This window comes from Drosophila sechellia, chromosome 2R (assembly GCF_004382195.2).
Source record: "Drosophila sechellia strain sech25 chromosome 2R, ASM438219v1, whole genome shotgun sequence".
Classification (NCBI taxonomy): Eukaryota; Metazoa; Arthropoda; class Insecta; order Diptera; family Drosophilidae; genus Drosophila; species Drosophila sechellia.
This window is the reverse complement of record NC_045950.1, coordinates 2,072,951-2,130,068: the sequence shown is the minus strand read 5'-3', so window position 1 is coordinate 2,130,068 and position 57,118 is coordinate 2,072,951. Positions and strand designations below refer to the sequence as shown.

General features: G+C 40.3%; 3 protein-coding genes across 5 annotated transcripts; 2 read left to right on the top strand and 1 right to left on the bottom strand.

Annotated features, from left to right (window-relative positions):
- Nucleotides 1-3,722: 3,722 nt before the first annotated feature.
- On the top strand, nucleotides 3,723-11,034 carry LOC6619118 (CCR4-NOT transcription complex subunit 3). 3 transcript variants are annotated; one of them, XM_002043322.2, is made up of 10 exons: nucleotides 3,723-4,295; nucleotides 4,361-4,458; nucleotides 4,537-4,686; nucleotides 4,745-5,554; nucleotides 5,625-5,694; nucleotides 5,756-6,109; nucleotides 6,169-6,315; nucleotides 9,227-9,801; nucleotides 9,867-10,076; nucleotides 10,138-10,236. In XM_002043322.2, the coding sequence occupies exons 1-10, from the start codon at nucleotides 4,271-4,273 to the stop codon at nucleotides 10,234-10,236; spliced, it is 2,538 nt and encodes an 845-aa protein (XP_002043358.1). In that variant the 5' UTR covers nucleotides 3,723-4,270. The 3 variants fall into 3 exon arrangements, with proteins under 3 accessions (XP_002043358.1, XP_032573038.1, XP_032573037.1); XM_032717147.1 differs by having other exon boundaries at nucleotides 5,622-5,694; nucleotides 9,873-10,076; XM_032717146.1 differs by having other exon boundaries at nucleotides 3,724-4,295; nucleotides 5,622-5,694; nucleotides 10,138-11,034.
- A 526-nt stretch (nucleotides 11,035-11,560) lies between these two features.
- On the bottom strand, nucleotides 11,561-13,835 carry LOC6619117 (protein-associating with the carboxyl-terminal domain of ezrin). The gene is made up of 2 exons (XM_002043321.2): nucleotides 13,588-13,835; nucleotides 11,561-13,535 (listed from the first exon to the last, which is right to left on the bottom strand). Exons 1-2 carry the CDS (start codon nucleotides 13,795-13,797, stop codon nucleotides 11,718-11,720), a joined length of 2,028 nt encoding a protein of 675 aa, XP_002043357.1. The 5' UTR covers nucleotides 13,798-13,835; the 3' UTR covers nucleotides 11,561-11,717.
- A 1,571-nt stretch (nucleotides 13,836-15,406) lies between these two features.
- Nucleotides 15,407-30,507, top strand: LOC6619116 (monocarboxylate transporter 13). The gene is made up of 5 exons (XM_002043320.2): nucleotides 15,407-15,721; nucleotides 20,869-20,971; nucleotides 28,222-28,446; nucleotides 28,520-28,646; nucleotides 28,702-30,507. Exons 2-5 carry the CDS (start codon nucleotides 20,872-20,874, stop codon nucleotides 30,224-30,226), a joined length of 1,977 nt encoding a protein of 658 aa, XP_002043356.1. The 5' UTR covers nucleotides 15,407-15,721; nucleotides 20,869-20,871; the 3' UTR covers nucleotides 30,227-30,507.
- The last annotated feature ends 26,611 nt before the right edge of the window (nucleotides 30,508-57,118 follow it).

Here is a 57,118-nt window from a genome sequence, read left to right as displayed (position 1 = left end):
AATGATTCCATGGAAAGACAATTAGTCGCATCTGCTGTGTACATCTTAGCTAAAAGTTAAAGACAATTTTTGGACTAAAGGCGAGACTAATGTTTTGTCAGCATTACTAAAGCCGAACTTGTGACGTTTCTGTGGGCACACAACTGTACACAACACCGCATATGCCGTTATAGAAGTTGTTTACGTAGCGTAGTAAAATGATGTCGCCCTTGGGATTCGAGCGGTTTCTAAAACATAAATACACGCAGTTTCTTTACAAACACTGGGTTTCGAGGCATGAGGAATGGACGATGACTTTCATTTTTTTGAAAGGCACATGTGGCCAAGGTTCGGATAACTCTGGATTGGGCTCTAGACGACGCTTTACGCAATAGGAACGTGAGATTGCTTGTCATTGCTATTTCTGAAATTCTGGCTGAAGAGGGGTTTTGTTTTTGAATCCTAAACGAATAAACAAATTTTTTTTGTCAAAGTTAAACAAATTATATATATATTATATATGTGGGTATCAATGCTTTTAGTTACTCATTAAAATAAATTGACTGAAACAACCGAGCACAACTTTAAACGACTCAAGTAGAGTCACTCTAGCAATTGACCTCTCTACGACTGACATCCTGTATTCGATGCGTTCTAGTCCCTCTCTTGATCTGTCATCGGCTTTCAAGATTATGCAAATCTGAGTGCATGCTCCCTATATCCACCCTAATATAAATGGAGTATTAAGTAAATTCATGTGAAAACAATACTGTACTTGCGAAAGACCAAAGAAAACAAATGAAATTAGGTTTTTTTTAAACCCATCTATTTTAATTTTTTTGTATGCGGCTGTAAAGATTGATCAAATATGAATGCGTACATTTATAATATAATAGCAGTTAGTAGTTTACCGGGCCATGCTATGTTGGGTTACAATTATAATGTCTTTAGAATGGTTTTGGGAGAGGTGCTGTACAGGAACAGACCGTAGCTAACTTGGCTATGACCTTTGCCTTCGCGACATTGAGAAATGTATATGTATTGCAATTAAATTTAAGGCTAGATAGGCATTTTATTATATTAAGTTTGTTGTGGAGTTTCGGTAAAAGTGAAGAAATGTGTGTGATTCATATATATATTTGTTTTTTATTGTTATTCCTAGAATTTCTAAGAAAGTCACGGTAGAAATTTGTATGTTATCGATGCTTATCAATGCCCCTGAGTAGGAGTACAAATTGCCTATATTAATTATTGTCTAGACTGAAGTTTGTATTTATGTTTCATTAAAATGCATTATAAAAAAGAAGTAGTCGTAATATGCAACAAATTTTATTTCCTTGATTTTAGATAATTTATTGAAAGCTTTGTGGAATAGTATTACGCAGATGGGTGAATATGGATGAGGAATTTAGGGAGGCAAGGAATTCTGAATTCGTAATGAGATAGTCTACTAAGAGTAGGTAATCCAAAGTCGACTTACCTTTTTTTAAATCTAAAGTGGTTTACGTTAAGCAGGTTGTTATGTGTCACAAACTACCAAAGTCGTTTAGATATAATTTTATCTAGCGTTTTTGCTTCACGACAGTTTAGAGAAATAGTCCGGTAAGATAAAGTTTTAGACTTGTTTTGTAGGCTTGTGATTTGTGGCTATTAATATTTCATTAAAAAGTTTTGTTATTCTGTTTTTTGTTGTAGGAAATCTATTTTTGACCATTTGCTGTGAAACTTTATTAAGTCCTGAAGCAGATCCATTTAATGTTTGTGACATTAGGTTTGATATGTCTTATTATACCCGTTACTCGTAAAGTAAAAGGGTATACTAGACTCGTTGAAAGTATGTAACCGGCAGAAGAAAGCGTTTCCGAATATATAAAGTTCATATATTCTTGATCAGGATCAATAGCCTAGTCGATCTAGCCATGTCCGTCTGTCTGTATGAACGTCGAGATCGAGATTCAGCATACAGATTTAGAGACAAACACTCAGCACAAGTTTGTTGATCCATGTTGTCACGCGGTTATCTGAGTGTCGGGAACTCGACTATAGCATTCTTCTTGGTCACTATCAATTTTAGACTTTCAAATTTACATTTAAATAAAACTATCTTTAGATACTTTCTATTGTAATTAAATATCACTTGAACAAAAATTTGGAACACGAAAACAAAGAGCTCGCTACAAACAAGACGAAATACAGTATCACAAATTATCGCTGAGCTTGATCGTTACACTCGAACACAAATGGCAGCCGCCTGATTCAAAAATGCCATCCTGTTTCCACCAGCGGTAACGTTTCTAGAATTCTTAGCAGCCATGGCATCAACAACAAAGCGGCAGAAACAGCGACTCGAAATTCAGTTCAAGCGGGAAGATGAGCGCAAAGAAGAATTAGCGGTAGCTTCCGTTGCTTGGCTATGTACGCGTACAATTATAACTGTATGTTATGCAATCTTGCATAACCGACGGAGATTTTTTCAATGTTCACTGTTTTTAATTTGTCTGAATATTGCAGACAGAAAAATTTTTGGGTTAATGCTTTAAACAGCTTTGCAAGATTTTCACTATTATCACGTCGGGGTCACTAAATGTTGCGCTAAAAGCATTTAAAAGACAAGATTCATTTTGCTATTTTGAATGATATATTTTATTGGTGTAGCGAACGAGAATTCCATTGATATGTACACTGGTACGAAAGCGAATGGTTATGAGCCCGCACAGCTGATTTGCAGAGATAACCATGATATTGCTGCACAGCTGATGCGCGGTAAAGTTTAACTGTCTCCAAAATTAGCATGTAAGCTAATAACAATAATTGAAATTGGAGGCATAAGCAGCGGCCCAGAAGCGAGTATAAATAAAAAAATTAAATTAAAAAGAACCGTAGTAAGCGATACTAATCACATTTAGTTTAGTTTAATTGTAATTGCTCTTTATTTAATTGGTTGATTTAATTAATTTATTACATTTTTGGAGTGGAATGTGTCATAGCCACTTTTATGGGGTGTTTACACTGAAATTGCGTTTTTGGCTATTGAGCAAACTATCGCATATATGAGATGTACTATCGCCACTTGAGCAGCTGCCGTTTGCGTTCTCTTCAAAATTTTCTAGGTATTTGTCATTATAAATATATGCTCCAATTTCAGCTTATTCTTGTTGATAACAGAGATTAGCAAACCAAACGCAATGACTCCTCAATATCAAAACAAAGCAATACTACCTTTTGCCGACACATTTTAGATAACGGTCTAATTGGGGAACCAAGTGCTCTTACAGTTGGTATTAATGCACTAACATGAATAAATTTAAAAAATATCTAGACATCCCATATATATTAGTGTCTGTTTACACTGGAGATTGTTAAATTTTCTATTTACACTAAGAACATTAAGTGAAAAGTTGGTGCAAATAATTTCGTTTGGAAACGTTGATGCGTTTATTTCTTATTATCTATATGTTATGGGGAAAATCGAACTACTGCGTCCATATATGCGCAATTATTACCACTAAATAGTGGACAATTTAAAATAAGTTCTATATTTAAATATAAAATTATATAATAAAATCTATCAATCTTTCGAAAACCTGTATCTTATGTTATTCATTGCTTGTTACGATACACACTTACTTTAGTGTGGCGAGGACTTAACAAATTTTATTTCAGGGCCGCCACAAAAATAGATAACGTATTCGATAGTTTAATAATATGGTATATATGGTATTCCTGGTATGTATTTCAAGATGGCGGAAAGTGTAAGGAAGAAGAGAACAAAAAGCAAGCGAAAAATCCATGAGTGTATTTATTGATGTATATATGCGTAAATCTATGTATTTACTAAGCCACAGTACACAGTAAATGGCAATGTAATGAATGTCCAATATATCTGATCGCCACGTTGTGTGCCTTTACCTCGACGCACAGATTTTAAACTTAGCCAAAGAATCGAAATCTTGCACCCACGGACGGCAACGTATCACCACCCAGCCGAAAAAAGGAGAAATACTACCGAAAGGATCTGGCGGGTGTGTTGCAGTCCACTCGAGGAAATCAGTTGCGGCTCAAGTCGAACTTTTGCATTCGCAGACTTTCCACGACCTCTAGCGCTCTACGGCTTGCGCGCGACTTGCTAACACGATATTTAAACGCAACGCCACAGGATTTTAGAACGTCCATTCCTAACAAACTCCGCTCGTGGCCCGAATCCAGGTTGTAGCCAAAAATATCCCCGCATCTATCAGCAGACTATGTCTAAGTATTTGCGTCCCCAAAATTTACAAGAGAACACATAGCTATGGCTGCGACGAGAAAATTGCAAGGTAAGCAAAAAGGTCTTGATTTCGAATTCTTTTCTAATAAATTACCCACCAAATATCGTGGCCAGGCGAAATTGATCGATGTTTAAAAAAGGTAGCAGAGGGCGTTGAAACGTTTGAGGATATTTGGAAAAAAGTACACAATGCGACAAACACCAATCAGAAGGTGAGATTAAAACGTTTAAATATTATGTGAATAATCCTATATGTATAAACAATTTTGTACTGACACCATCTTTATCAGCAAAAACATCTGCAGGAGAAGTATGAGGCAGACCTCAAAAAGGAAATCAAGAAATTGCAACGACTTCGCGACCAAATTAAATCATGGATCGCATCAGCTGAAATTAAGGATAAGAGCTCCCTCCTTGAGAATCGACGTCTCATTGAAACAGTGGGTTTATTTAATATTATTTGTTGTGACTACGCGCACAAACTTATATGTTTTTTAGCAAATGGAACGCTTTAAGGTGGTTGAGCGCGAGACGAAAACAAAAGCCTACTCCAAGGAAGGCTTGGGAGCTGCACAAAAGATGGATCCTGCCCAGCGTATTAAAGACGACGCACGCAATTGGTTAACCAGCTCAATAAGTTCCCTTCAAATACAAATTGACCAGTATGAGAGCGAGATCGAATCGTTGCTGGCAGGTAAAAAGAAACGCTTAGATCGGGACAAACAGGAGCGAATGGATGATCTACGAGGAAAGTTGGACCGCCATAAGTTTCACATAACAAAGCTGGAAACTCTGCTTAGGCTGCTTGACAATGACGGCGTCGAAGCAGAGCAGGTAAACAAGATCAAAGACGATGTCGAATACTACATTGATTCATCGCAAGAGCCAGACTTTGAGGAAAATGAGTTCATATACGATGATATAATCGGTCTTGATGAAGTGGAGCTAAGTGGCACGGCTACCACGGACAGCAACAACAGCAACGAGACAAGCGGCTCTCCAAGCAGTGTCACATCCGGAGGCAGTCCATCACAGTCCCCCGTTACGGTTCAACAAATTTTAAACACTTCGTCGCAGGGAGCAGCTAGTAGTGGTAGCAGCGCAGCTAGCGCAGCACTGTTTCAGCAGCAGCTGACAGCGGCACAATCAAATGGCAACAATGTGGGCTACGCGAGCGACACAAGCGCAGCTTCTTCGTCTGCTACAACATCTACAGATCCTGCAGGCGGCACAGTTGCTGTAAATTGTGTTGGGGGGCTAGCCGATAAACGCAACAAGAGCAGCGAAAGCAATACCCTAAAATTGAAAGTATGTATTATGAAAACATTTTCTTATGGTTGTTCGCATTGAAAAATATACGTCTTAATTTTAATAGCAGCCTCAACCTCATCAACTTATAAAACCTACACCTGTACGAGCCACGGCCAAGCTGCCTCTCAGCAGTGATAGTAAGTTCCACCAATTGCTTTGTTCGTGTTTCAGTTTAATTAACTTTAGATTTCTCTACAGCCCAAGTCAATAAGATTGTCAGTTCAACTCCCAGCAAAAATCAGCAACAACTGCCCACAGCAGCTTCTATCGTTGCAACCTCCGCTATGCAATCGCAAAGCAGTATCAGTGGGAGCGGAAGTTGTAGCTCCACTGGAGGAACGGGAGCATCTCAATCAGCTTCTAGTGGTAACAATCCTGCGGTTCAGTCAAATGCTCCGACGCCTGGCCAAAGCGCAACAGGTATTGCCGCTGCAGCAGCTTCAACTAATGTTGTTTCGGCGACGATTGTGAGCAGCGCCAATGTTCAAGGCCAATCTGTGATCCAACCAACACCAACAATTGCATTTGCTGCAGTAGCAAAACACAATACATGTAAGGGGTTCGGGTGTATATATTTATTGCCTTTACTTAAATAATTGTCTCTATTTTAGCACTCCTGGAAAATGGTCCTGTTTTGCAGCAGCAACTAGCAGTAACTCCTACTGTGGCAGCTATCGTAGGAGCTGGAACGCAGGCACAGCAAAAACATGTGCCACCATTATCCAATCTTCAAACAAATTCCCCTCACATACAAAATGGTAAGGCTATAGTTGTATATGTTTTTTTTCCTGATGTTATAGGGAATAGATTTCTATGAGCATGAACATATATTTGTATGCTGTCTCCAGAACCATTTCAAACCAAGAGCTATTGTCATTATCTGTATAAGAAATGGTTGTTGTGGTATTACGTTTTCGGTTAACTATAACATCAAAGAAAAACATTTTAAAACGAGTAAACTATAGATAATGAATTTATTTAGTCAAAACTCTTGTATGCTGGAAAAGGTTTTTGTTTTTGAAAGTTTTTATTTTAAAAAATCGCATAAGTTTTTTTTTTTTTTTTTTTTTTTTTTTTTGCTTTGTAACATTTAAAAGTTAATTTTTGCGGAACTTATACATATATAAAAATGAGGAAATTTGGCCTTAGCTTCGAAAATAAAGAGGGATTTATATAGTTAGTTTGCGCGACTTTCAGAAACCCGTTGCTTATCTAGTGGCAGTGCTAGGGAGAAATTTCATCATTTTGTTGTCATAGCGATAGATTTTTAGATTGACCATAAAAATAGTAAAATCTTAATAATCTGTAGTAGATTATATCCTGACACGCCAAAATTTTTAAACAATTTTTGGATATTTTTCACAATTTAATTAGTTTTGGTACTTTTCTATCGATTTTGCAACGCCCACTCTAACGCCCTAAAACCGTCGAAAACTGCCACGACCACATTTTTGAAAAATGGTTGGATATTTCTTCATAATTTTGTTATTAGTGTAAATTTCTATCTATTTGCAAAAGAACATTTTGCCACGCCCCAAAGCTGCCAAACCGGCCCCGCCCACACTTTAAAATAGTTTTTAAATATTTTCTCATGTTATTCTCCAATTATCAAAAATACTGAAATTTTGCGTTCGCATTCCCACTAACTGAGTAACGGGTATCTGATAGTCGGGGTACTCGACTATAATAGCATTCTCTGTTGTTTTTTTTTTTATCATTCGACTTACGGTACGGAAATTATAATCTTCTAAAGATACCACCTACCGTCCATATGTGGCATGCACGATTCATAATCCCTAGTGGAACTATGCCTACGTACTAAAACAAAAACCTCCGTGTGCCTTACTCGCTCATCGGGACTGCCAGTCAAGATATGACTTTGATGAGCAGGATGTGAAGCCAGTTTGCACTCCCTACCTTAAGTGTTGGCCATGGGGCTCCTCCTTCCACCCTTTTTCCCACAAGCCGTGTACGTTGAGGTAGTTTCTTCTCCCGCCACCACACAGAACACTTGTTCGGATTTAGCCACCCTGTTGGCCATCTCGTCGGATTGGACCCGTTTCATCATACTAATGATTAAACTGTGTCCCAGTTCCCATGCCTCGCTGTTCGCCAACATAGCCGCGAACAAGCAACTAGGGCTGAACGGGGTACCTGTCAACGCCTTTAGCTGCTCCCTCTTCGCCGCAAACCTGGAGCAGTGCTTTAGTACATGCTCTGCTGTGTTCTCACAATCTACGCAGAACAGGCATTGGACTGACTCTACATGGCGGAACTGGAGTAGATATGCCCGAAAGCAACCATGGTCTGTAAGGAACTGGGTTTGGTGGTAGGCCGTGCATTTGAGTTGGCACTCTGCCCATACCGCCAACTCAAGGATGAACTGGTAAGACCACCTCCCCTGTTGCGACGTTTGCCCTTTGCTCTGCCACTCACGCAGTAATTACTCGTGGGCCTCTATTGGCGAAAAACCTGCCAGAGCTAGTGCCGCGTCTTCGAATATAGTCCTAATATAGTCCTAAGGGTCATGGACCATAGCACCGGGCGCGCTTCTTTCAGGTATGAATCCCTACAAGTGACATTGCTCCAGATTGGTGCAGCATATAGCAGCGAAGCCTTTGCTACCGCCACCAGCAGTTTCCTGGCTGGATATTTGCTGGATACCTGCCGAGAATCGGTATCTTTTTCGGCCAGCTTCCGAATCGTCCCAGAGGATCGGTCCCTAAAGTAGCTGCCAACGACTATCCTCAGCTACTCCGGGATCCCCATACTGTTAATGGCTCCGAGGATTACTGGCCATCTAGCGGTGTTGAAGGCGTTCTTTACGTTTAGAGTCCCAATTGCACAGCATTCCTTCCTGCCTCCTAGCCATCTATCACCAGAAAGAGCGGTCTTGGCGACGTTTCTCACATCCGAGAGAGCGTCCAGGGTACTCTTTCCCTTCCGGAAGACATATTGCTGACTTCCTAGGCCGTTAATGTTCTCGGTAATTGCCTTTATTCGAGTATACATGATACGTTCGAACAGTTTTCCAACTATATCCAGTAGGCATAGAGTGCGGTAGCATGTGCTGGTCCCTTGCCTTTCGGCAGCAGGACTAGTTTCTGGCTTTTCCACCTCGTTGGAAAGACTTCGTCCAAAAGACATTGGTAAAAAGTGACCCTAAAAATGTCAGGTCTACCCAACGCCACTGATTTAACAACTGCTCTGCTTGGCTGCCTCGACGACTTCGGGTTCTGTGACGCACGGGAAATCGGGGGCAGGGGCTATGACCGCCATAATGTGGTCTTTCAATTAGGTTAGTTCGGTATGAGTTTGTTTGTTGCGGACTCTATTGATGGAAAACCAAGTTTAGACGGTTTAATATCGAGTTAGTAAAACTAAAGATCAATGTCGCTGGAGCTGGGAAAAACTTAATTTTTTCAAACGCATTTTTCTCGAAACGACTTTTGTAGATACATATGCACATAGTTGTCCATCCTAGCTTCGAAAGTTATACGAGTCTTCATTTAATAACGAATAGATATCACTTGCTTATCTAATCTACTTCGTAGAAATATTTATTTTTAAATTTAAACAGGCATGCGAAGCTTGGTTAAACACATTTATCCTTTACGTTTCCTATATTTAAATTTTAAAACACTTCCTGACCGAAAAAAATTATTTCAGGTCTTCCTGTCTCGGACAGTAATAATGACAACAGCTGCAATGTCGTCGATACGATTTCTCTAAAAACAATGGCACAGGATGCTATTAATCGATCCGCGATCGATCCTAATTCTCTGAATCAGCAACAAACAAGCAGCATTGATCTGAGACAGCCGCAGTCGCAGAAATCACTTCTCCAACATTTCAACTCTGAAACTAACACGAATCAACAGCAATTGACGTCGCAGCAGCAGCAACAGCTTCAGAACAACTCCCTTGCTGCGACCACAGGTTCTAACAACGGACCTTCAACTGGTAGTGGTCTCATGAATGTAGCAAACGCCACTGGTCAGCCCATCAGCGGCAATGCCAAAACGCATACGTGCCAACCCCAACAGATGGCCACGACGGAAGCGCACATTCCCACACTGCTTGGTGTGACACCACTTGGGCCAACTCCCCTTCAAAAGGAGCACCAAATGCAGTTCCAAATGATGGAAGCTGCCTACTATCACCTGCCACAGCCTATGGACACGGAAAAGCTACAAACGTACTTTCATCGCGCACCAGTGCTCACGCCATCGCACTATCCCCAGGTGAGTTATATCAGTATTTTTGCAAATTTGATTCACCTATCACCTTATCTTAAATGTATTTTAAGGCACAGATGCCAATATATGATACAGTTGAGTTTTATCAACGACTCTCAACGGAGACCCTTTTTTTTGTGTTCTACTATATGGAGGGCTCCAAGGCCCAATATCTAGCGGCCAAGGCCTTAAAAAAGCAGAGCTGGCGTTTCCACACGAAGTATATGATGTGGTTTCAAAGGCACGAGGAGCCCAAGATTATCAACGATGATTACGAACAGGTAAGGAACGAAACATTGCAGTAAGTGCAAGTTAATAAATAAATGTGCACACTATTCACAGGGTACGTACATCTATTTTGATTATGAAAAGTGGAGTCAGCGAAAGAAGGAGGGATTCACCTTTGAATACAAGTACTTAGAGGACAAGGAGCTGAATTGAAATGTTGCGATGTTTGTTGCTTCGTCTGTCTAAAAGAAAATCAATCCATTAAAATAATAAAATAAATCAATCCAATTTTCATAAAAAATCACACAATCATAACACAAATCAAAATCGAAAAGCGCGAGAAAGATCAACTAATGGAAATTTAAAAGAAAACGCAAAACAGCCGTAACCATAAGTTAAAAGTAAAATGAAGTATGATATTAATTAGGAATGCATGTTTTTTAGCTTTACTCCTTTCGTTAATTTTACATTCTTGCAGAATTAATAAGGATGCTTACTTTTATACACATTTCGCTACGCTTTTTTAATCAAGTATTGCATTACAAATTAGTTTCCTTATCTTGGCCTTTAAAATCACATATAGGTGTTTTGTAAGGACCTCTGCGATTTTTACCGACGTCACAAATAGATTAGTCTTACTTGCGTCTTTGATGAGTACGTACATCAGCAGATACATGTCTGCGAAGAGTAAGCAATCACAGAGGGCCTTCAAAAACAATCTCATATTACCTATATTCTATGGGTCCTTTGTTAAAAGTTAAAGAAACATTGGTTCTGATTTGTATGCGATTAAATGAACACATCAATAACAAATTGTTTGTCATATTCATACCTGAGGGTGTATGAGAAAGCTATCAACATGAAGCAAAAAATAGGTATAACCTGATCATACTATATTTGGAATTTAATCTTTTTTGGTCCCATTTTGTTACGTAAAATTTCCAAGGCTTTTGGAGGACAAGTCTTGTTTAAATATATGAACACAGAATAAAGACGATTGAATAGTTGAAATTAATATTATTTTAATTTGGTGGGTATATTCGTATATATCGTGGCAGAGGGCTTATTTTAATTTCATTCAGAAGTAACAACGCATAGAAATTGGACCCTATAAATTAGCACTAATTAAATTACTGTACATTTAGCCATTTCGATTTCATCCGTTTCTACGCAAACAAGTCTAACAGTACTACTACCTGTATACACCTATTTCGAAGTTATGTTATAGACTTTCGATCTATAAGACAAACATCTCATTTCAAACATAGGCTAGGAGTTTTTATTACTAAGTTTTAATCAAAAACAAAAATAGCGAGGTGTCAATTTTTTGCAATACACAAATAAGCAAGCATTTAATTTTTTTTGGCCAAAAAAAGGAAAGAAGAAGAGAAAACGTTACAGTCGATTTCTCCCATGGGAGTGCGAACGAGAAACCAACTATCAAAGGTGTGGGCCTGACAGTTGTAGGTCTGCGCTATTTTTGTCACACTTACGGCAAGTAAGACAAAAACAAAGAAAATGTTGAAAAAATCAAATATAGGTTTTTCTGATGAAGTGTATTTTGCATATACGGAAAGTGTGTTAGGTATGATTTTAAAACATCTCCAAAGATACCTGATACAAAAACATATCTAATTTGATTACATTTATGGGTTTTATTGTGAAGTTAACAGTAAAAATACCTCCATTTTGTATTAAAGCGTTGATGCATTCGTCACGCCCCAGACAATGTCGTCCTTATCCTGTTCATCATGACCCCAACCCTGATCGGCACACAGCTCATTACAGTTCACGGCTGACGCAGCAGCAGCAAAACGGCTGCTTATTTGCTCCGGTGTCTCGCAGGTACTAGTCCTTATTTCGATGGTTGGTTCCATATCTTTGAAGAAATCAAATTCGTGTAACTCAGACCTTTGAATCACCGTTTGCACTTTTATGTCCAGCTCACTGAGATCATCGATAACTTTCTGTTCTGTCTGAGATATTGTCTCGTTTACTCCAGTGCGATATGAGGGCGATAAAGATTTGCTTATTTGGATCTCTCTAGTCAATGCATTACTGTTTGTTTCAGAGTCGGTTGGAGCCTGATCCACTTGGTAGCCCTGTTGAAGGTGGTCTGTATTGTCCCAATCAAGCCAAGTTCCCTCCTCATCAACGTTGGTCACTTTTTCATGCTCTGTGCCAGATATATTCGAGTTTCTCTCGGGGTCTATATTATGTTTTATGCTTATAGATTTTTCATTTGAATTTAACCCCACTTTCTCGTCCTCCCCACCGTCTGGGCTTAGGCGAATAGATAAAGGGGAGGCATTGCTTTCTTGGGGCAATGGGCTCGCAGAAACCATAAAGTCTTCTACGTCGAAGGATCTAGTATTCATTAAGGGACTAATAGAACGCGGTTCGGGAAAAGGATTGGTGCTGTCTCTGGAAACAGCAGCGTGTGGACGCCCATCAGAAAAACATCGTGTACGATCGCCTCCCAAAACTTTGTTGGCTCCTAATATGGAAACTAAATCAGCCATGCACCTAAGTGTTTTGCCTACCAAGACGTCGTTAGTGTCGTTCATACCAAGCTGTAAATGAGGAAGAATCTCGCTCTCTAGTTGCTCATCGCTTAAGAGACGAACATAGTCCATAAAATAGTCAAGAAGTATTAATCGAATCTGTGCATCACGCAAGCGGAACATCTTCAGTATGTGTGGCATTAGGTATTGTACATAGATTTGCGGAGAAAATAGCGATGCCGGTGCTTTATCAGTAACTTTTGTACGGAGTATATGCGGAGTCACAAATTCCTGTGCAGCAGGATCCAGCAGAACCATTCTAGAGAGTAAGTCACACGCCAGCTGCGAAGCCACTACTTCCTCGTCGAAATATCGCAATCGATCAATCAAACTTCTAAAGAATTTGTGGCGCTCGTGCACTGACTTCAGTGGCAACTCAAAGAGAAAGGAATGTATAAGCACGAATTCATGGTTGAAGTATGGATGTAGCAAGATAGCAGAAAGTCTTGGCCTTAGCTTTGTATTTTGATGCTTCAGGTGTGTGCTGCAATACTCACGGAACTCCTGGACGTGTGGAGTACTATCAGTAATGCAACTGTCAGCTCCTTTCCTGCTCAGCACTTTCTCACACAGAATGGAGAAGAAAAATTGTTCGAAGTTCTCTCCGTGAATACTCAAGTCTATAAAAGAATGCGCCAAGTCGAGCAGTTGTTTGTTGACATCTGTGGCCCTCCAAACGTACTCGAAGCCAGCGAGACGCCAGCTTCCACTCTCTGTTACGTAAATAGACTGCGTGTTTATATTTAAGTGCCGTGCATGAGCCTTCTCAACCAGAAATATTAGAGCGCATAGAATGGTTCGCAGCCCTAGACAGACTTCAATGTCAGTCTGCTGGGCCAGCACCTCATCAAGAGGTCTGACTCTCTCTGTAGCAAGATACTTCCGTCCCGACTTCTCCCAGGTAGCTATATATTTTAAGATGTACGGGTGGCGGTAGACCATCAGGTTCTGGGGGAAAACATTTGGTAAACAGTTGATTTCTTTTACCCTACAAATATACTTTTATTGCTCTTTCAATTGGGCCCACTCCATTAGACCAAACGTGTGCCTTGACAAAGACCTTTCCTTCGAATACGGAAAGCATCTGGCTGCAACGTTCATCGTTGGTTGTCGCTGGTGTCTTTGCGTTATAAACTGTCCAAAATTTATTAGTCTCCACCGCATTTTCCTCAACAAGTATTCCTTTTAGTTTGCTGCCTTCATTGCCCATAGCTCTAAATGCTGTTGTCTACTATGAAGCGCTTAACTTTGTTTCTTATTTCGGGCAAATAATTTATTCTAATAGCATGTTCAGACAGAGATGCGTCTACATTAGCAGTTAAAAACGATGTTCAAAACAAGGGAACAAGGAATTCATATATACATCAGTGCATATATCAACTGCGTATGGTAAAAAAACACATTCACTATTCACTATATTTTTTTCTTTAAGAAAATACGAGAACCTGTTCAGCAATGGAAATAGCTAAAATAAACTTTATTTATTTATAAAACTTTGTTGATATTTTTATATATATAAAAAATTTGTTTCCTCAATTCAAAGAGATTTTAAAATTAAAGCGAATGTTTAGATTATTATTATTAAATGTCTCATTTTTATATAATTCTCAGTCCCTAATTAAGTTTCTCCCAAAACATCACTTTTAAGTGTGTTTTAAGAAACTGGGCATACCCGTCTGTCTGTCCGGTTGTATGAACGTCGAGATCCCAGAACTATAAAGCTAGATTAAGCAAACAGATTGCAGAGATATAGACGCAGGGCATGTTTGTTGACCCATGCTGCCACGCTCACTCTGACGTCCACTTTAACTCCTACAAAACGCCCAAAACTGCCACGCCAACACTTTCGCAAAATGTTTTGATATTTTTTTAAATTTTTATTAGTCTTGTAAATTTCTATCGATTTATCAAAAAACTCTTTGCCACGCCCACTTTAACGCCCAAACAAGTCACCCAAATCTGCCACAATCAGTTGTTTTGTCAATTTCTTTCTGATTCTGACTCGAAAAAACCGTTTAAATCTATCCCTCCACACCTTAGAGCATTCGAATAATTTTCCCCCAATTTCTATCGATATTCTCACTTCGACTAGCTGATTAACGGGAATATGATAGTCGGGGAACTCGACGCAACAGACAATATGTCCCTTGGAGTATTAGTGGTCCAAGGTCAAATTGTTTCGAAGTCTGCATGGTCTCAGATATTTGAGCTAAAGATATTGAGCTACTCAGATATTGAGTAGCTAAAGACTAAAAGTCGAGCTTTCTTATCATTAGATTTAGTTCTCATTCGTGTTGTCTGCAGTTGTCTACGTTCATGTCGTTTTGTAAAGGTTTTAATACATTTGGGTGTAGGTACTGCTTCTCGTTCTTGAACTTGTTGTGATGCTGTTGCTTGCTAGGTGTAGACTTAAGTTACGTAGATATTTTAAATAGCTGTTAAATATTCTTATTGTTTTTGGTACAGTTCAGTTTAGTTTAAACACCTACGAATTTGTAAGTCAACGAAAAGTAGAGCATCCTTAGCGCGGGAACACAAGAATAGACCGCATCGTCTGGACCAGTAGTCCATTAAGTTGCAACATAGTAGTAAAGATTTAACACCCAAAAACACCCAAACTAAATAATAAAAGTGTTTTTTTAAGTATCAGTATACGCGACGGTTACCAAATAAAACGACCTAAGCCACAATTAATAGGTGTCAGTAATTGAAAAAATGCTTATTTTAATTCTGTGTGAAAACCGCATCACATCGTTCAACAGTTTTAGTTGAGTCGGTGATAGACTTTTTCATTTTTTGCCTTTTTGTATGGTCATGTTTTGGTCACACTGGGCGTACGTGAAAACAAGTGACAATCTTTTGTTTTTCACATTTTGTTTTTGTATATATTTTGAAAAAATACATAAAACTAATAAGTTTAACATAAAATCGTGTATATAGAAATGTTGTGAAAAATTGTTTACCACTTGAAAAATTCACGCAATATATCAAATGGATCAGTTTTAAATTACTTTACATCAGTTGTAATGCAAAATTATTAGCGAAAAGTAAAAAATACGCCTTTCCTTTGTGCTGAAATTGGTGTGTGATCTTATCTAGGACGAATTTATACAAGCAACATATAAGGTTCGAAGGTGAGTTAGCATGTCCTTGTTGAGTTGATGTGGTGCTGAATATGAACAAATTAAACACATTAAAGATAAAGATTATGTCTACGAAAAGACTGAAAGAATTGAATTCTAATAATAGAAAGGCAGCTTTAAATGAGTTAGCAAACATGACATAGATAGCCTTTTATAATCGGTACACCATTAGTAGCGTGCTACTACATATGTCATCGCTAATCGTGGTGATTCTATCGTAATCTTTCCAGTGTGATTAAGTTAAGTTTTATTTGACACAAAGATCGAATTGCTTATCAATTTTCATTGAAGTTTCGAGATTATATTTATTACCGTCTTTGGAAAAATGTGCGTATTGTTGATGTAACAAATAGAAAAATTGTCGAGATCACTAACTGAGTCATTTTAGCCATGTGCATATCTCTTATTCTATCGGAGCTGTTACTTCCTTGTCCTTCTTATACCCTCACAAAAGATATATTGATTTCAGTCATATGTTTGACACGCAATGAATGTGACGTTTTCACTTACATATTTACACTAAATAGCGCTTCCTCATTTTTAATGTGGCTATATTTTTTTACAACAAGATAGAACGCAATAGTCAAGTATCTGGATTACAGAAAATTCGATCCTTGCCAGGGAATTTCTAAATTCTTTTAAGCAACAAGAGAGAATGCTATAGTCGAGTTCCCACACTATAAGATAGGTGTTAGTCACCTTCAAGTTTCAACGAGAAATTTCAATATTTATTGGAATGTTGGTATAAAAAATAAAAATAAAAATTTTTTTTAAATGTATAAAAAATGGGGGCGTGACAGTCTTGTGCTGCTTGTGGGCTTGGTTAACAACCTTGGGCTGCGTCTATGTCTATTGAACCTGTATGCTCATCCTTCTAGCTGTTCCTGGGACGGACAGACGGCCAGATGGACATGGCTTGTCCGACTCGGCTATTGATCCTGATCAAAGATATATATATATTATATGGTCGGAAACACTTTCTTTAAGATTATACATAATTTCAAACGAAGCTAGTATACCCTTTTACTATAAAAGTAACGGGTATAGTAATAAAAAAATAGACAGAAACCCATCGAAAAGCTTTTTCGATATAAGGTTCCACTAGTAACCTCTTGGTGATTACTATTTGCTGTTTCCTAATTAATAATTAATATAAACAACAAATAACGATTCTTAGTTTTCTTTCATTTTAATTTATGAGTTTTCCGATTCTACGAATTAAAATTCTTTAAATTAAATTATGTACAGCTGTGTTCATTGAAATAGCAGTGCAGAGTGACTTTTTCATAAGTGACTTCATTTATTTATGTATAATGTAAATGTATAGAGAAATAATGAAAGTTCCGTTATTTTTTCATCCCTTTTTATCTCTACATTCTTGAGCAAATGCGCAACATTTGTTTATTAGAATGTTGAATGATCAATATTTTGTAAAAAGTGAGTTTGGTTAGTTCATTAGTATATTTAAAAGGACAATACCAAAAAAGAAAATTTGAATTCTATTATAACGGGAAGAGGACAAAACTGATCCCAGAAAGAAAGTTGATCCTTAAGCTTAGAGAGGAAGAATCACAATCAGAAATTTCAAATACATTACTTGAATGGTATCCGATGCCATTAAAAATGATTTTAAGCCCGAAAATTGTGGTGACTCACATTAAACAACAGATACAAAGGATCGACGCATAGTTCGTTTAAGAAAGGTTAATCCTTTTGCATCCTCGGGAATAGAAAATTTGAGCTGAACTTGGGAATGAGGTGCGAGGACCCCACGAAAGCTGCTGCTACTAGCCATCGCAGGGTAGGACATCTCCAAAACCAAAAACTAGAGCTGGTCAATCTCCAAATGGCGTAATATCCTCTGGACGGATGAGTTGAAAATAATGCTATTTGCTGGAACAGGTTCAAGACAGTGTGTGAGTCGACCTTCAAAAACGGAGTACTATCCAAATCACCCACTCAAGACTTTCAATCATGGTGGACCCAAAATCCTGACTTGTTATACCTGGGCTTGTTATACCTGTTACTCGTGGATTAAAAGGGTAAACTATATTCGTAGCAAAGTATGTAACAGGAAGAAGGAAGCATTTAGGACCATATAAGTATATAAATATATATATTTTTGATCAGGATTAATAGCCGAGTTGATCTGGCTGGTGGCAATCCTGGTATTGCGTGGTTTTTTTTAGAAGGCTATGAGATTTATGGTACTACAGATCAAAACGCATATGTACATTTACTGCTGAGTTGAATATGCCCTTAAAATGAACAGTCCAACAGCATGATAATCGTAAACATAGAGGCAAGGCGGCTAAGAATTGGTTCACCGCAAATAAAATACACGAAATGCCGTGAAGCCTGGACACAGGTGAAACATTTGTTGAATTGTTTAAAATTAAATACCCTTTATATGGTAAAGAAATTTTTGCGCATTAAAAGTGTAAGTCATAGGATTTTTTATCTTGAGCTCACAAGTCATAAGCACTACCTATTCAATGAAAAATGTATATATCTGCCATATAAACAGTCGAAATATTATATGATTTCTGTCTTCATTGTTTTTGCTTTTGTTTCGGGGTTACTTGGTATTTTAAGATAAAATATGAATAAAATAAATCGTTATTAATATAGGTTTGGAATCAGTTCCAACAATGGCCTTCATTCTGATCAATTACAATAAAGTTCTCTTAATTGTGTTCAATAAGCTTCAATAAGAAACTAAATGGTTTTGAAAGTTTAACATGGCAATTGTTTACGTTGTCGTTGCCTGCAACAGTGTACATATATATTTCGTGATTACATATATGTAACGTATGTGCGAGTTTACACATATAAACAAACATATATGTAAAATAGCGCTTGGGAGTTAAGGATGAAGAAAGTCCAACGATTTGCACTCATTATTATTCGAGTAAAAGGGTATACTCGATTAGTTGAAAAGTATGTAACAATCGATTTGAAAAAAAAAAACAGTTAAAAACTTCCACGCCTACATATTTGAAAAATTGTTGGATATTTTTTCAACATTTTATAAGTATTGTAAATTTCTATGAAAAAAAGTATGTTCCATGTAAAGAAAGCGTTTTTAGGATCGATAGCCGAGTCGATCTAAGCGTCGGTCCGTCCATATTATTGTCGTCGGTTTCTCTGTTTTTTTTTTAATAACATTTCGGTTATGATCGATCTAATACTTTGTTGCATAGTCTACCATTTCGTATTTAAATAGGTACTGCGGAAAAGTCAGGAAATATTTTTGTATTTTAATTTTTATCGGGTAAAAGTGCTTTAAAACTGACGCATTTAAAAATATCGAAAATAATTGTAAACCTGATTGGTTAGCTTTTAGTGTTTAAGTAAATTTAATATTTATATATATAAATATATTATATATATATATAAATATAATATTTATATATTTATATATATTATATATATATAATAATATTTATATATTTATATATATTATTTATATATATATATATATATATATCCTCCTTTAAATTTAATATATAATTCTTTTATATTTTATGAGTATTTTTACGCGACAACTTTTGTCGTCGTACTTATCGTAGCGTTGCCAAATCTAAATTTCTTGTTGCCGTCGCCAAAACTTGGTTTGTCTAATCCGAGGTGGGGTCAGATATAAATTTTTATAAAATAACTAAGTGAAACACTAAGAAACACAAATAAAGTTATGGATAAATACAGAAACATGATTTTTTTTAATGATAATGATTCCACAATATTTATAGTTGGAGTAAAAAATATAATCAAAAAGGATTTACATAATGCATGGATCGTATGGATCGTATATATATATAAATAATAATTTTAACAACAATTTATACTAATCAAACATATTTTTAAAAGTTTTCCTTTTTCCGAACTCGTTAAGAATTTATAGGCGTGATTAACAGGGGTTTAGAAGCCGTGCAAAAAGTTGCATATACCATAGATAGATAGATAAATAGAAATGGGCTTGGGAAGAATATAGAAGCAAACTTTGTATTTCCACTGCTCTATACGTCACTACGTGTAGGCGTCGTTCATACGTACGCATTCATATATTTACGATATGATCTATCGTGTAGAAACCTATGGTAACGAACGTAAGCACTAGTGACGTTTTTAGCGTTCAAATTGAATCAATTGAAGCTTATTGGAAACAATTGAGGGCATTTGATCGAAAATGTTTACCTACTTATATAAAGCAGGAGAACATGAATATATATCAATATATATACCGTTATTGTTAAAAAAATATATATATAATATATTAGTTGAATAGCATGTAACAGGTAGGAGATTGCGTTCTTGATCGTATGAAGTATACATATTCTTGTTGAAATTTACTAGCCGAGTCGATCTGGTAATGTCTTTTTGTATATGGGAAAGAGTTTGGGTCTTTCGCGTTTTTTAACGCCCCCAACCAGAACAAGAGAAAATACTATATTCGAGTTCCCCGACTATCAGATGCCCGTTACTCAGCTGTTCATTATTTTTCTGGGATATCGATAGATATTGGGGAATAACATAAGAAAAAATTTTAAAATTGTTGAAAAGTGTGGGCGTGACCGGCTTGGCGGCTTTTTAGTGGACGTGGCAAAAAGTTTTTTGGCGAATCGATAGAAATTAACAAAACTAATTAAGTTATGAATATCGAAAATTGTTCAAAAATGTGGGCGTAACAGTTTTGGGCTGTTTTAGGGTGGGCGTGGCAACATGGGTCAACAAACTTGCCCTGCGTCTTTGTCTCCAAAATCTGTATGCTGAATCTCAATACTATATACTTTATATGATCGGAAACGCTTCCTTCTGCCTGTTACACACTTTTTAACGAATCTAGTATACCCTTATACTCTAAAAGTAATGGGTACAAAAACAGCTAACGAAACTTTGGTAAAAAAATAAGAAAACTGTGTTAAAAGTTCTGATCGGTTTAAGCGCTCAATGTTTAATGTTTCTTCTAACTCTTATAGTTCTTGAGGTCTGAACGTTCAAACGGACAGACGGACATGATCAGAACGCCAGTATAATGCAACTGATCAAGAATTTATATATTTTATAGGGTTTGTTTTCTAACAATTTATTTTCGCATAATTAGCCATTGCAAACATTTTTCTCTCTTTCTTTTACAGGCCATGCACAAGGAAAAAATTATTAATTCACAAAATGCTAGCAAAATAAACCAAAAAGATCATAAAGCCAATGGAAATACAAATGAAATTAGAAATAAAACAGGTCAGTAAAAATAGCTAAATGTAAAATACATAGATGAGGATTAACTAGTTTTTTGTTATAATCATCATAGCAACAATACTACCATTCCCAACTTTTAAATATAAAACTCGAAGTGATTATAGAAAAATTATTAAAATTGCATAATATTTTTCGCTTCAAGTAATGGAAATATTTAAAATTTAGAAATAAGAAAAGGAAATTTTAAAACCTGTTAAATGCACTATGAATTCATATCATTTCAAATGGCACTTAGATGTTTGCCGTAGTAGTAAAAATTTGTTGAAGAAGTGTGTTCGTACGTGCTATAGAGTGATTTATTTTCTATTCAGAAAACTTGGTCTTAATCTGCAATCTTTCACGAAAATAAATTTTTACGTAGTAACCTCTCAATTTACAATACGGCTCTGTTCAAGGTGTGGAGCACGCTGGGCATTTATCTGTGGGCATTGTGGAAATTAATTAAAGTTACTTATGGGAGAGGGCGTTGGATAAGTTTGCAGCTTGAACTTACTTCGCAATTCAAGCAAATTAGGAACGAAACGAACCTAAGCTGGTCGACCAAACATTACATTTAGTGAGGAAGGAGCAAGAGGGGAAGATTTTGCTTCACTCCGAACACATTCTGGAAAACACAGATCTTTCAAGCGGCTATTTTGGATCAGAGGCATGCAGTAAATAACATAGGAAAGTATTAAACATTACACCTGTGTTTAACAGAGCATTGGAAACTGCAGACCCCATAATTTCCTGATTGTGCCGAAAATTAAATTACTCATTATTTAACGTTAAAATAGATAGTAAAGAATATGTTTAGTTTAAAAATTAAAAAAAGGAAAACGAGTTGGTGTTCCTTTCCCAAAATAATTGTAATCAGCAGTCATCATGTAACTCCCGCAATGGGACAACCTCAATAAGCTGCCGCTTGGAGAGAATGCTTACCTTTGCTCTGAAATATTCGTGTGAGCACTTTCCCAGTTGCATCATTTGTTGCTCCCAACTCACAGTGAGGATCAGCACTTGAAGAGTACGTACCTACTCCACGATGATTTCAGCATCAGGCTTGTATTTGATTGTGGGGAGAGCTGTGGGATCATCGGCTATGCAGCTGAAACAGTAGGCTCTGTTCCTGTGAGTGACGGGTCCAGAAGATCGGCGACCCGTGATACTCAACAATCTAGACTCAACAACTCAACTCGTAGAGAAAGAGGCTCTACTGGATTCGCTGAAAAGTATCTATCAGGTAGACGGAAGCGTTTTCGACCATGCAGAGAATATATATGATTGATCAGGTTGACACTAAATGGTCAAACAACTCTCTTACCAAACCACGTACAATATCAGTTAGATTTAAGGCTTAAAACGGCGTACGTATGTACAAGTTTAAACGTAGCGTGTCCATGGACTTACCGTTCGACAGGGCCAAAGTCTATCTTTGTACTCTTGCTTTCTTGCAACTGAGACCAACACTCTGTCCTCTAAGTACTGCCACCGCCCAAAACTGTGACGCCCACACTGTTAAATTGTTATACCCGTAACACGTAGAGTAAGGGTATATACTAAATTCGTTGAAAAGTAAGAGGTTGAAGGAAGAGTTTTCGACTATATAAAGTATATATATTCTTGATCAGGATCAATAGCTGGTTCGATCTAGCCACGTCCGTCTGTCTGTATTAACGTCGAGATCTAAGGAACTATAAAAGCTGGAAAGTTGTGATTCAGCATCACAAGTTTGTTGATCCATGTTTCCACGCCCACTCTAACGTCCACAAACCGCACAAAACTGCCACGCCCACATTTTTATTAACCATTTTTCGGAATTTTTAAAAATTTATTTATTAGTCTTGTAAATTTGTATTGATTTGCTAAAAACTTTTTGCCAGGCCTACTCTAACGCTCTAAAGCCGCCAAACTAGTCACGCCCACACTTTTGAACAATTGATAGTCGGTGGACTATAGCATTCTCTCTTGTAGTTTTGTCACTTTGTTTTTCATTGTCTAGTGATAAGCCAGAAAAATTTCGCGTTCACACTTTCACTATCTGAAAACGGTTATCTGATAGCCCGGAAACTTGACTATAGCATTCTGTCTTGTTATACCCGTTACTCGTAGTATTAAAGTGTATTCTAGATATCAGAGATCGACACCGGTATTTGATTTGAGCACTTCAAGTATACTCGCTTAAAAAACGTTGGCGGACATAGGACATAGGCAATATACAAAAATATGCGGTGGAAATAGGCACTCTCAAAAATGTATTCTATCTCTGACGCCCGAAATTTTTGCACATTCCTTTTTTTGTTCTGGTTCAGTTTTGTTATTTGCACACCTATTTTTACTTAATCCATGAATATTAATAAATCTTTTGTTATTTGATAGTGAGAGAGTGACCGCCGAAGTGTGAAGACGTTTTTTTATCGAGCTCCGCACAAAATCGGTTGATTTGAATAAAGTGAACGCCAAATAAAAAAAAAAAAAAAAAAAAAAAAAAAATCCGAAAGCGAAAGAGAGGCTCTATGCGATGCAAGATCGCTTAAATATATAGTGATTTGTTATCTTAAATTATAAAACTATGAGTCAGAACGACACTCGCGCTCAGCGACAGCGCGAGCAAGACGAACGCCGGCTCTCAATTCAACGCAACAACGCGTACTTCTCCTACGTCTCACCGATAACCCCAAACGCAGACATCGAGCGGTCAATAACCCATAGCCAAAGAAACCTTCTTCTACCAACAAATCAAGAAAGAGCGCGCTCCTGCTCTCCCGCTCTCTTAGCTCCGACAGAAGCCCCGCTACCTCCAACAACAACAGCTGAAGATAGACCGACAGCCCGCTCTACCTCGTCATCGGCTGCACCCGCCCACGCTCTGACTGAGTCAGCGGAAGCAAAACCGCAAGCAATAAACGGTACTGCTGCACTACCAGCAAAACAAAACGAAAACGTAAACAAAAAAGCTGGGTCGACCTGGCAGACTGGAATGGATCGCTACATTACAATAAAGCGAAAGCTCAGCCCGGAAAATTCAGATTTGGAAAACAAGCCGAAAAATACACGCGACAACTCTACCTTGACCAAAAATGTAGCCCCTGCAAATACCAACAGATTTGCCTTGCTGGTAGATACCACTGAGGACGTGCCGCTGGGATCCGTTGATATCGAACCGAAGAAAACAAAACCTCCGCCAATATACATCCGCGAGAAGAGCACAAGCGGTTTTGTAAATACTTTGATTGGCATTATTGGAAAAGATAGCTTTCATATAATTCCCCTCGTAAGAGGGGAAATGAAATCAAACTTCAGACGAAAACGGAGGACAACTACAGAAAAGTCACAAACTATTTTACCGCACAAAAAATAGGCTTCTACACTTACCGGCTTAAAAGCAGCAAGGGCCTGCAAGTAGTCCTGAAGGGCATTGAGTCTGATGTTACGCCCGAAGAGATAACTGAGGCGCTAAAGGAAAAGGGATTTTACGCCAAAAGCGTGTTCAATATCAAAAACAGAAACAGGCAGCCGAAACCACTCTTCAAGATTGAGCTTGAACCAGAAAACAAGCCTCCTAGAAAAAACGAGGTTCACCCAATTTACAAACTCCAGCTCCTTCTGCACCGTAGGATCACGGTAGAAGAGCCGCACAAACGTAACGCTCCTGTACAATGTACAAACTGCCAAGAGTATGACCACACGAGGTCGTATTGTACACTTCGCCCGGTGTGCGTAGTCTGTGGAGATCTTTACGACTCCAAACAGTGTCAAACTAACAAAAAAAATGCATGCGAGAAAAAATGCAATAACTGTGGGGGCAATCACACAGCAAACTACAGAGGCTGTCCAATCTACAAAGAGCTGAAAATCCGTCTTCACAAAAGAATGAACACGGCGCGGGCACACCAAGGAACAGCTACGCTGATACCATCAGAGACAAATCCTGAAGTAATTTTCTCGAAAGCAGCGAGTTTCGCTCCCTGGCCTACATCCAACACTAACAACACAACATTTGCAAACGTTTTAAAATCAGGTATGACGCCTCCAACCCAAAATTCCCGAACTCCACATGAAGTGCACACAAAATTAGACACACAACAAAACTATAACCCAGCTGCGCAGCAGGAAACAAAAACTGAAGCTATGATGCAAGCCTTACAACAGAGCATGATGGAATTTATGACATTTATGAAGACCACCATTCAAGACATGATGCGTAATCAAAACCTTTTGATACAAATGCTTGTAGCCCAACAATCAAATAAATAATGGCTACCTTACGCATAGCTACGTGGAACGCCAATGGCGTTTCACAGCGCAAACTTGAGCTAGCTCAATTCCTACATGAGAAGCATATCGAGAGAACCCAAAAGGAAAACAGCTTTATAAGACTATAATAAAAGCCACTAATAAACTTGACCATGTTTCCCCCGGGAGTCCTACATACTGGCCATCAGACCTCAATAAGCTGCTTGACCTGATCGACTTCGCAGTTACGAAAAATATTTCCCGCAGTTTGGTTAGAGCTGAATGTCTGCCGGATCTGTCATCTGATCACTCGCCTGTACTAATTCACCTCCGCCGGCACGCAGAAAACGTGAAACCACCATTCAGATTGACTTCTCACAAAACAAACTGGCTCAGGTATAAAAAATATATAAGTTCACATATTGAGCTAAGCCCAAAACTTAATACTGAATCTGATATAGAGAGCTGCACGTGTGCATTGCAATCCATCCTTACTGCAGCAGCTCTTACTGCAACACCCAAAATAACAAATAATACAATTAATTCAAAAAAGACCAACGTACAAATCGAGCAACTCGTCCACGTAAAACGACGCTTACGCAGAGAATGGCAATCTTCCAGATCCCCAACTGCAAAACAAAAGCTAAAAGTAGCCACACGGAAACTGGCCAACGCTCTGAAACAAGAAGAGGACGACGATCAGCGCGGATACATAGAGCAACTCACACCAACAGGCACAAAACAAAAGTCACTGTGGCGAGCCCACTCAACTCTTCGCCCACCGACTGAAACCGTTTTGCCGATAAGGAATTCCTCAGGTGGTTGGGCCCGTAGTGATGAAGACAGAGCCACCACATTTGCCGCTCACCTACAAAATGTGTTCACGCCAAACCAGGCTACTAGCACATTTGCGCTACCGTCCTATCCCGTAAACCGCCACCAGCAACACACCCCAATTGTGTTTCGTCCTAAAGAAGTAACTAAAATAATCAAAGCCAATCTCAGCCCGAAAAAATCCCCCGGCTGCGACCTTATAACACCGGAAATGATCATCCAGCTGCCACATTCTGCAGTTCGCTACATAACCAAGCTCTTTAATGCCATCACCAAACTTGGTTACTTCCCACAACGATGGAAGAGGTCGATTATCATAATGATTCCAAAACCTGGTAAGAACCACACAGTCGCTTCATCTTACAGAACAATAAGTCTACTCTCATGTATTTCGAAACTATTCGAAAAATGCCTGCTGATCCGACTTAATCAACATCTGATATACCACAATATAATCCCAGCCCACCAATTTGGATTTCGCGAAAGCCATGGAACCATTGATCAGGTGAATCGTATTACAACGGAAATAAGAACTGCATTTGAATATCGCGAATGCTGCACAGCAGTATTTTTAGACGTATCCCAAGCATTCGACAGAGTCTGGCTCGACGGCCTAATGTTTAAAATTAAAACATCCCTACCCGAAAGCACACACAAAATTCTAAGGTCTTACCTCTATGACAGAAAGTTTACAGTGCGGTGCAACACTGCCACTTCCACTGATCATACAATTGAGGCTGGAGTCCCCCAAGGCAGCGTTCTTGGGCCAACCTTATACCTCATCTATACAGCCGACATCCCTACAAATAGTCGCTTAACAGTATCCACATTTGCCGACGATACAGCTATCCTTAGCCGTTCAAGGTCCCCTATCCAAGCTACAGCACAGTTGGCACTGTAACTCATCGACATTGAGAAGTGGCTCTCTGACTGGCGAATAAAAGTAAACGAGCAAAAATGCAAGCAAGTGACGTTTACGCTAAACAGACAAGACTGTCCTCCGCTCTTGTTGAACAACATACCACTCCCGAAAGCAGATGAGGTAGCGTACCTAGGAGTACACCTTGACAGAAGACTCACATGGCGCAGGCACATTGAAGCCAAAAAAACAAAACTTAAACTCAAAGCCAACAACTTACACTGGCTCATCAACTCTGGTTCTCCGCTCAGCCGAGATCACAAGGTCTTGCTCTACAATTCTATATTAAAACCTATCTGGACCTATGGCTCACAGTTATGGGGCAATGCCAGCAACAGCAATATTGACATCATACAGCGAGCACAATCAAAGATCCTGAGAACCATCACTGGGGCACCGTGGTACGTTCGGAGTGAAAACATCCAAAGAGACTTAAATATCCCATCAGTTACCAACGCAATCACGGAACTTAAGGAAAAATACCATAGCAAGCTTTACACGCACCCCAACCACCTAGCGCGAGGTCTAATCCAGCTCAGCAGCCGTTCCCGTCTCCGGCGAAAGGACCTACCAACCCAGCGAATAAATTATTAGGGCCGTTTAATCATAGAACAGTTGGAAAAATAATACAACTGTTCAAAAAATACTTGTTATAGTTAAGATTTTTAAACTTATTGTTAGTTCTTATACAAGAAGATTCAATAAATAAAAAGCAAAGTAAAAAAAAAAAAAAAAAAAATTTAAATATAAACTGTATATATGTTTTCTTATTAATTTAAAACGCCAACAAAACCAAAAATGTTTGTTGCTCATATATCGCACCGCATAGAAGGAGTGCACAAATGAAAAGAGCGAATAAACACCGCATCAAAAATGATGCGGTGCTTTGTGACGCAAGTCTACAAAATACTGTGAGTGTATGCGGTGTACTTGTATATTCTTGATCAGGATCATATCCGTCTGTCAGGCGTCTGCATGAACGTCGAGATTAAGCAAACAGATTCTAGAGATAGAAGCAGCTGAAGTTTTTTTTGCCATACTTTTAAAATATGTTTTGATATCTTTTGAATATTAGTCTTGTAAACTTCTAGAAACTTTTTGACGCACCCACTCTAACGCGCACCAACCGCGTAAAACTGGCTGTATTGTTTAACGATACTGTTATGGTATAATAATCTTCGATTTGTCGAAGAAAAAGACAAAATTAAATGTGTAATATTACTAAATACGAACTTATTTAATTTTTCCCTCTAATATTACACAGTGAGTTTAATAAACAAAAAAGATGACAAAGAATACGACCTTGTCCCACCTGATGGCGGTTGGGGTTGGCTAGTCTTGCTGGGCTCATGCTTGACTAACATTTTAATCCCTGGCACAATAAAAAGTTTTGGAGTACTATTTTCGGAGTTCACCGATGCATTCAACTCTTCTCCCACGAAGGCTGCCTGGATACCAGCGCTGTGTTATTTTCTTTATAGTTCATTGGGTAAGTGCCAATAGTACTAATATTCCGAAAATTTGAGTTGAAATAGTCTATAGATGTGTTTTCTTATTTGCAGGCCCGGTTTCAAGCATTCTATCTGTGAAGTACTCATATCGTACAGTCACCCTTCTTGGTGGCGCATCTGCGTCACTGGGTATGATACTCTCCTTCTGGGCATCATCTATTGAGTTCTTGTATATCAGGTAAATAAGGCGTCGTAGATACGTTTTAAAATACATTAATATTATTGTTTTATAGCTATGGCGTTTTGGTCGGAATTGGGGCTGGCCTCTCTTTCCCCCCCACAGTTTACATTGTGACGTCGTATTTTGCGAAACTACGCGGATTAGCGAATGGTCTCTGCATTTCCGGTAGTGCTTTAGGCAGCATTATTTTGCCGCCCCTTCTCCGTTGGCTACTAGAGACCTATGGCTATCACGGCTCCTGCCTAATTATGGGTGGCATTACTTTGAACGTATTTGTCGCTGCTCTTTTCTATGAGCCTGTTGAACAACATATGGTACGAGTACCTCGTGCTCGCCAGGCTTTGGAAAATATTCCAGAAGAGGAGGATGTTGGAATTGTAATGAAGTTCGAAAATGTTGACGAGCCGGTTCCCAAAAATGAGCCGGCTGACAAGCCATTATTACCATATAATTCGCCTCCTTCTCCTCTGTATTTACCTGACGATGAGAGGCTGCAGTTTGTGCGTAGCGCATCCGCAGCTGTTGTCCAAAGCTATTCAAAGTCCGGAGACGAGTTTCAGTCTCGATCCCGTAAGATCAGTACCCCGGTGAGGTTACCCCAGAGAAATCAGACTTTTACGCCTGGCCAACTTAACTCGCAATCTTCATTGTACGCTGTGCCAGAGGGTCGATCAAGCTCCAACAAACTGACTCTGCGAAATTCGTCAAAGTCACGGTTATCCAAGCTCTCGCCTTCAACAAGCAGTTTTTTGTACGTCAGCACACCATATCATGGCAGCACATTGTCGTTTCAACCGAAAGAATTCTCCTCGCATTTGTCCCTTCGCTCTATGGGGAGTAGTGGAACGGGACATGCAGGCGACTCAACCGGGCAAGATGGATCTTATCCCGACGTCGACGCCCGAGGCCAGGCACAACAGCCGCAACGATCGAAGTTTTTTGATCTAAGCCTTTTAAAAGACCCTATGTACTTGGTCATACTAATATCGAATTCGACGAATGCCATAAGCTACACGAACTTTATTATATTGCTGCCCAGTTTTGGAGAAGCCAGGGGCTTTAACAAATCATTATCTGCATATTTGCTTTCAGTTGTATCAGCCACGGATCTAATCGGACGTATTGGCGGGTCGGCACTGTCGGACATGGGGTACATACCTAAGACCTGGTACTTTGTTGGTGGCTTGTCCATATCGGGACTTTCTCTTGCCCTTCTGCCTTTTGCATGGACATACAGCTCAGTATGTTTTTGGTGTGCACTCTTTGGGTTAGCTTCTGGTATTTACGTCGGAATAACTGCAGTAATCATGGCAGACATGCTTGGAACGGAACGCTTGACATCATCGTATGGCATCAGCCTTTTCGTTAATGGCTTGTTGCAGTTGGTTGGGCCGCCATTATGTAACTACTGGTTCGAGGCGGTTAATGATTATAATCCTCTCTTCCACGCCCTCGGCTTAACGCTGCTGGCTGGAGCTAGCCTTTGGAGTTTTATGCCATGGATTAACCGACGCAAAGCTAATGCGGAGGAGCAACTAGATGCACAAATCGAAAAAGCGGCTGTCGATAGCTACTAAATGGTCAAACAACTCTCGTACCAAACCACGTACAATAACAATTAGTTTTAAGGCTTAAAACGGCGTACAAACAGTGATGAAGATAACAGCCAGGACTAAAAGACCATTAACATTTTATGTAACCTTTGATTCGTTTCTTCCAGCTGATTTATTGTATTACTGCTTAGTCGTAATTAGTACGTTGTTAATTACTACAATTATTGTTTGTTTAATACCAGTACTATAATATTCTAGACCGTATAAAAAATTAAAATGAATGCAGTGAAAAGTCGTAAAAATAACGTTTTATAAATATTTTTTCAATAAATACGTAAAAACTATAAAAAATATGAGATACAATAAAAAATACAGGAAATATACAAGAAAAGAATGGGAAATAAGACCAAAAATTCACATTATTAAATTGACCCCTATTTTATATTATTTTTTGGTGCTAATATTACGATTAGAATGAAAAGTTTAAGGTGTTTTTTTTCGTGTAACTGCGTTGCACTTTATTTTTTAATGGTGAGTAGACTTTGAGTGAGCATGCACGAAAAGCGATATTTGAAGTTCTTCAATTTACGAAATGTTTTCTTATTTCCGCGAATCAACAAGCCCACAATAGGGGCACGTTCTGTGAACTGTGACCTTTTAGTCACTTTTAGAGCTTTTTTTTTCGCACGGGTCCCACGCCCAAACCTCCCGCCCAACCGACCGACGCTGTCGTGTATCGTACGGCTCGATTCGCGAGAAGATAGACGCGATATAGAAAAGAGAACAGAAACGAGGAAATGAACATACTGTAAAATAACTGAAATAAATATTAGTGTTAGTAGGATATAATTATGTATTAAAAGAGTTAAAATTGATTACTTTAAGAGCGGGAGAGAGTCAAGATTACAGATAATAGGATAAAGTCTATTATAGTCAGAACATAATACTCTGTAAGGGTCATGCAACTCATAGTTAGATCTACAATGATTTAAGATAAGTGGTATATAGTTTCTAGTGAATCTACTTGGAACCGAGAAGTTAAGCCGACTAATCAAGTCGGTACTCTCAACATCCCCACGAATAAGCTTACAAATAAAGACTGTTCCAAGCATAGTTCTACGGATAGCTAGGGACGGTAAATTAATTAAAAGTAGTCTACTGGAATAAGGAGGTAATATACGGTTTGCATCCCAATTTAGGCGCCGCAAGGCAAAAAGTAAGATGTTTTTTTTGGACCGATTTAATATGGTCCGAGTGGTCTGCGTATTGTGGACTCCAAACAGGTGATTCAAACTCAAGAATCGGACGGACTATCGAAATAAATAAGGTTTTAGTCATGTAAGGATCATCAAATTCCTTAGACCACATTTTTATAAAAACAAGGACACCCCTGGCCTTATTGACAATAGTCGAAATATGGTCCGAAAATTTTAGTTTTGGGTCTAGAAGTTTATTACTAAGGGGAGGTCATTAATAAATAAGGTAAAAAGAAGCAAAGGCTTCCTTTTGGGACACCGAATGTGACTCGGATATACAAGATCGAGAATTTTTAAATTCCTGTCATACAGATAGCTTAAAATCGAATTTAGAAGATCAACAGGGAAACCTAATAGATCAAGTTTCCTTACTAGAAGATAATGATTAACAGAGTCAAATCAAAGACACTAGAATAACAAGATGCGTAACGGCCATACAAATTTTTGGCACGCGATTTTTTGGCCGTGGCTCTAGAGGTGGCTCCAGGCTCTCTTGAGTTTTTGTTCGAGAGAGAAAGAGCAGAGAGCGCTACAGCAAACAGCTCTTTTCTACACATACAGTGATAGCATACAACTGTATGTGTGCACACGTATGCTCATGTATTGTAAATTTGACAAAATATGCCCTTCACCTTAGAAGTTCGTTGACTGTAAATCTATATTATTTTTTATCAATTGGCACCATGCGAAAAATTCTTGTTTTGCATTGCCTCAACGATATTATTATTTAAATAAAGCTTAGAAATAGTAATAGACGAATCTATGTACATCACAAAATAAATTTCGAAAATGACTTTATATTAGAATACTTGTCATTAGGGTATTCAGCTTGCGGCGTGAGAAAAATTAATAAGGCAATGATTGTTGAGTGCTTGTGTCCGCACTTCGTGCCTGACGATATGACTTTTGCAACGAACTGTTTTCATATTTTTATTTATTTTATTAATTTTTATTTTCTAATACGTATTATTATTTTTTATGAAATATTATTATGAAATATTATTATTTTTATTATTTATTAATAAAATTATTATTTTTTTATGAAATTAAATGAAATAATAATAAATAATGAAATTGTTGAGCATTAGTGCACAAATAAAAGTATTTTTTTCAACATAAATTTTCAACATAATTATAAATATGTAAGCGGTATTCGAGCGGCGATTTTAACAAACGAATTTAAAAAACTTTAAAATTATAATAGTCAGGGAATTTTTATTTTATTTCATCATATTGCTACGAAATTGGCCACAACTCCAAATATGTAAATTCGTTTCTTCGATCAGAATTGATTTTGGCCCGAAAATCGTCTTCTAGCACAACACGCACACATATACGCGTTCTCGTCTCTTGTTTTTACTCACACAAGCAAGCAAATTCTATTTTTACATTTCTTACGCTCTTAGCGTGAGCGAGCGGAAAGAGAGCAAATTTGGCCTTCACCAAAAAAGTGGCTGCATAGTGCCAAACGAATTTATGGCCGTTACGCATCTTGTTATTTTAGTGTCTTTGGTCAAATGCTTTACTAAAATCAGTGTAGATGATATCTGTTTGAAGATTATTTTTGAAACCCTGTATTACGAAAGAAGTTAGCTCCAAGAGGTTAGTCGTTGTAGATCTGAGTTTCATAAAACCGTGCTGACATGGTGATATAATTGATCTACAAAGGTGCTGCAAATGAGGAGTGATAAAATTTTCAAAAAGTTTTGGGATTGCCGACAATTTAGAGATTCCTCTGTATTCCTCTCTCTTGCATCCAGCTTGCTACCTTTTTTATGAAGAGGAATCACAAAGGACTCCTTCCATATATGAGGGAACTGTGAAGGTTACAGAGATAAGGTAAAAAGATTCAGTAGAGGCTTGCACAAGGCTTCCGCACAGAATCTGCGCACACAGTTAGGAATTCCATCGGGACCTGGCGAATAGACAGGTTTAACACTCTGAAGATCGTAAAGCAGTGAGCTTTCGCTTATAGTGGGGAAAAATATTAGATTCGACATAGATGCCGCATAAGGGCATGGCTGTTCGGAATGAGGTAAAGTTGAATATGTTGTTTGAAAAAACTTGGCGAATAGATCGGCTATTGCCTGATCCGATGTAACAGTAGTGTTTTCAAAAAATAGCGAGGAAGGGTAAGAACTTGTTTTTCGCTTAGTGCTAACGAAATTATAAAAATGTTTCGGATCCTGTTCAAACTGGAACTTACAACGGTTTAAATAATTCCTGTAGCACTAAGCCTCAAGCATGGTAAAGTTTGACTGAGCGCTTAAATATTTAGAAAGAGAACCGGTATTTTTAAATTTTGTATAAAGTCTGGACTTTACATTTCTTAATAAACCAAGGATGTTTAGAGATTTACGGATAGTCAATCGGAACACAAGAGTCAAAAAATGATTTAATTGCGGTATAAAACATATTAATGGCATCCGGCATTATGTTGCAGGAGTAAAGTTCGGACCAATTAAAGCCAGCAATAAAATTGCAAAGCCTCCGAAAATTTGCCTTGCAAATACAATTTGTTGATTTCTCTGAATTTACTTTTAATACCGTACCTATGTCGATTTCCACCTCGAAAGTAGGATGATATGGATCTTCAGGTTGAGTAAGAAATGCTACCCTGGACAGAAATACACTTTCAGGACTTCTTACAAGACATAGATCCAACAGTCGACCAAGAGAGTTTTGAATATAATAACGATAAGTCGAGCAAACCGTCAATAAATTCATGTTGTGCTAAAGGGAGAAGGATATTCAAATTTTTCTCTGGGGACCACGTTGGTTCAGGTATATTAAAATCACCCAAAACTACCAATTGACCCCTGTCAGACAGTTTATTTAAGATGGATTGGATAGGGGACAGATGATTCTGATATTCTGAGAATTCAGAAGATGGTGAAATATACGAGCACGTAATATAAACTGATCTGTCGGAAAATGACAGCTTTACGCGTATGAATTCTGAGTTACGGGACTCGTCAAAAAGTAACTCCTCCGACGCGAGGGTAGATCTAACCGTAATTAAGACTCCACCTCACCGTCTGGAGGGACAGTCAAACCTATATATAGTGTACATACCTGGGAAGACTTCGGAGTTAAGTATCTCCGGCTTTAACCAAGTCTCTGTGAGCACTATAATATGGGATGCAAATGAAAGACTATCACAATACAATTTGATTAATTTGCTACGCAAGCCTCTAACATTTTGATAGGAGATAGTAAGTTTTGTAGTTAGTTTTTTGAAGAGGAAGAAGATGAAGAGGCGGATGGTGCAGTGGTCTGGCCACGTGAGGGAAGTTTAATTCCCACGGGCCCCTTTTTCTTATTTTTGATCTTAGCTTCGAACGCTTTTACCACCATACTATCCGGCCAAAAATCACCCGAACATATGGTCGAAAAGAGCTCGTTTGGGACAGTTATCTTGAAAGATGATATGTCCCTAGCGTAAGAGAAGTTAAATTTTTCCACTTTTATATTATCGGCTTTTGTTTTGTCTTGTATATAAGACAATACATCCGACGATGTTTGATCAGGGGAAAGCCGAGAAACAAAAATTTGTTTCTTTAGTGGAACCACCGCGAGGGGTTTTGGTGCTGCAGATTGTATTTCTGAAGCGCCAACTTGTGCCGGTAGTCCGGACTCAATGTTCCCTTGTGGTGGTAAACTAATCGAGACAGGTGAAATCACTGGTTGAGAAACCAGTGCAGACAATTCGGAATTTTTAGCAATCACAGGGTGGGGTCCGAATCTTTTTAAGCTGCCGATCTTAGCAGCATATGTGAATTTGCTGCGATTGCCAGCCGATCAGTTGTGGAGTCCTGTTGATCATTTGCCCGTGGTTGCGGGGTCTTAGGTAGCCTACCACCAGCGGCTTTTTTGCGCTTTGGAGATTCATCTAATAGCTTAAGACCATTAAACTGTGAATTAAGCGCGGAAAGAAGATCATCGGCTCGACGAAAACTATCTCTAGCTACGCCAAAACTGTTGATCAGTTCTTTGAAGCCACCTTTAGTTTGGCGCATAAACGATTTCATCTCGTTCGCAAGCATCACAATATTAATTTAGATTTTTACCCTTTGCTAGGTTATCACTTGTTCGGCCATTAAAACCAGCGCACGTAGTGTGCACCATTCTATCACATAGCCAACAACTCATTTTTGGCTGCTCAGGTTTTATAACCTGACAGCTATTTTTATAAAAGCAGAAACAATTTACTGTGTCTGTTTACTGTTTACTGTGTCTGAGTGTTATTATTTTTTTTTTTTTTTTATTATATACGGCATGCAAATGAAATCTTCTTAAGATACCATTAAACGTCCTTGGATGGAAGCGCCTTTTTACGACCAACTGAGCGTACAGTCGTAGAGTTCTTGCCCCGCCAAAATACGGGAGTACTTATCTACCTTAGTACCGTAGTACCTCTACCGGGAGTACCTTATCTATAGTTCCGATTGGCCAACTCGTCCTTACGGACACGCTTCATCATGGTGACGATAATCACGTGAGTCCCGTCCCAAACGATTTTGTCCGCCATCATAGCGGCAACCAGGCCTCTCGGGCTGAGAGGTGACCCAGCGAGCGCCACGAGTTGCGCCCTCTCCTCGACGAACCTGGAGCAGTGCAGTAGGATGTGCTCTGCGGTCTCCACTGCGTCTGTGCAGTAGAGGCACTGGGCTGTATCCACGTGGCGGAACCTAAATAGGTACCATCGGAATCAGCCATGGTCCGTGAGGAACTGGGTCATGTGGTAGTCCACCGTTTTGTGCTTGCAATCAGCCCACTCCGTTAGTTCCGGGATAAGTTTGTACGTCCAGCGTCCCCGATGTGACTCTTCTCACCTGGTCTGCCATACTCCTCGGATCCACTCTCTGATCTCTAACTGGGTATGCCCCTCACTCGCTAGGTATTTGCCCTTTATGCCCAGGTCAATGGGTAAAATGCCTGACAGCGCACGCTCTGCGTCGTCCGATATGGTTCTAAAGGCTCTGATTAGCCTGAGAGCCATTGTCCGTGATACTGCGCGGGCACTATCTAGATAGGTTTTCTTGGTGGTAACGCAGCTCCAGATAGGGGCAGCGTAAAGCAGCGTTGCCTTTGAAACCGCCACTAACAGTCTCCTAGACGGCAATCTGGGTCCTTCCACGTTGGGCATGATTTTAGCCAAGGCTGCTGCTGTCATTGCCGTTTTTTTGCTGGCATACATTGCGTGAGCCTTGAACGAGAGCCTTCGCTCTATTAGAACCCCAAGGTATTTCAGCGTTTATGCTGAGGCGATTTCAATTCCTTTGATTTCCACACGCATGCACTCAACGGACTTTCTGCTGCTCAGCAGGACTACTTCGGTCTTATGCGCAGCTATTCTAAGTTCGACTTTCTCGAGCCATTCTATGACCGACCTGATTGCCACGTTACTTTTGTCCTGGAGCTCCGGTATTGTCTTGGCGACCGCTGTTACCGCAACGTCGTCGGCGAAGCAGTGCAGCTCCACACCTCTGGGCTTGCTAATGCTCAGTATTCCATCATACATAATGTTCCACAAGATCGGTCCTAGTACCGACCCTTGGGAACAACCTGCGGAGACTTGTCGGCTTCTTGGACCAGCTTCTGTTTCGTACACACGTACCATAACACACGGTCCCTGAAGTAGTTGCCAATTACGCCTCGTATATAGTCAGGAATGCCCAAGTTGCGCATTGCGCCGAGGATATAGCATCTCTCTGTATTAAATTCGTTCTTGACGTCTAGCGTGATGATGGCACAGTACTCCTTACTGCCGCCTAACCATCGGTTACCGTCGAGTGCTTTCCTGACAGCGTCTGTTACGACTTTGAGAGCGTCGAGCGTACTTTTCCCCTTCCGGAAGCCATACTGTTGGCTCTGAAGGCCTGTGGGACTTTCAGTGATTAGCTCAATGCGCGCGTAGAGTATGCGCTCAAAGAGCTTGCCAACAATGTCCAACAGACATAACGGTCGGTAACTGCGAGGTGCATTTTCGGGCCCCTTGCCTTTCGGCAAAAGGACCAGCTTCATCTTTTTCCAGAGCTTGGGGAAGACTCCGTTAAGCAGACACTGTTGGATTGTATCCCTGAAGACCTCAGGTCTTGCGGTGTCGGCTGCTTTGACGATCACGCCCGGGATACCATCAATGCCCGGAGCTTTGTTCGATCTGATCCTCTTTGCTGCTTCGACGACTTCGCATGTCGTGATGCACGGGAAGTCAGAGGCGGGGGGTCAACAGCGGGTTGCCATAACGTGTGTTGGCTTGGAAATAGTTCCGACACGATGTTAGCCAAAGCGGCTGGGTCCTTCGGAGATCCTGCACCAACGGAATTGAGTTTTTTCCTTACGATTTTGTAGGCGAGACCCCAGAGGTCGTCGTCTACGCTAGCAATCAGGTCCTTCGCTTTTGCTGCTGATATGCCGTTCTTAAGCTCAGTTCGCTTCGCTTTATATAATGCACTGGCCGCGGTGCGGTTGCGACCTCTAGATCGCTGCGCTTGTCTCCTCGCCTTGAGGCATTCCCTTGCCTTGAGGCATTCCCTTGCCTTGAGGCACTTCATGCACATGATGCACTGATGTCCGATACCGGTCCTAGCGCCCATCTTCGCTGTTTATGTATCGGCCTCATTGTTCGAGCACCGAACGTGATCAGGTTATGGTCGCTCAGCTTTATGTCCTCATGGACCATCCAGTTCGAGCTAACCACTAGAACTCTGCTAACAAAGGTGACATCAATGAAAGACGTACCTCTGACATTATTAAACGTCGGTTTGAGTCCGTCGTTTAGCAATATGAGATCTAGCAGGTTCATGGCATCGATCACGGCTCGCCCTCTTGTGTTAGAAATTCGACTGCCCCATTCTGTAGCCCAGGCATTGAGGTCACCTCCGATGACTGTTGGTCTGCGCCCACTTGCATGGTTGACCAGCTTTTCGAGCATGTCCTCGAATTGTTTGGGACTGTCCCGAGGTGGAGCATAGCAGCTGTAGAAGTGGATTCCTCTAATTTTCGCGTATGCTATGCCGCGCATTGGTACGGTTTCCCACTCCTCTACCAATAGACTGGATGTACATTTAATGGCCGCCTTGCCTGTCTCATCTAGCAGCACTCCTGAGTTGCCCACGCCATGAGGGTATGGTTCACTCACTTCCGCATTGCGCTCCTTCGCTGTTTGAGTCAGGAGGTTCTGTGCAGCTGCGCAATGGTTGACGTTGAGCTGAATGATGTTAATTTCTTCTGGCATCATTTTGACGGCTCTTAGCTCCTTTGGTGTTAGCTTTGTAGGTGGGGCATGCAAAACCACCCGTCGCATGGTTCTTGTCCACGTCACTGCTGCAGATCAGGCATCTTGGTGGGGCTACGCAGCCCTTTGCCTTATGTCTATGCTCGCCGCACCGTAGGCAGCAGTCAGAGCGATCGACTGACTTGCTATTGGGAGCCCAGTGGCCGAATTCAAAGAATCTGAAGCATCTTATTGGGCGAATGTCTTGGGTTATGCGGCAACGTGACCATCCCACAGTTATAACGCCCCGGTTGATAACCGCAATGGCATTATCTAAAATCAGACCACTGTGCACGAAAACACAAGATCACTAGAGCAGTCTGCACGCTCAAAATTTTAGATTTTGTCGGCTGGTTTGACAATTACAAAATAAAATTCAGAGCGCAAAAAAAAACACGACCGTTCGTTTTGAATTATGAAGCTTCTTATGAAGGTAAGTGTTGCGTTTTTCTGCCTACATCCGCCATTTTGACTTACTTCTCTCTTGTAGTATATACGAACATAATAATAACAATAATAATAATTATAATGATAATAATATTAATAATAATTATAATATGAATAAGTAAACTTAAGAACACCCTAGATCCTTAGGTCCACCCTAATCCTAAATATGCGAATTCAGCATGTGCGCTTTTTTAGGGGTCGCACTCGACTCCCATTGGTTATCGAGTATGAACTTCATACATACATATTGCAGAATTTGCTAGTGTCAGCACTTGGCTGTCACGAGCGATCGGCCTGTAGACCACACTAAGTTCAGTTATAAATTAGGAATATATCAGGAATGTACACATGCTGAAAAAAAACCAAATAAAGATAAAAATGACTGATTGCGTTTTGACTCCTAATTAACTACACTCTTTTTTCTAGCTTCACATATGTATTTCCCATCATGCGCAGAGGTGGCTGTCCCTGGTCCCGAGCGCACCAGAGGCCCACTTGGGACTGGACGTGCCCCCCTCGTCATTTGCCGGCCCACGTCACCCCTCGCGCCTATTTATTGCTGCTGCGGATGACAAGCGAACCTTTTTTTTCAAGTCTTGTGCAGTGCCACCCTCCCCTTGAAAAGGATACTCCCGTTTTCCGTCGTTCGGGGTTTTATTCGGCCTTCACGTCACTCACCTCCACCCCTCATCACATTTTGAGGTGATAGCGCTGCTCGCCGAGCTCGAAAAGCCCAGTGTACCCTTCGCTTCCACGACCCTTGGCCGCGACCTCCTCGGCCACTTGGAGCGGCCAATCCTCCACTGGCACCTCCTTCCATTTTCGGTCGTTCAGGGATGCCTGCCTGCGGGGGCGCAGTCGCGGCGGTGGTTGCAGCGTCTCCAGGCAAGAAATTTTCCGCGGCAGTTTCTTTGGCGGCGGCGCCAGCTCCACGGCCCCTTCTCCGAATTCTCTTCTCCAGGGCTCTCCTCCTTCGGGTTCTCCTTCTTCGGCCGGGCGCGCAGACGTGGATCCCGCGACTCACGGCCCTCTAGCCTCCTCCTCCGAAACACGGGCATCCGACGCGTCCTCGGCTTCTGTAGGCGAGGGCCACGTCCACGTTACCGCCTGCTGGTGACACTAGCGCCCTCCCATCTTGATCGAGCGGACCGCCTAGCCGACGTGCGACTGCTGAATTTCCCATGTCTGCTGCCTTTCACACCGTGGCCATTCCCCAGCCTGGGGCGGTGGCGGTGGTGTTGGCGTGCGTCGGTGGCGCATGTGTCGGCGGCAGCGCCTGCATCGGTGTCGGCAACGGCTGCTGTGTCGGCGCTTGCGTCGGTATCGGCCGCGTTGGGGACGGTGCCGGTGGCTGTGTTGCCGGCGGTGGTGGTGCCTACAGTGCCTCCTCTTCCTCCTGCAGTGAGCTAGCCGCTCCTACCATGCGGCCTGGGCGGCAGGGGTCTTCCGCGCATCCACTATCTGCTGGAGCCGCCTCAGGATGGCGACTCGTGCCTCCATGAACCTCCCCACATCTTCCGGGTCCACCCCTACGTAGCCCACCCAACGGTGCGGTACGCTATCCGGACTTTGGTCACCTCGTCCTCGTCCGACTACACCTCCAGGGTGACCGTCTCACACCCGTCGTCCTCCTTACTCTCAGAGGAGAGGGTGACGACCTCGACCGCGCCTTCGGTCTCCATTATCGGTTCGTCGTTCTCCAATCCGACATCCGGAATATCCTCCGGGTTCTCCACACTCCCCGGGGATGGGCTTCCCGACACCTGGGGTGACGCCAGGAGATGTAGATAGGAATCGGAATCCCTATTCCATATCGCTCCGGCTGTTCCCGGATGCCGGTCTCCCGAACCCCCAGGGCGAGAACTATGCGTCCTGCCATGATCAAATCCCGTTTGAAAAGACGGACTCGAGCTGCACTCTCCGCGACGAAACCTTCCCGTCCGCGTACTCGTCTCCCACGAAATTATCAGCTATGCGCCTTAACCGTTAACGGTTCTTGGGTCCCGCTCTCGCGTTCCAACGGGGCTGTGATCCGATACCTTGTATCGCCTTCGGGGTGGTGTCGGCGTGCGGCGGTGGCGTCGGCGACGAACTGATTGATGACCGCAGTGGCATCGTTTCAGGATGCCCTGAAATTGGGAGACCAGGGAACTATGGAGACACTCTGCCTTCGTAGCCTCGTCTAGTCCACTGAAGATAAGCGCAGTCCTTAGCTCACTTTCTCTTCTATGTCAAGCAGTAGTTCTCCCTGTTGAGTCCCACTTATTTTACGCACGCGCTTGTCAAATTCGCTCGGGCTTGGTTCCGAAGCATATCAGCGTAAGTCACCTCACCCGTTTTCTTCAGTATTAGCGCCTCTTTTTGGAGCAAGCGCGTGGGCTTCACCTTAGCCCACACTTCGTCCTTGTTAGTGCCCTTGGCGACAGACGCGTAGCTTGCCGGCTTGGAGTCAACCATTGTGGGTACCGCCTTACCGGTGGACTTGGTGGCAGACGTGTGCTTGACCTGCACTTTCGGTAATGCATGTCTGGATGGCTTCACCTGGCCTCTCGGGCCGAGAGGTACCCCAGCAAGCGCCTCTAGCTGCACCTTCTCCACGACGAACCTGGAGCAGTGTAGAAGGATGTGCTCTGCTGTTTCAACTGCGTCTGTTCAGTAGAGGCACTGGGATGTATCCACGTGGTGAAACCTAGATAGGCACCCTAGGAAACAACCACGGTCCGTGAGGAACTGGGCCATACCACATGACCCACCATTTTATGCTTATGCTCATTGGCGCTTTTTTCCTGACATACATTAGCGTTTCTGCTGAGGCGACTTCAACTCCCTTGACTTCCACACTCAACGGACTTTCTACTGCTCACAGAACTACTTCGGTCTTATGCGTAGCTATTCCTGGTCCGACATTCTCGAGCCATTCTATGACCGCCCTGATCGCCACATTAATGTTGTCCTTTCGTGCGTTATTCGCAGTGCTGATTTTAGACAAACATCGAAATAATAAATGCTGTCTGCTTTTATAAAAATTGCTGCCAGGTTATAAAAGCTGAGTAACCAAAAATGATTTGTTGGCTATGTGATAGAATGGTGCATACTAAGTGCCAAGGGCGTCGCCAGGCCGTCAGCCAGGAGGGGGGTCAGATAGTAGAATTATAATTTAAAAAATGTGGGAAAGTTGTCCTTGACTACCCCGAGCGGATACCTTTCTTTTCCTCCTTTTTAGACAAGTTTCGTTGCCTTTATCGTGGTTGGGTAAACCGATTTCATGAGACATAATTTGGTTAAGTTATTTCGAATATAACAGCTTTATGGTATATTTGGCATCAGTGCAAATAAGTATAAGCAACGTCGTAACTAAATATTCACTTTTTGAGTGAGGAGGGGTAAATACAAAACAAAAAAAGTTTTTTTATACTACAATTTTTATTTTTAATTAAACAAAGCTTAAGAAAACATAACTTTCTTGGGTTTTTACTAAACTCTTTTAAAACTTGTTATAAGTGAGTCTGTTGACATTATTTTTTTTGCCGGATGTAAATTTTTTTTTTTTTTCTGTCTCTTTTTATTTACAATCTGTCTTTTTTAAGACTTTTTAGTATGACAATAATTAAATTTTATAATTAATCTTAAATTAACAGAGGCAGTAGTTATCCATTAATCCCTACTACTTACTCTATGCATAACATGTTTTAATACTTAATACCTGTCAGGGAAATCTAGCACGTGAAATCCTTTAAGTCTTCTGACGTTGTTATTATTATTTGCCAAACTTAAGGCTAAGTTATTTTCATGTGTTCTTAGTCTGTCTATATATTTTTTACTATGTTTTGCTATTTCTTCTTTAACATAAGGGATTCCTAAGTCTTTATGGATACTTCCATTTGAAATATAAAATGGAGCATTAACAATTTGTCTTAATATTTTTGATTGGTAGCGTTGTAGAATCTCAATATTTGAGTTGCTGGCCGTTTCCCAAAGCTGTATGCCATAAGTCCACACGGGCTTTAGTATAGCTTTATATAAACTGACTTTTTTTCCAGAGTGATGCAGATTTTCGGACAAGCAACCAGGTCATTTTCAAACTTTTTTTATTTAGTTGCTGGCGCTTTGCTTTTATGTGGTTTTTCCACGTTAGTCTGCGATCGAGGTGCAAGCCAAGGTACTTTATGCAATTACTTTGTGGGATTGCTGATCTATTAAATGACACTTCTGGGCAGTCACCTCTTCTTAATGCAAACGTTATTTGCGCAGATTTTAGGGCGTTGACTTTAATTTTCCAAAGAAGGAACCAGCTTTCAATAAGGCGTAGCTCTGCTTGCAGGAGTTGTGAGGCTTCCTCTTTAGATGAGCTGGTAGCTAATATAGCTGTATCATCCGCGTATGTTGCCACAGTGCAGGTATTTTTTACCGGCATATCGGCCGTGTACAGGGTGTATAAGACAGGTCCTAAGACGCTTCCTTGTGGGACTCCATCTTTTATAAAATGCAAGGGCGAGTATTCATTTTTTTGTTGCACATAAAAGTGTCTATTGGTTAGGTATGACTTTAATAAAAAAAATATGGTGCAGGTAACCACTTTTTGATTTTATATAATAATCCGTTGAACGTCAAGAAATGTTGCAGTGCAATATTTTTTGCTCTCAAATGCTGACAAAATTTCATTTATAATCCTGTGACATTGCTCAGGGGTTCCGTGGCCCCTTCTGAATCCAAACTGGTGTTCGGGTATGATAGCGAATTCGTCCAAGATTGGCAACATTCTCTTTAAAAGTATTTTTTCAAATACTTTAGAAAATATTGACAACAAACTAATGGGACGGTACGATGTCACTTCATTTTCTGCCTTGTTTGGTTTAAGGATCATTATAATTTCTGCAGATTTCCATTGGCTTGGGAAATGGTCAACTCTTAAAGATCGCATTAAATATAAACTTAAGAAACCGTATATACTTTGGTGGTAGATTTTTCAAGGTTATGCCATCTATTTTGTCCGAACCTGGAGCCTTTTTACTATTGAGCCATTTAATTTCTAAGGATGTAAATAGAACAAAGAAAATGATACATTATTTTCATCGGAAACCGATTATCGAGTGAGCTAATAATTGAGTCCAAGTAAGGAATAATCAATGACCTCCTCCCATACTGTGAGCTATTTTCAGCGGGATGGTTATTTCTGTGACATTGCTTGCCAAATATCTTTGTCGTATCCTCCTCCAACCCAATTGTCTCTGCAACGACTGTTGCATCTCTTAATACTTCATCCGTTATACTATCAGGATCATCTCGATGGCTTCTTAACAGTTGTATTATGCGTTTAATGTGCTGAGTGGCCTTGACCGCATCCAAAGTCGTTGATTGAAGCACGTTGACTACCGGCTCCAACATCGCCGAGTATTTCGCAGTTATCGTGAGACACATAATAAATGTTACTCTGGAAGCTGCGCTATAAAGCAAGAAGGCATTATTTCGGGTAGCAACATTGCCATCACGTGACAACCCTTGCAATGCTTCCATTATATCTCCGAAAATTTCCTTAAAACGTTTAATAGCTTTGTATTTTTCACTCCATTTCGTTTCACAAAGCTTGGATATATTGCGGATTATCTTCCTACTCAGAACAGACTCGCGGAAAAACGTTTTTCGTTGTTCCAATGGTGTTTCGAATATCTGACAGTGCATTAAGGTCGATGATGACTTAATTTAGTTATGCGACGTACAATAAAAATATAAAGCTTTCTTGTATTTCTTGCGTAAGATGGCCTGCCGCCCTCCTTTCCTCCTTTCCAGCCATTGTTGAGCAGCCATCAAATAACAGTCCAACGAATTTGTCAGGATTGAGATCTGCTTTAGTTAACAAATCTGCAATAGCATTAGCTACTGATTTTGCATCCGTTTTTACACAAACCCGACAAACGATTCTTGGACTTCGTTTTTGCCTTCATGGAAATACCTCAACCCTATTGACAATTGCTCTGATCCAGACACATCAGCAGTTTCATCAGCTATAACGCTATATGCGTCTACATTTTAAACTAATTGTATAATCTGGTTTTTTAGGACTTCACCACAAAGGCTGATGATTTAATTTTGAATTTCAACTGATCGATAGCTTGCATTTCCTTTTCTATGCTCCATGTGCTTTTTTAAAACATTGTCTCCACCGTCGATTCGATTCTGAGCTTGTATAAGTCCTCTACAATTCTTTCACCGTAGTGCTTGCCTCGCAACGAAATGTCTTGGGATCCGCAAAACACAATACAGGAAATAATAGATGTTATTATCTTTCTATTTTCCAGAAAAACGTTTTGGGAGTATTTATTTATTTGTGCGTAAACAGGCACATTCTCTAAAAATAATCTAGCAGCTTCTTGTGCTGTCTTATGAATGTGGGTTTCCATGTGTTTTTTGCTATGTTCGTGGAAATCTTTAAACTTGCTAACCGGCTTGACGACAAAAGAACCCAATACTTTGTGAAATAAATATCGTTTTCATTGCAATCAATCTTCAGATAAGCTTTGTCTTGCCATTTCGGTCGATGTTGGTGTGGCTAAAAATAAGTACATAATAAAGTAAACAGAATATGTAAATACAAACTAAAGTAAGTCGAGGGAATCTAAAGCAAAGGTTTTTTTTTTTTGTGCTATGTTGCGAAAATATATATTTAAGATAAGGAACAAGGCATTTATTTAAATCTCCCATAATTTTCAGTGTGGTTTTTCTCTATAATCTTGTTCCATGAATTATTTTTATTATTATTATTATTATGAATTATCAAAGAGAAGAGGAAAAAAAAATTTTCCAGAGAGAGGTCCACGAGTAAATTCGGTTAGATATATCTTTTTTTTTCTCTTTTTTTTTTAATTCATCGGCTACTTTCGCCACTCCATTAGGAACAAATGATTTATTAGCAGTGTGTATAATAAAAAAAAAGGAAATTTTGTACACCATCAAAATGATGACGTGCCGTAAAATTTTCTTGGTGTATGTTACAGAATATTTTTCAATAAAAAAATTTTTGTAAATGAAACTCACTCAACTTTTCACTCCTCGGCGAAAGATCGATCTCCCGGCGCAGATGAGCTGAAACGAAAGTATGGCATTTTCCACAAATACTTTGAGAAGGTATAATTTCGGATTACACGACTGCAAACAAACTTGTATAAATCCTTAGTCGAAAATTTTAACGAGCACTCTCCGAAAATGAACTCTTCTTAGAAAAAATAATTAGCTTAGGTTAGCTTACATACTATATAAAAATATTAATTACTAATATTCAATTCAATTTAAATGCAAGTAAAATTACAAAATGACATGACTAAGTCTCCTACTCGAGTACACATTTATTTATAGCTTTTTGTTAAACTTAAAATACATCATTTAAAAAATTAACTTCTTGCTCTCTCCGTTCAAAATGGAGGTTCGTGGATTAATACATTTGAGTAAAGGTTAGGTCAGACATTTAGCATTTTTACATATAATTTTGAATTTTGATTAATTTAAACTCGATTTAATTTAATTTTAATGTCCACTTCCTCAGGAACTTCCGCAGCATTCGGGACTACCAATCACGCTAAATTTTCAATAACTTTAACCTCACTTTGGGGTACTACTTAGTTGTTGATTTTTCTTATTAATTTAAATAACCCTCCTGGGGTCCCGGCTTATTGCCGGTTGCGGTCCCGCTGCTGCTGCTTGTCCTTCTCTGCCCCTCGCTAGGAAGGCGCTCCACTAGACGGCCTGGCTTAGTTATCGCCTCTCCTTCTGCACGCCTGTGGCGGCCCCAGTCGAACCTTGTGGTCAGGGCAGTGATGCGGATGCGTAAAAGCTGCCAAGCGAAGACTCTCCTGCCTTTAATTTCTGCTATAATGATATTTACTGTAACAACCAACAGTTCACCTTTTCTCCGAAGTTTACTGATCTGCTGTTGCCCCAGGTGAAACTTGGGGTCTGGCGGCAAGGCTGCTGCGCGATGGCTGCGCCAAGCGACGATCTTTCCGGCTTAAAATTTCTTTTTTTGATGGGAAAACACACGCCGGACTTATCTCGCGCACCGATAATGTCGAAGAAAACTCAGTCCGATAATATTTCTCGCGACAAGAAAATCCTCACGCCCGCAGGTTACGACTTTTCGAAACCCACTTTTCACAACTAGACTCGTCGACTGTTTTATTCGAAAGAAAGCAAACAGGAAACACAAGCCGAGGTGTAGGCCATCGGCGAAAATCACGATCAGCTGAAACCCACTTTTTTCCCGATAACCAAATTATCCCAAACTTTCCGGGTGCAGCTGATAAGGGTTGCATCCCGTCTGGTATATTCCAGCTACTTCATACTGCATCTAGTATGACCTTAAATTGGTGTGTCACAGCTGACCGTAAGCCCCCTATCCATTATTTATCGAGAACTTTATTATCCACTGCTTCAGTCGCCTCTACAAAACCCCCGCTACACTCAGACTAGAGTACTCATGAAGACACCCTAGGCTGAGACCGACTGAAGGCACCTTACTGCCGAATGTCCTTGGCATGATAGGCTCCCACAACTCGCCCTTGGAGGTCTTCCAGCTCGTAATACACGATGCCGATCTTCTTACGAACTCGAGATTTTACGAACGTAGTTCCGAACTTGGCGTTATAACCAGTTTGAAAGCAGCTTGGCTTGAAATTACGCCGATTAACTTCTTGTCCCTCGACAAACGATACCAAAAGATTTAATCGTCTAATCAACGAGTACATCAACCCTGTAGTGATCATGTGTTGCCCAAATACCATATAATAAGGACTGGTACCAATGCTAGAATGCACCGCCGATCTCAATGCACAACATATTCGGCTGAGGAATTCATCCCAATCCTTCTGGTAGAGGCGTAGATATGGCCTAATTGCAGCAATTACCGACCGGTTTACACGCTCAGAAGCATTTGGCTGAGGCGAGTGAACAGCGGGCAACGTGTGCCTAACACCTTACTGCTCCATCAGATTCTGGAACGTTCCAGCTCGAAATTGAGTACCGTTGTCTGACAGTATCACTTCGGGGACTCCGAACGTCATGAACAATTCGTTTTCCAGATACTTTATGACGACACTAGAATCGATCTTTTTTACAGGTTTTAAGAACACGTACTTTGAAAAATGATCCAAGACAATGAAGATACCTATGTCGCCGCTCCTTGACATAGGATACGGTCCGAGAAAATCAATGAATAAACGTTGGAAGAATCGCTGAGACTCAGGCTTTTCTTAACGGCGGTCTGAGAGTGAAATTTGGTGATTTAGTACTCTTACAAACCTCACTTGCACTAATATAAGCCCTGTCGTATGAAACGAGACCGGGCCAGAAATAATATCTTCGTATTCTTTCTATGGTTTTGTGAATGCCACCATGCGCAGCCAAAGGACTATCGTGCGCGCGAGCCAGAATCTTCGACACTAATTCTTTGGGGACCCAAAGTTTCAGGGGTATTCGTCATGCATTCGTTCTCCCTGACTGGAGATTTTTCTATATAAAAACCCGGTCTCCACCTTGAGATCAGGAAAATTCGAGGTATTTTCCTTTACGGTCTCTACCAACTTTACGTAGTCACCGGACTGGAAAAATTCAGAATCGAAATCAACAATTAAGTCCTCTTGCAAGTCCACCGCGGCTACAATCTCTTCGTTTACACGAGACAATGTATCCGGGACGACATTTAAAGAACCCTTACGGTGTTCAATTTCGAACTTGAATCTCTGCAAAGCTAATGCCCATCGCGCCAGTCGTGAATTTAGATCGTGATTGGACATTAGCCACTTGAGCGAAGCATGGTCGGTTATTATTTTAAAAGGGAGTCCTTCCACGTATGCTCTGAAGTTTTTGAGAGCTACTATTGCGGCCAAACACTCCTGCTCTGTGACGGTATAATTTCGTTGAGCTTTGTTCAGCTTCTTCGAAACGAAAGCGATGGGACGCTCGTCACCTTCTTCAGACACTTGTACCAGCACGGCGCCCACGCCTGACTTGCTAGCGTCGCAATGTATGGCAAACGGCTTTGCAAAATCCGGACTACACAGGACTGGAGCTTTGCTAAGACACTCTTTGAGCTTGCTGAATGCTTCAATTGCCTCCTTCGTTAGTGTAAACTTCCGCTTCGTGGTCATCAAGTCAGTCAATGGTGCAGAAAGTGTCGCGAAGTTGGCGACGAATTTCCTGTACCATCCGCACAATCCCATAAAACTGCGCAAGCCTTTCAAACTTTTAGGCAATGGAAAATTGGTAATCGCGGCCACCTTTTCAGGGTCTGTGCGAATTCCACCGTCTCCGATAATGTGGCCCAAATAGCGTACTCGTCGCATACAAAAGTGACTTTTGGCGACGTTTAGCGTTAAGCCCGCGCGCTTTATCTGCAGGGCTAACTCCCTCAGTACATTCAAATGGCTCTCAAAACAAGAAGATACTACTAGTAGGTCGTCTAAATAGATAAAAACCTCGTTTCTCAAATTAGCCGGCACTACTTTGTCCATCAACCGTGACATAGTGCTCGTGGCGTTACACAACCCGAAAGGCATGACTTTAAACTGATATAACGGTCTACCCGGGATGGTAAAAGCTGTTTTGTCCCGAGATTTAGGATCCAAAGGGACCTGCCAATATCCTTCAGATCTAGGCTCGATATGTACTCGGCTCTCGGCAAACGACTCAGTATCCCGTTTATTTGGGGTAACGGATATGCATCCTTCTCCGTAAAACTATTAACCTTGCGACAGTCAAGACAAATTCTAACTTTGCCTGGTTTAGTCACCATCACGATCGGCGAAGACCAAGCACTCTCAGACTCCTCTATCACCCCTAAGCGTAACATCCGGTCGATTTCCGCATACATTGCTTTTTCGACGGCGGGGGAGACAGGGAAATGCCGTTGCTTCACAGGCCTAGCGGTGCCCACATCGATCGAATGAGAGACCAAATTCGTCTTTCCTAACCCTTCTCGGCTAACGGAAGGAAAACAGTTGATTACATTGGCCAACTTGGCTTTGTCTCGGTGAATCTCGGTGATGTGCGCCTGAAAAACGAGACGCCGGTTATCAAACCTTTTTTGAAGCAACTCTAAAGCCGCTTCGTAATTGCTGTTTGAAATCTCCAATGATCGGATTGTTTCCAGCGCTGAATCCCTCAAACATGACCGCAGATGTTGAAATTTCTCAATGTTGGAGAGGTCCGGATGGCTGTCGATTATGCTCGTGAACACGGAGTAAAAATCCGCCCAGTTAGCGTAGCCTCCGCCAAACGTCGGCAGCTGGACAGGCGGCAACGGCATCGGCCTCGGCCGCGGCTGCGTTTGAGGACCACTACACTGGTGGGGCACAATACCTTCCGCAAGCGTTGAGTGCGGCGCGAAATGCACATTGCGTTTGGCTATTTCCGCGCGCACACTAGCCTTGAATTCAACGATGAATTCATCGAAAGACTCGCTCATTTCACTGCCAATTTCGTCGAAGTCCAATTCCTCCAGTTCTGTATGCAGAACATTGAAGGCACTTTGCAGCTCATCAATCTGCTCCAGCCTCACCGTAAGAGTGGGTTCGTCGTATCCGCTTAGCGTCTCATTAGACAGCGACGTTTGTAGCCTCTGCAACCTGCTGAACAGCGCATTGGCTTTGCGCTTTAAAAAGGTCACCCTGTTTTTTTCACCTTCAGCGGGCATAGCAACAAATCGCCTTTGATTCGGTTCAGCGGGAAGATGAGCACAAAATAGATGCCGAAAATGCAAGCGGGGTCAATGCACGCAACGATATATGTAGCAATGTATGTATATATGCAATGCTAGCTCGCTTAAACACAGCCACTATCACCGAAATATCTCCACTCACTTGTCCAACCGATTGCGTTTTAATGTATTTATATTTATTTATAAACGGGATAAGTGCATTAATTAATGATCACATCGGGGTCACCAATGTTTAGCTATTGAGCTTTTTCAATAGCTGTTGCGAATAATAAAAAACCGAAGAAAGTTTGTTTTTATGACGACAGCTTTTATTTGCGAATTGTTTAAGGCAGCTAAGGCCTAAGCTAAGTCTTTTCCGAAACACGACGAAATGGCAATTGGCGGGCAGGCAGCCGAAATGCAGCGCCCAAGCTTAACGTAGGTAGCTAACAACGACAAACAAGGGATGAGAGCCGTACAGATAAATGCGTGCGAGAGCAGCGGTTTGCACTATTGGCATCGCAACTGCTACCACTGACTAATTTGGCTTAAATGCACAGTTTTTCCGGCTGCATGACCCAACACAGTCTAATAGCCGGTTTAATTGGTACGTCAGGGAGGGGTAGAGACACACTTTTATCGGTGTTCTCTTCTGATCGGTCATTGTTGACTGATTCCGTGCGGCATTCGAAGTCTTCGGTTTGACTGGCAACTTCGACACCGTTCGGACATCTAAGTTTAGAATTTCGTGGCGGATCTCAGGACGAAGGTTACTTCTTAGCACGCGGACAAGTTTGTTAGCTGTCCAAGGCTGTTCTAGCTGGTCGACTAACTCGGATACCGTGTCGTAGAAACTATCAAAAGTTTCATTGGGTTTTTGTTTGGTATTCCTGATCAGTTCTTCTATGTCCCCATCGTCGCGACTCTGTCGAAATTGCAGTCGCAAGGCTGTGCAAAAGCTCTCCCACAGAATTTCGCCGTTGGCTTTGTGATAGCGCCAAAAGAAGTCGTTAGACTTGCCTTCAAACAATACACTTATGTTCCTACAAAACAAGTTGAAATTTCTATTCAACGTCTGCCTTGTAAGCGCTTCGACTCTGTATATAAAGTTGTCCACTGACACTCCTACACCAGAATATTTTATTTTCTAACCATTTAATATGTGGACGACTTTATCAGGCCGATCAAACAAATCGGAAGAAGCGCTTCGTAGAGAAGGAACTGGATTTGGCGATGCTAAATACTGCCTCTCATAGGCATTTGGGTGATCAGCGGACATTTCACTGGCTCTAACGACTACCGCCGGACTCGGAGCGGACATTACTCGCTGCATGTGTAACGTGTAACGAATTAACATGATGAAAGACTGGAGAACCTGAACTTGCGGGCGCACGCTTTAGAGGCCGGCTCTAGCTCATGGCAATGGGTGTGGTGGTCTTGCTTGTACAGATCCCTTTTCGTTAGAGACAACAATTAATAAGATCAAGAAATTGAGCGTGCTTGCAACAACAATAAAATGAAGGAGCTAGAATACATAATCGGAGGAAGCAAATTAATACTTTCGGAAGCGGACAGTTCTAGAACAGGAGGAAAGTTTGAGAATTTTTCGCCTGCGAAGCACAGGTGGAATCGTGTTCGCGCATTGCCCTACCCTACCTTAGACCACTTTCCTTAAGAGCATAGCTCTAGTGGCCCCTTTTGTGCCCTACGTTCGCAGAAACATCAGCCGAGTCAGTATTTAGGTTTTTTAGAAATTCATATTTTTTTTTTATCAATCAGTACTTAATAATTAATAACAATATTTATATCTAAAAATAAGTACATACTAAAGGAAATAATAAAATATAAAAAAAATACAGACTAGTGTGACTCAAAGGAATCCAAAACAAGGTTTCAGATATTTGGTTTCAATTCGATATTTGAGATCTTTACAATAAAAAAAGTTAAAAATACTATTGGCTAAATATATTTTCAGAAAGGAACAAAGATTTCATTTAAATTTTCAATAATTTTTGTTCTCTCTTTAATCTTATTCTGGGAATTATTAATTTTATTTATTTTTTTGAGTTTTCTTTATAACGAATCTTTAGCGAGAAGAAAAATTAATTCTGTTTGAGAGAGAGCCGCAAGAAAATTCGGATAGATTTTTTTTTTTCTTTTTATATTTCAAATGGCTGCTCTCGCCACTCCATTTTTTTTTTTTTTTATTACTTGTCTGTTTGCAGTGTGTATACAAAATTTAGCAAAATTTAATCGGTTCACTACCGAATATTTCCAATAAAAATAAATTTTATCAATGAGACTCACTCAACTTTTCACTCCTCGGCGAAAGATCGATCTCCCGGCGCAGATGAGCTGAAACGAAAAGGTGGATTTTTTTTTCCCACAAACACTAAAAGGAGGCATAATTTCGGATTACACAACTGCGATTAAACTTTTATAAAACACTACTCGAAAATTTTTAAATGAGCACTTTCCGAAAAGGAAGTCTTCTAAAAAAAAAATTTAATTAGCTTAGGTTAGATCACTTACTATATAGAAATTTTAATCGCTAATAAGAATTCAATTTAAATCCAAGAAAAATTATTAAACAGTATGACCGAGTTTCCTACTCGAGTACATATTCTTATAGCTTAACGTTAAACTTAAACTACATAGAAAAAAAATTTTAATTTCTGCCACTCTATGTTCAGGATGGCGATCCGTTTGGATTAATACTCTCTAGTAAGGTTAGGTCTGACTTTCAGCATTTTTTTCCGTATAATTAGAAATTTTAATCGATTTAACATTGATTTAATTTAATTTTGGGCATTCTGGACAGCCAATCAAGCAATAAAAATTTTCCATTCACTCTAACCTCACTTCAAGCACTACTTAGGCTGCATTTTGATTAGTTTAAATATCTCTCCTGGTGGCCCCGACTTAGGGCGGTCGCTGTCCTGCTGCTGCGTCTGGTCCTTCGCTCCGGCTTGCTGGAAAGGCGATCCACTACTCGGCCTGGCGCAGTTGCCGTCTCTCCTTCTGCCCGCCGGTGGCGGCTTCGTAAAATCGTGGGACCCGGGCAGTGATGCGAACGTATTAGATGTCCAGCGAAAACCCTCCGGGCTTCAATTTCGGCTGCGATTATATTCCCGTATCAAACTACCGTCCACTAATATTCCGAAATTCACTAACCTGCAATTTGTCCCAGTCGAAGCTAGGATTTGGCGGCAAGGCGGCCGTGGGATGGCCGTGACGAACGCCGATCTCTTCGGCTGAATATCGCCGGGAAACACACGCCGGAATTATTTCGCGCACCACTATAGGCGAAGGAACGCCGTATTTTCGATATTTCGCGCGACAAAGGTTCCGTATAACCACAAGTTAAAATTTTTCCGACGCACTTTCGCCACTCGACGCGTTGACTGTTCAGATCGAAAAGAAGGCAAACCGGAAACATTAGTCGAGGCGTAGCCCATCGGCGGAAACCACGATCAGCTGAACAAAACTTTTTCTCCGATAACCGAATTATACCAAACTTATCGGGTGCAGGTAACAAGGTTTGCATCCAGTCTGGTATATTCCAGCTACTTCTTGCTACATCTAGTAAGACCTCACTTTAGTGTGTCACAGCTGACCGCCCTATCGATTATTCATCGACATTTTTCTCGCCCACTGCTTCAGTCGCCTCTACACATGTTTGCGGTGATAGCATTTTGTAGTAAATCTGTCATCTTCTCTGACAACGTTGCTAGAAGCCTACGCTCCATGGCTAACAAAGCTACCTCATTAGCACTTACAGCGCTTGAACTAGCTTCATTGGTGTTAGCCCCGTGAGCTGTTGCGGGTGGAAGATTTTTAGTTTTGCTACAACTTTCTCGCCTTACCCTTTCGGTTGGTTCGGCTGGAGGCCAACAGGTTAGTTTACACATCGGACAGATCTCACATTTTTTAAAATGATTCCTAATGCATTCCCTCTAAAATTCATGGTGACATGTTGTAACGTACAAGTCTGGTATGCTGATCTCGGCTGCCCATAGTGTATAAACAGAGTTTGAGACACTAGGAGATTTCCTAGTCGGTGATCTGTCTAACCCCATCATACTTCAGAAAAATTTCAAGTTCAAAAATAGCGAGTAAAATAAAAAAAAATAATAAAAACTGAACTCTTGGCTTGATGTTCTCCTTTCATAGGGCTGTCTATTATTTCAGCTCAAAATTCTCACAAAGAAGTAGAAGGTGTTTCCTTAAAAGAAGATATTCCATTTGTTAGACTAAATTTCAAAATAACCAATAGGTGTTTTAGTGAAGTCTTGGAATCATGCACTCTTCCTCTGCACGAATATTCCAACCTAGAGGAAACTCTAACTTATTTAAGAAGAATAGTGAAGAAGAAGAAAATCGTCAACTATATGACGATCTGGCATTTCTCACGAGTAATACCAAGATTTTCCGTCATGTTACGCTAATGATTTTTTTTTCCAGAATAGCTTTTAGTTATCTCAAGGAAGTAGATTAAACCGGGACAGAAACCAAACCGGAGTTACTTGTTACTCTGTTTTACTCAGCAAAATCCACATTTCCTTTTGCTACACTTAGGAAAATTTTTGGGATAAGTCTTAGTTATGGCCAGTCAGCAATACTAGTATTGACTTGACGCGGACTCCACAACTAATTCTGAACACAAAAATTTTGGAAGTATGAAACTGAAACGGAAAATTTAAAGAAAAGAATTGAAGATCGCGAGTCTTAATGAATTAAAAACTCACTAAGGCCCCACGTTAGGCGCCACTTTCACTCATTTATTGTTATGCTTAACTAAACTGTAACGTGTAACGAAATAAAGGGATGGATGACGAGAGTACCAGTACTTGGGGGTGCACGCTTTAGAGACCGGCTCTAGCTCATGGCGTTGGGTGTGGTAGTCTTGCTTGTACAGATATCCTTTCGTTACATACAATAATGAATAAGACCAAGAAATTGAAGGAGCTAGTATACAAAATTGGAGGAAGCAAATTAATACCTTCTGAAGGGGACAGTTCTAGAACAGGAGGAAAAGCTTGAGAATTTGGTCGCCTGCGAAGCACAGGTGCAATCGTGTTCGCTACCCTACCCTACCTAAGACCACTTTCTTTAAGAGCATGGGTCTAGTGCCCCCTTAAGTACCCTACGTCCGGAGAAACATCATCCGAGTCAGTATTTAAGTTTTTAAGAAATTCATATTTTCAATATTCATCGTTGCTTAATAATTAATAACAATATTTATAGCTAAAAATAAGTAAATTATAAAGGAAACAAATAAATATGTAAATACAAATTAAAGTAAGTAAATAAAAAACAAAGCTTTTTTTCTTTGTTGCGAATTCAGAAGAAGAAAGATTTAAGCCGTTATTCAAGAAAGTTATAATTAAAGAGTTAAAGGGGACTAGCTGCTATATATATATTTAACAGAAGAAACAAGGCATTTATTTAAATCTCCAATAATTTTCAGTGTGGTTTTTCTCTATAATCTTGTTCCATGAATTATTTTTTTTTTTCATTATTATAATGAATTATTAAAGAGAAAAGGAAAAAAAAATTTTTTTGTTTGAGAGAGAGCCGCGAGTAAATTCGGTTAGATTTTTCTTTTCTTTTTTTTTCTTTTTATAATTCAAGCGGCTACTTTCGCCACTCCATTAGGAACAAATAGTTTATTAGCAGTGTGTATTAAAATAAACGAAATATTGTACGCCATCGAAATGATGACCTCCTGTAAAATTTTATCGGTGTATGTTACAGAATATTTTTCAATAAAAAAAATTTTGTAAATGAAACTCACTCAACTTTTCACTCCTCGGCGAAAGATCGATCTCCCGGCGCAGATGAGCTGAAACGAAAGTATGGCATTTTCCACAAATACTTTGAGAAGGTATAATTTCGGATTACACGACTGCAAACAAACTTGTATAAATCCTTAGTCGAAAATTTTAACGAGCACTCTCCGAAAATGAACTCTTCTTAGAAAAAATAATTAGCTTAGGTTAGCTTACATACTATATAAAAATATTAATTACTAATATTCAATTCAATTTAAATGCAAGTAAAATTACAAAATGACATGACTAAGTCTCCTACTCGAGTACACATTTATTTATAGCTTTTTGTTAAACTTAAAATACATCATTTAAAAAATTAACTTCTTGCTCTCTCCGTTCAAAATGGAGGTTCGTGGATTAATACATTTGAGTAAAGGTTAGGTCAGACATTTAGCATTTTTACATATAATTTTGAAT

Coding starts and splice junctions, on each gene's coding strand:
- LOC6619118 (XM_032717146.1), top strand. CDS start 4,271: ATGGCTGCGACGAGAAAATTGCAAG. Junction 9,802..9,866: donor CGCCATCGCACTATCCCCAG/GTGAGTTATATC, acceptor ATGTATTTTAAG/GCACAGATGCCAATATATGA. Junction 10,077..10,137: donor TCAACGATGATTACGAACAG/GTAAGGAACGAA, acceptor CACTATTCACAG/GGTACGTACATCTATTTTGA.
- LOC6619117 (XM_002043321.2), bottom strand. CDS start 13,797: ATGGGCAATGAAGGCAGCAAACTAAAAGGAATACTTGTTGAGGAAAAT. Junction 13,536..13,587: donor CAATTGAAAGAGCAATAAAA/GTATATTTGTAG, acceptor GTTTTCCCCCAG/AACCTGATGGTCTACCGCCA.
- LOC6619116 (XM_002043320.2), top strand. CDS start 20,872: ATGCACAAGGAAAAAATTATTAATTCACAAAATGCTAGCAAAATAAAC. Junction 20,972..28,221: donor TGAAATTAGAAATAAAACAG/GTCAGTAAAAAT, acceptor AATATTACACAG/TGAGTTTAATAAACAAAAAA. Junction 28,647..28,701: donor ATTGAGTTCTTGTATATCAG/GTAAATAAGGCG, acceptor ATTGTTTTATAG/CTATGGCGTTTTGGTCGGAA.